Source organism: Apium graveolens, chromosome 10, assembly GCF_009905375.1.
Source record: "Apium graveolens cultivar Ventura chromosome 10, ASM990537v1, whole genome shotgun sequence".
In the NCBI taxonomy this organism is placed as follows: Eukaryota; Viridiplantae; Streptophyta; class Magnoliopsida; order Apiales; family Apiaceae; genus Apium; species Apium graveolens.
In genome coordinates this window covers 192,021,151-192,093,239 of record NC_133656.1, presented here as the reverse complement: position 1 = coordinate 192,093,239, position 72,089 = coordinate 192,021,151, and the positions used below count along the sequence as shown (strand labels likewise).

At 34.0% G+C, this 72,089-nt stretch overlaps 1 protein-coding gene and 2 long non-coding RNA genes across 4 annotated transcripts; all 3 read left to right on the top strand.

The window, feature by feature from the left end:
* Nucleotides 1-3,517: 3,517 nt before the first annotated feature.
* On the top strand, nucleotides 3,518-10,176 carry LOC141689434 (uncharacterized). The gene is made up of 10 exons (XR_012562385.1): nucleotides 3,518-3,734; nucleotides 6,983-7,353; nucleotides 7,438-7,750; nucleotides 7,836-8,078; nucleotides 8,158-8,235; nucleotides 8,327-8,596; nucleotides 8,669-8,876; nucleotides 9,000-9,239; nucleotides 9,378-9,464; nucleotides 9,550-10,176. It is a non-coding gene; the product is annotated as an uncharacterized LOC141689434 (long non-coding RNA).
* Nucleotides 10,177-25,600: 15,424 nt separating this feature from the next.
* LOC141691504 (uncharacterized) lies at nucleotides 25,601-26,838 on the top strand. Its single transcript, XM_074496240.1, has 3 exons — nucleotides 25,601-25,907; nucleotides 26,026-26,264; nucleotides 26,434-26,838. The coding sequence occupies exons 1-3, from the start codon at nucleotides 25,601-25,603 to the stop codon at nucleotides 26,836-26,838; spliced, it is 951 nt and encodes a 316-aa protein (XP_074352341.1).
* Nucleotides 26,839-39,255: 12,417 nt separating this feature from the next.
* LOC141693822 (uncharacterized) lies at nucleotides 39,256-46,341 on the top strand. Of its 2 annotated transcripts, XR_012563286.1 has the most exons (12): nucleotides 39,256-39,771; nucleotides 40,045-40,181; nucleotides 40,258-41,625; nucleotides 41,791-42,201; nucleotides 43,027-43,858; nucleotides 43,944-44,090; nucleotides 44,266-44,343; nucleotides 44,436-44,639; nucleotides 44,778-45,028; nucleotides 45,152-45,448; nucleotides 45,530-45,577; nucleotides 45,663-46,341. It is a non-coding gene; the product is annotated as an uncharacterized LOC141693822 (long non-coding RNA). The 2 variants fall into 2 exon arrangements; XR_012563285.1 differs by having other exon boundaries at nucleotides 43,766-43,858; nucleotides 44,436-45,028.
* The last annotated feature ends 25,748 nt before the right edge of the window (nucleotides 46,342-72,089 follow it).

Sequence of the window (72,089 nt, the reverse complement as noted above, 5' to 3'; positions counted from 1 at the left end):
CAATGATTTTTAGATTATTAAGATATATGCATACTTATAATTTGTTGGTGGATCACAAAAAAGACATATGGGCCTTTCTCAAACAGGACTATACAAGTGTCCAAATGGTACGGTAAATGACTAATTGTTAATTGGCTTAATAGAATATTATTTTAATCTCTTTAAAACTTAATTGAATAGTCATCTAAGCTTGCAAATTTATTTAATTTAAACTTATCTTTTATTTTTCTCAATAAATGAAAATTTGAATATTATTTAATCATATATTTATCATCCTCAAACCAAAAATTTAGTTGTATCAAGTTACCAATGCCAAATTTTCCACAGAAGTTATAAGTTATAGACATATGCCTCTAATAAATAAATGCTCTCTAATATTTTGAAATGTTAATCAATCAATTATATTTTTAACTATTTACTTGTCAAGCTTGTTTACTAGCTATATTTTAGTAATCATTGCCAATTTTCCATTAATGTTTACTTTAAGGATTACCCTATAAAGTCTTGCATTATTTCTTCTAGTAGGTATTTTATACAACGTAACACATAATTAATATAATATATATTTTACTAATTAGATAATCAAATAAATATATCCGCATAATAATGTATGGAAGTGTTTTAATGGTCATATATACACGAAAATGGTGATCACTTATGTAACATTTTATCATGGCATTGTTTTTTAATCATAGAATCTTTCTTGTGATTGTCGTGAGAATAGAGAAATCAATAAGGATACACATGTAGTCTTCAAAATATGTTGGATGCATCTATCATCTAAATCAAAGAACGCCATCTTTTGATGTTTGTATGTACAGTTGTAGCATGCTACTGAGTACTTGTAAGCCTCCTTGCAAGAACCGGTTCTGTTGGATATGCCTAGGACCATGAAAAGCACATGATCCTAATGAGCCTAATGGTTATTTGGAGACTTTGAGGAGAGGAGAATGTGAAGTTGTTGGCTTAGAGCACCAGCTCAGGAATACATGTAGAGATATGCTCCTTATTATGAAAGGTGGGCGGCAAAAAAAGGTGGGCGGCAAATTAAGAATCAAAAGAGAAATCATCAGCAGATCTAAGCAAGATAAAAAATAAGAAACTTAAAAACCTCTAGAAAAAGCATTGTCGGCAAGGAGAACACCTAAGCTTTGTTACCGAAGCTTGGGAGCATATTGTTGAATGAAGGCGAGTGATAAAATGGACTTATGTTTATGGATATTCTATGCCACCATAAGCATATACAAAAACAAAACTATTTGAGTAACTACAAGGTGAGGTTGAGGTGGCTTTAGAAAATCTCCATGATTACGCAGAGTATAAGCTGCAAAAATAGTTTAGGGATGAGGCCAGCTCAGAAGAATTTAATGAAGGGTTTCTTAACGAGCTTACAAATTTAACTAAGATAACTCGAAGATATTTTTCAAACTTTCTCAAAGGATTAGAAAATGGGCTATATGAAGTTGTGAAAGAAAAGCATGTCCAATTGACAGGGGACTAGCAGTGTCAATACTTTACTGCCCTGAATGATGGTGACCATAACATGTGCTAAGGGTGCTTGGTGTGTAGAGGGGGATTGATCAGAGACACCATTTATGAATTTTGAGGTAAGAGTTTCGTCAAGGCAGTGAGATAAAAAAATTTCTTATTTTTCAAGTCAGCTTAAATTAAGAGATTTAGTAAGTAGTTGCTACTGCTTTGGTTGCAAGTGAACTGGTTTTTATTTTACCTTAAATATTCATATTACTTAGGTTTTGCTTTCCTTATGTTAGACAATTCCTATATTTAATTATTTGTTTGATTGGAACGTGAATGTAGTAGAATTTCTATGAAGTAATTTTGAGTCTTCTACATCTCATATAAAAATGGAGAACTACCTATAGACTTATAGTATTATGTGATAAGTTGGGCAATGAAAAAAAAATTAAAATAGTCAGGAAAATGGGGAATTCTCAGAATTGAACTCGGAACCTCTCACTCCCTAAGCGAGAATCATACAACTAGACCAAATGCCATCATGTGTTCAAATCAAAATACAGTTTAGAACATCTCTATCACCCCAAAAGTGAAATATGTAACATAAAAAGATTTGTAGAATTCCATTGTCTGGTTTTTATCTTTAATCCAAAGTGTTTATGTTAGAGAGCATTAATTTTGTAGCAAACACCATTAATTTGGTAGCAAACACTAGTCTAGCTATCTTTCCTTTTTAGACGATTATTGGACAAACTATTTTGAAGTATTCATTATGGTTTCTTTTATCATACCTCTATGTTTCTAACGGTTGGCTCTGGCCTGGGGTCAACCGTATTAGGATCTAAAATATTATTATAAATTACAATTGAATATAGACATTAAGAAATTGATTTTTGATGAGGAGCCGAAGAGGTGCAAACGTCTATCACATCTCGAACCACAAATAGATTTAGCTACCAATCCACTTCCAACACATTCATTTAAGACAAACACAAACATCCTCAGACTACATATGTCCAATTTCGTGCTCACAGTTCAAATTATTATACATGTAAATGGCCATATACTATTATTACATATTTATATATTCTTAGATGGAATCCATCAATTTTGTATTCTTTTTTATTATTAAATTTTATATTCAGACTCGTTAAAAAATGAAGACATAATTCAAAACAGAAAGGAACATAGGAAGTAACAGAAAGGAATATATGGGAGGCTGTTAAACAAAGTTAAGAATCTATAAACATAATGTTATACAATTTATAAATTCAGTCACATATATGTGCTTCTTTGGTGTTTCAACCAATTTTTTTAGAGAATATTGTTTACAGACCATAAGTATAAATTGGTCTTGGTCCCTTTTATGGATTACACTCAAGGCTAGAGCAAGGGTGAACCTGTGTAATTTATGCAGACTGCTTCTCCATTGGTTCCATCACAACACTTGCAAATAAATCCCAACATTCCCTATAATTTCAAGTTACCTCCTTTATGAATCGTATCATTTTTCATTTTGCTAAGCTCCCAGTGTTATTTAGTATCAGACACCCCAATTCATTCTAATATGTTGACGCGTGGATAAATAATTTTAAAAATTCTCATTTGACATGTAGTCATAATAAACTAGCATTTAAGTCAAAAGAAACACATTAAGTGGTAGTCCACGACTACATGTGAAATAAAAATTTATAATACTACACTATATATTGTCTATAGCAATGCACATTTCAATATTTGACCGTAAATTCTTGCTATTTGTTAAGTATTTTTGATAAATGTATAGCTATTTTATTTTTTTTTAAAATTGTTACAAAAGAGTACATTTTTGGCAAAAAAATTAACAATTTGCAACGAATTTGAACAACCATTGCATAGCAATTCAGTTTTTGGGCCCAAAATTTTCTCGGGTCTTTGAAAAGAAGCGGGCTTTCGTATTATTTTTTCCCGGGCTTTCCAAAAATAGGCACCCAAATGCAAAATTACTAAAAATATTCTATTACATTAATTTTCTATGTTAAAACACTCACAGCCGCACAAATATACACTCACAAGCTTGGAAATTTAGAGGCGACAAAGGTGATTCACGGGCTTTCCTTGAAGAATCGAAGATTGAATCTCGAGAAACACTGAAACTCGGAGATTGAAGCTTGAGAAATAATGATGTTTGGAGATTGAAGCTGGAGAAATAATGAAGTTTGGAGATTGAAGCTCAAGCTCAAAGAGAACTCAACATCGGACACTAATGAAGCTCGAAGGTAGGAACTGAACTTTAAAATTGGGGCTTTGATAGTGAGGTTGTTGATGCTTTTAAATTAGGCATTTTAAAATTAGTGTTTCAATTGTGATGTTATTGAAACTTTTAAATTGGGATTTTCTCCAAGATTTAAAAATTATATTGAAAAAATGATTGTGCTCTATTAAATTAGGGCGCAACTTATATGATTATGTTTGTAAACATCAATTGTGATTTTTTTTTAATTTGGTTGCTCTGCTTTTATTTGGGAATTTTAAATTTGTATGCCCTGTTCTTTTTTGTTTTGTGTATATGTTTGTTTTGAGATAGTTAATGATTTTAGCATGTACAAAGTGCTTATGTGTTTCATTTTCAACTATGCGTTAATCACTCACCTAGCTATCAATGTCGCTAGTTTACACCTTTATTTTTACACCTCTTTTTTTATGTATATTTTTGTTGGCTTCCTTTTGTAGATACTAAGTTTGTAATCTTGTGAAAATGACTTGGATTTCACTGCCAAAGAACAGTGAGGTTTATCGGAATGGTACCACAAATTTTGTTAGAAATGCCTTTGATAATTTCACGGTAGGAAATGAATTGCGATGTCCTTGCAAAGATTATAGTAATCGCTTCTGGTTCTCTCGAGATAACGTATTTGAACATCTCGTGTTCAATGATCCTTGTCCAGCATTTGTTAATTGGATATTTGAAGTGTCAACCGATAAGTTTAGAAAGCCTAAAAATATAGAGATGGATTGTGATATGTGTACAGGCCTAGGTGATGATTTTGATGAAATGATTTGTAATGAAGGTAGAGCTAGAAATGGAATGAATAAAGTTGCGACAGATTTTTATAAGGTTGTCGAGGAAAGGAAACAACCTCTGTTCCCCGGGTCTGAAAAATTCACGTGTTTAGGTTTCATAGTCAGACTTTATCAATTAAAGTGTAGTCATTGTTTTACCGAGGCTGAGTTTTGCGGTATCCTACATCTGTTAAAGGAAGCTTTCACTGATGTGAACCTGCCTTCTTCGTTTAGTATTGCCAAAAAATGATTGGAGTTTTAGGCCTTGATTATTAAAAGATACATGTTTGTCCAAACGATTGCATGTTATATTGGGCTGAAAATAAGAATGAAAATTAGTGTACATTTTGTGGAGTGTCACAGTGGGTAGTCCCTAAGAAAGATAGTAATGCACCTTTTTCTACTAACTTAGAAGAAAAAAGTGCTAAGATTCTTGCAAAAGTCTTAAGACACTTTTCATTGAAATCATGGTTACAACGACTGTTTATGTGTAAATAGTATTCTGAACTCAAGAAGTGGCATGCAATGGGATGAACAAAAGATGGAAAGTTAAGACATCCAGCGGATGTAGAGGGCTGGAAGTGAATGGATGCTAGTCATCTGGAATTTGCAGCAGAGAATCAAAATGTTCATTTAGGTTTGGCCGTAAATGGTATCAATCCCTACCGATCAATGAACATAAGTCACATCACTTGGCTAGTTATTCTGGTCAACTATAATCTTCCTTCTTGGTTGGTTATGACACCAGCAAATTTAATTTTATCGACACTAATCCCTTGTCCTGAGTACCCTGGTATAGACATAGATGTCTATATGCTGCCATTGGTTGCAGAGTTCAAAGAATTATGAGACATAGGTTTAGAAACTTACGATACCTTTGCTGACCATACATTTATATTGCACGCGAGTTTGCTATGGACCATTAGTGATTTTCCAAGGTATGCACTTTTATCGGGGAGGAGCATCAAGGGTAAATTAGGTTGTCCCAATTGCCACTACTGCACTTCTTCATTCTATTTGGCATAAGAGTTTGTCACATTTTGTTCTAGATTTATAAGTATCAAAATTAAGATTGATCAGAAGATAAATGTTGGATACTCGATTGGGTCTGGAAGAAATAGAGATGGCAAATCCGTAGAGTTGGCAGAAAAGGTTTGGATTAAGATTCATCGGTGCGTGCTTTTCAACTGTGGAAATACCGACATTGAAAAGCTGATTGGGTACGTCATTGTGTATATTCCTTGTATTTATTTAATTTAATAGTGTAGTTTAAAATAGTATTATGTAGCACTGATATTAAGGTATAAAATTTAGGGAACATCTTATCTTACTTGAAAGTCATGGAAAGTAAAAGTGGTACGCAAGAGAAAGATTACATACAATATAATTTCACCATTGATTGAAATATGAGGTAAAAAAAATAAATAAACCTTCATCAGAATTATAAAATTTGGCAAGGGGCCCTAAACGAGCAGGTAAGAAGTATATTATCTACGTCATAAATGGGTCCAGATTCCACATGAAGAAAAGAGATGTGAACTGTACTACACAAAATAGTGGTGTCATTTTTGACAGCCCTAACCACCAGTTTTGCGAGTTTTAAGGATAAAAATCCAACATTAGGGGATGTTACTTACTATGGAACAATCGAAGAAATTATTGAAGTAGACTATTGGGGAGCAATTACGGTAGTCCTATTCAGGTGTTGTTGGTATGAAAAGGATAAAGATTATTATGGGCTTACACGCGTCAATTTCATTAAAAAGGTTCAAAAGGATGATGTGTGTGTTCTAGCTACCCCAGTACAACAAGTTTTCTATATTCAGGACTGTATTGAATTTTTTTTGCATTTTGTTGTAAAGAAATTACCGAAGGAGTACCATGATATAGACATAGATGTTGATGTCCTTGAAGATTTTTGTGGACCCACTATGCATGATACAGAAGTCAATATTGAATTGCAGAATCAGAATGATGATGCTAGCTGGTGTAGGGATGACATTTCAGGTGAAATGTGCCTTGAATTATCTAGTGGAGATGAAGGAGATGATGAAATTTTCAAATGATGGCTTTATGATTTTCTTTGTTTTTCAGTCAATTTCCTTTCTTGTAATGCAATAAATACTTCCCCTACTTGTAACTGATTAATGCGAATTTTTTATAATTTAATCATTACCATTTAACATTATGCTTGTACAATTAATCCCCTGATTTGTTAACAGTTTCATTACTTGTTAATTTTTAGCGGTAATATATTAGTTATAATTTGCTTGTTAATTTTTAGCGTTAATATATTAGTTGTAATTTACTTGTTAATTTTTAGCGTTAATATATTAGTTGTAATTTACTTGTTAAGTTTAAACGGTAATATATTAGTTGTAGTTTAGTTACTTATTAATTTTTACCTTCTTATATTGGTAAAATGTGTGGACTAATGAATTTTTCATGTTTTTGTTATTCTCAGGAAATGGCAGACAACTATTTTGTTCTCAGTTTTTACCATAAGGGAGAATTTAAAAAAAAACAAATATTCACGTGGAAGCTGCATCACTATTGCTGAAGATGTTGACCCTGATAGATTCTCCTACTCGGTTATCATGAAATATGTTAAAGACAATCTCGGGTAGAGTGAAATTGGAGGCGTATATGTAAAGAAACAAAGTGGTGGCTGGAAATTAATCGCTACTAACGCAGAAGCGACTAGTCTTGGAAAAGGTATGAAAAATGGTTATTTCATAGATATATATGTTGACAGGGTTGTTGACAAAGCTATTGATCCTGCAAGTCAGACCCAACCCCATGTAATCGTAAGACCAAGGACAAGCTTTTTTGAAGGTAAATTTGGCTACATTTCGTAATTACTGTTGTGTGAGATTGACATAATATTTAATGTTTTTTCGTAATTACTGTTGTATGTAGGTGTTGATTTCCAGTTGAAAAGAAAGTTTGTGATGGTTCAAGAAGTTAAACAACAACTAGATAAAAAGAAGTTGGCCAATGATGCATATGAGCAGGAAAAAAATCGATTGAAAACGTACCTGATCAGCAGATTAACAAAAAAGCAAAAAGAAGAAGTGATAACGAGAAAAAAATTGCAAGTGACTTGACGGAGAAAAAGAATGCAACTGAAAAGGAGAAGAATAATGCAAGTGATAATGAGCTCCCGCAGAAAAAGAATCCAAGTGAAAAGGAGATGCCAGTTCCAATTGGTAAAGAGAAAGCAAGTAGCAAGGTATAATTTTGGTTATGTCTGTTTCATAATATCACATGGTATATCACACACATTTTTGTGTTTATAATTTGTGGCTTTAATGCAGGCCAAGGTTGTAGATTATTAATTGAAGAGAAGGGTCAGAGCCGAAGAAAATCACAGAGAAATAGAAAAGCTGAAACTGGAGGAGAAGGTAGCTGAGTTGGTCGAAACTACATAATCCATGAAGAAATTAAGAAAAAAGGTTGTAGATGTATGGTCTGATCTGGGATTGTAATTTGATAGGCCGTATGTATGTGGACCTGACAGTTTAAGTGAAAAGGAAGACGTACATGTTATTCTTTCCAGTGTATGGCATTGTTATTTTCAAAAATAATATCATAAGATCACTTCTCTTTTGTGTTTTGACCATATTTTTGATTTTATAGAGCAAAAGGAGGGTTGAGAAGGGAAAGGATGTCACGGTCTGACGAACGATGTGTTCATTAGTTAATAATTCTCAAAAGGTACATTTCTAAATTTATTGAACTTCACGGTTTTTCCCTCGACTTCTGGATTTTAGTTTGAGGTTATCTATTTTTTTTTTATTTTTGCAAGGCTACTGATGGGGTGAAATCACCACCTACGTCCTTAAAACCAGTTGGCCGCCATCCATCCCCTCCACTACCTCCACCCCATCCACTACCTGTTGATCTCACCAAGCTAGAAAGGATTCCTAATAACCAAGGAATTGGTACTATGCATGCATACTTGGAAATTCAAAAACAGAAAAAGGAAATGCAAAACACACATGACAAGTAGGTGGTAACTACTAATTTGGAGGTCATCATTAGAACTTTGCACCCCTGACGGAGACATTGGAGACATGTAAGTTATTGTCATTTTAAGTAATGGTTTCACTCAAGATGAATCCACTAATTTGTGCCTACTTTCATATAGGTAAAAGTAGTACTAAAAATCAAAGCTGTGGAGGATCTACAAAGATGAATCATATCTTCACACGAAAGCTCGAAGATAGGCCAATTATCTGCCTAATGAATTGAGCAGTTTTTTGGGGATGATATCAAGGTTATATATTCCACTGAATTTTGTTAATTGGTCTAGAGTTCCAGAGGAAGAAAAAAATGTCTGGTGGGATTATGTGAAGGTAAAAAGCACTATTTTTGTTTTTTAATTTTTTTGTTCAATTTTCACTATATTTTAAAATTGAACTAGTTGTTAATTATTTAGTATATACTTAATTAACATTTATAATTAATTATTTCACTAGAAAAAGTAAATTATTCTAGAGGAAGGGAAAGATTGGGTATTGAAGATGCAGGATGACAACTAGAGTGCATACAAAAGCTGTGTTAAGTCACGATGCTTTAAGAAGTTTGACAATGATAGGGACCGTATAAAAAGCAAGCCTGCAAAAATTCCAATGGAACAGTTCATGGTAAATATCAAGTACTGGAGTGACGAAGCTGTGCAAGACAAAGCTGAAAAAAATGTAGTAAACCGGAAAAAGGTGACTGATACATACACTGTTGGTCGTACTAGTTTTGCCCAGTTTTGTAGTAAAATAGTACGTTAAGCCACTAATCTATTTTTGGCGTATTATATTTCATTTATGTATGAATACTCATTCTAGGTTATTTTATCATAGAAAATTGCTAACTTGGATGGTGAATATACAACAATTGTTGCAAAGCATCAATTATATCCAAAAACTGACAAGGGGCATACAAACATGGTAAATATTGTTTATACATATTTGCAGTTTTTTTGCCGATTGTGTTATTGCAATTATTTAATAATAAATTGGCATATATTTACAGGAAAACCTAGATCATGAATTAGCCCGATGATGATAATGAATAAGGCAGAACTTGTTTTTGAAGCTCATGGACCAAACTAGCTATTGGGAAGAATTGGCATAATAAGGAAATCAAACAAAAAGTTGGCAAAATTTGGCCACACAGATTATGCAGATGTGGAAAAGATGAGGGAAAAAATTGCTGTTGAAATGGACGACAAGTTGAATAAGAAGCTCAGGAAGATTTTGGGGAGATTGGCAAAGATGAATCCTGCTATAAATGTCAATGTCGATGAATTATTTCTCAAAAGCTAGGTTGAGGCTGATGGATCAGATGACGATGAGAAAGACAGAGATGACGATGATGGGGACGCAAACGGTGGTGGAGATGAGAGCGATGAAGATGGTGCTGAGGTCGATTCAGATGGTGGAGACGAATCTGCCTTTTGTTATATCTTATTTGAACTTAGTAATTTTCATTATCTAGCTCCGTCTAGCTAGACTAAGCCTTTTGTTTAAATTATGCCTTAGACTTTAATGGTAAATTTACGTATGCGACTTAGATTGACATACTTAGATTGGAAATGCGTTGTAACATTACATTCTAACGGTCATGGTACCGCTTTTGGATTATTGGATCTTGATGATTGGGTTGTGACTTGATGAATTAATCTAGTTCAAATATATGGCTTATTTTTCTGGCTAACTGTATTTACAATAAGAACCTGCTCATTTTTTTAAAAAAAATATTGTTGCCACTTCATAGAATTATGTTGCTAAAAGGCATAAAAATATTACAATAGGGGTTAGAGTCATTGCAATATGAGTCAATATCATTACAATATCTTGGTTAAAATCATTGTCATCGGTATAATATTGTTGCCTTAAAATCATTAAAAAGTAACGAATTTAAGGTACTGCAATACAATTTAGGCGTTGTTGTAGACAAATATTTGTTCCTATTTCCTTTTATTGTAATGCATTATTTTCATTGCTAAAGGGTGCTATATTTTTTGCTAAATCGACGAATTGCAACGCACTCACGTGCAATGCCCAATTTTAGCATATTTGTTGCCATAGGAAAATGTTTCTGACAAATATTTGTTCGTATTTCCTTTTTGCATATTGATAACATAAGTGTTTCTGCTCTTTCTTATAATGTATTGTAAGTATTCTCGAACTCTTTTCATATATGTTACAAGTATTCCAAATAGTTCTTATTATACATTGCAACACATATAGCACATAAGGGCATGTTATCTTGGCGTTGCTATAAACAATCTATGGTGTAGTGTAAAACCGGTTACACACACATTAGCATATTATAATAGAATTATAGGTGTGAGATACGAGATAACATATAGGCTACAAGGAGATTGGATGAATTTCCAAAGACCTCTTTATCAAATGAAAAACCGATTGTAAAAAAAGTACTTAATAGCCACATTAAAAAAATTAGCTAATTATTTTTCTACCAATGATACATATTTATATTAAAAACTAAAGTATGATAAATCATCACTAAAATATTTGAATTTTGATATAGTGATGTATCACCGTACCCAAGTATTATATTCACCTATGAATTTTGATAATTTTCAACATATGCCTCGAATAACTGGATGCTCTATAAAATTTTGAAGTCTTAATCAATTAATGATATTTTTAACTATTTACTTTTCAAGCTTCTTTACTAGCTATATTTTAGTCATCATTGCCAATTGTTCATTGTTTACTTTAAGGATTACCGTGATGAAGTCTTGCATTATTACTTCTAGTAACTTTTTTATACAACTTAACACATAATTAATATTATATATATTTTACTAATTAGATAATCAAATAAATATATGGGGATATTAATGTATGGACAAGTCTTTTAATGGTCATATATACAGGAAAATAATGATAACTTATGTAAGATTTTATCATGGCATTGTTGTTTAATCATAGAAACTTTCTTCTGATTGTCGTGAGAATAGAGAAATCAATAATGATACACGTGTAGTCTTCAAAACATGTTGGATGCATCAATTATCTAAATGAGAGACCACGATCTTTTTATGTTTGTATGTACAGTTGTAGCATGCTATTGAGTACTTGTAAACCTTCTTGCAAGCACGAGTTTTGTTGGATATGCCTAGGACCATTGAAAGCACATGATCCTAATGCGCGTAACAGACGGTTATTATAAGGAGACTTTGAGGAGTGGAGAATGTAAATTTGTTCGGCTTAGAGCATCGGAAGATATGCTCCTTATTATGAAAGGTGGGCTGCAAATTAAGATTCAAAAGAGAAAGCATTAGCAGATCTAAGCGAGATAAAAAAAAAGAAACTTAAGAACCTCGAGAAAAAGCAATGTCAGTGAGGAGAACACCTAAGCTCTTGGGAGCAGATTGTTGAATGAAGGCGAGAGTTAAAATGGACTTATGTTTATGGATATTCTATGCCATCATAAGCTTATAAGAATTTAGAAGATATTTTTTGAACGTTTTCAAAGCATTAGAAAATGAGTTATCTAAAGTTGATGCTACTCCACTTGACAGATGCCTGGCCGTGTCAATACTGTACTTCTCTGAATGATAGTGACCATAACATGTCCTAAGGGTGTTTGGTGTGTTAAGGGGGCTTGAAAAGAGACATCATTCAAGAATTTTGAGGTAAGAGTTTCGTCAAGGCAACGAGATAAAAAATATCTTATTTTTCAAGTTAGCTTGATTTAAGAGATTTAGTAAGTAGTTGCTACTATTTTGGTTGCAAGTGAACTGGTTTTTTATTTTAGCTTATATTTCATATCACATAGATTTTATTTTCCTTATGTTAGACAATTCCTATAAGCGTTTGTTTGATTGGAATGTGAATGTAGTAGAATTTCTATGAAGTATTTTAAGTCTTCTACATCTCATATGAAAGTGGAGAACTACTTATAGACTTATAGTATTATGTTACAAGTTGGGCAATGAAAAACAAATTAAAATAGTCGGGAAAATGGGGAATTCTGAAAGTTGAACTTGGAACCTCTCACGCCCTAAGCGAGAATCATACAACTAGACGAAATGCCATCACATGTGCAAACCAAAAAATAGTTTAGGACATCTCTATCACCCCCAAAAGCGGAACAAGTAACACAAAAAAATTTGAAGAATTCCATTGCCTGGTTTTTGTCTTTAATCCAAAGAGTTTTTATCGGAGAACATTAATTTTGTAGCAAACAATATTATTTTGGTAGCAAACACTTGTCTAGCTGTCTCTCCTATTTTGAAGTATTGATTATGGTTTCTCTTATAATTCACTGGAACTGCACTTACCGCATACCTCTTTGTTTCTAACTGTTGGCTCTGGCTTGGGGGTCAAATGTATTAGAATCTATAATATTATTGTAAATTACAAATGAATATAGACATTAAGAAATTATTTTTTGATGAGGAGCCGGAGAGCTGCCAAAGTCCATCACATCTCGAACCACAAATGGATTAAGCTACTAATCGATTTCGAACACGTTCATTTAATATAAACAGAAACATCCTCAGACTACAGATGTCCAATTCCCTCCTCACAATTCAAATTATTATAGATGTAAATGGTGACATACTATTATTACATATTTGTATAGTTTTAAATAGAATCCATCAAATTTTTATTCTTTTTTATTATTAAATTTCATATCCAGAATCGCTAGAAAATGCATACATAATTCAAAGCACAAAGGAAAATACTGGAGGGTGTTAATCAAAGTTAAGAAACTATAAATATAATGTTATACAATTTATGCATTCAGTGGCATATATGTGCATATTTGGTGTTTTAAACAATTTTTTTAGAGAATATTATACACCGACCATAAGTATAAATCGGTCTTGGTCCCTATGGATTACACTGAAGGCTAGAACAAGAGTGAACCCTGACTGCTTCTCCATTGGTTCCATCACAACACTTGCATTTAAGTCATAATAAACTAGCATTTAAGTCATAATAAACTCATTAGATAATTAATTTCAAAAATTCTCATTTGACATGTAGTCATAATAAACTAGCATTTAAGTCATAATAAACTCATTATCTGGTAGTCCACCATTACATGTCAAATAAAAATTTATAAAAGAGGTTACACACATCACCGGATTAGAATAGAATTACAGGTATGCCATACAAGATAGCATATAGGCTACAAGGAGATTGGATGATTTTCCAAAGCCCCCTTCATCAAATGAAAAATCAATTCTAAAAAAGTACTTAATAGCCACATTAACAAAATTAGCCAATTATTTTTCTACCATTGATAGATATTTATATTACAAACTAAAGTATGATAAATTATCACTTACATATTTGAATTTTGATATAGTGATGTATCACCCATACCAACAATTATATTCACCATTGAATAGAAACATACATGATTAAATATGATAAACAAAAAAATAAAAATTATGGCATAAAGACTTTGCAATCCAATCTCCCATATGGTTAAGGATCAAACTAGCTCAAGTTTCCAAATTTTTGAAACAACTCATTGTATTCACAAATCATATATAAAAGAAAATTGTATCACTAATTTTCTTCAATTAATATGCATTTATGTTTCTATGAATACAACTTAAAAAACAAAATCTATATAATCTAAGGATTATTCATGAAACATTATCATCTTAAAAAAATTAATTTCAAAATGTACCATGAACATCCTCAAATTATATGGATTTGATAAACTATAACACATTTTTGTTTACAAATTTAAATCTTTTTACACCATCATTATATGAGAGGTCTTCTTACTATCATTCTATACAAGAATACATAAATAAAAGGACACTATTTGATTTGTAATTTGTGTATCAAGAACATAGATTGTGCACGTATTTATAGTAGAATACAAGGATATGAAAAAACAGTAAATAACATTATCATTGATTTCAAAGTATAACTTATGCTTACAGCTGGATAACATCCACGAAATACAAATTTCACATATACTCATTTAATTTTGTGATATCTGTATACAGCTGTAAAAAAATACAACTTTTTACATATATTTATATATAATGTAGTTGGACAATTTTGTTATGACAATAATATGAAATACATAATTTTTATTATATAATATGTAATTTAAATTGATAAGAGGTATTTATATATTTAAAAATAAATTATTTGAATACATTGCACAATGGGCAATAAACTTATTTTTTTGGTGTTATGTACAATGTAACTTAACAATAATATAAAACACAATTTTTTTTAAATTATGCAAATTTGGATAGTAAGAGATAGTATATCCAAAAAAAATTATTTTATAAGTAAGGGACACAATTTTTTTACTAAAAGGATAAGGAAAAATATTAAATAAGTAGTAATATATGTATATATATTTATCAATAATATATTTTTAAAGTGAAACAATGATTTTTAGATTATTAAGATATATGCATACTCATAATTTGTTGGTGGTTCACCAAAAGGACATATGGGCTTTTTTGAAACTGGACTATACACATATGGGCTTTTTTGAAACTGAACTATACAAGTGTCCGTAATGGAAGGGTAAGTGACTAATTATTAATTCGCTCAATACAATAATATTTTAATCTCTTTAGAAATAAATTGAATAATCTTCTAAGTTTGCAAAGTTATTTAATTAAAACTTGAATATATTTTAATTCTCAATAAATGAAGATTTGAATGTTATTTAATCATATATTTATGAGCTTCAAGCCACAAAATTTAGCTCCATCAATTAGTAGAATTTTTATGAAGTAATTTTAAGTCTTCTACATCTCATATGAAAGTGGAGAACTACTTATACACTTATAATATTTTGTGATAAGTTGGGCAATGTAAAACAAATTGAAATAGTCGAGAGAAAGGGGAATTCCCACAATTGAACTCGGAACCTCTAGCGCCCTAAGCCAGAATCATACTAGACCAAATGTCATCATGGGTGTACACCAAAAAAAAAAGTTTAGAACATCTATATGAGCCCCAAAAGTAGAACAAGTAACATAAAATATTGTTGAAAATTACAATTGAATATGGACATTAAGAAATTGATTTTTGATGAGGAGGCGAAGAGATTCTAACGTCCTTCACATCTCAAACCACAAATGGATTAAGCTACCAATCTACTTCGAACACATTCATCTAATACAAAAAACATCTTCTTACTACAGATGTCCAATTCCCCGCTCACAAATCAAATTATTATACTTGTAAATGGCCATATACTATTATTACATATTTGTATAGTCTGAAATGAAATTGATTAATTTCGTAATTTTTTTATTATTAAATTTCATATCCCGAATCGGTAAAAAATGCAAACATAATTAAATGCACAAAGGAACACAGGCAAAAACAAAAAGTAACGTACGCGAGGTTGTTAAACAAGGTGAAGAATCTATAAACATAATGTTCTACAATTTATGCATTCAGTCACAAATATGTGCTTCTTTGATGTTTCAACTAACTTGTTTAGAGAAAATTGTACACGTTCCATAAGTATAAATTGGTCCTGGTCGCTTCAATATATTACACTGAAGGTTAGAGAAAGACTGAACCGATATAGTTTATGCATACTACTTCTCCATTGGTGTTATCACAACACTTGCAAATCAATCTGAGCATTCCATATAATTTCGAGTTACCTCCTTTATTCATCGTATCATTATTCATTTTTCTCGAAGACGGCCATCAAGTGAATTTATTTGAAATGAATTTCTAATTACAAGTCATTATACTTATGAGGTTTACTTACAGGCATATCACCATCATGAAGTAGAAACTCCAATCCCCTGTAATTCCCAGTATTATTATTTAGTATTAGACACCCCAATTCATTATAATATGTTGATATGTGGATAATCGATTTCAAAAATTCTCATTTGACATGTAGTCATAATAAACTAGCATTTATGAGTCACATGTGGTGATATTATAGTACATCGTGACCACATTCAAAGAGTAGTTTGTACGACTCCTATACCACATTTGAATGTTGTCAAGCTATACTTTTTAGTATTATAAGTAAAATTCATTATCTGGTAGTCCACGATTACATTTTAAATCGGTTACACAGGCTAGCATATAGGCGACAAGGAGATTAAATGATATTCCAAAGACCTCCTTATCAAATGAAAAATTGATTGTAACGAAAGTACTTAATAGCCACATTATAGAAATTAGATAATCATTTTTCTACCATTGATATATATTTATGTTAGAAACTAAAGTATAATAAATAATCACTTGAATATTTTAATTTTGATATAGTGATGTATCACTTTGCAATCCCACCTCCCATATGGTTAAGGATCACATTAGTTCAAGTCTCCAAATTATCTAAACAACTCCTTGCATTCACAAATGGTGAATAATATAAAAGGAAATTGTATCACTAATTTTCTTGAATTAATATGCATTTCTATTTCTATGAATACATCTGCTAAAAATAAAATCTATATAATCTAAGGACTGTTCATGATACATCATCTTAAAAAAATTAATTTCAATATAATGATGTACCATGAACATCCTCAAATTATATTTATTTGATAAACTATAACACATTTTTATTTACAAATTTAAATATTTTTACACTATCATTATATGAGAGCTCTTCTTCCTATCATTGTGTACAAGAATACATAAAAAGAATGATGTTCTTTGATTTGTAATTACTGTATCAGGAACATAGTAGAATACAGATATTTAAAGAAATAAGGTGAATAACATTTACTATTGATTCCAAAGTGTAACTTATGTTTACAGGTGGATAACTTCCAGGAAAGACAAATTTGATAAGTACTCATTTAAGTTGTGATATTATTCTATACAAGAATACAAAAAAAGAATGACACTCTTTAATTTGTAATTTTTGTATCACGACTATAGATTGTGCATGTATTCATAGTAGAAATATACAGCTGGAAAAATAAAATGCAATTTTTTACATATATTTAGATATGATGTAGTTGGATTTTTTTGTTTTGACAATAATATTAAAGACATATTTTTATTAAATATTATGCAATTTTAATTGATGTGAGGTACTTATATATATAAAAATAAGTTATTTGAATACAATGCACAATGTACGATGTAACTAATTGTTTTTAATACAATGCACAATGTACAATGTATTTTTATCAAAAATATTTTTTTAAAGTTGAATAATAATTTGCACACTATTAAGATATATGCATACTCATAAATAATTTCAATCATTAATGGTGGACATATGGGCTTTTTTGAAACTGGACTATACAAGTGTCCCTAATAAGTAGGTTAAATGACTAATTGTTGATTGGCCACCTTCAACACTATAATATTTTAAATTCTTTGAAAATAATTTGAATAGTTGTGTAAGTTTGCAAAGTTGTTTAATTTAAACTTGAATACATTTTATTTTTCTCAATAAATTAAGATTTAAATGTTATTTAATCATATATTTATGAGCATGAAGCCACAAAATTTTGCTTGATCAAGTCACCAATGCCAAATTTTCCACAAAAGTTGTAGACATATGCCTGGAATTACTAGATACTTTCTAACATTTTGATGGCTTAATCAATCAATGATATTATAACTATTTACTTGTCAAGCTTCTTTACTAGCTATATTTTAGTAATCGTTGTCAATTTCCATTCTTTACTTTATGGATTACCATGATGAAGCCTTACATTATTTCTTGTGGGAGTTTTTTTAAATAACTTAACACATAATTAATATAATATATTTTCTAATAATTAGATAATCAAATTAATATATGGGGGTGATAAATATGGGCAACTCTTAAGATGGCATTGTTGTTTAATCATAGAAAATTTCTTGTGATTCTCATGAGAATAGAGAAATCAATAATGATATACGTGTAGTCTTTAGAACATGTTAGATGCATCTATCATCTAAATGAGGGAACACGATCTTTTGATGTTTGTATATAGAGTTATAGCATGGTAGTGATGAGTACCTGTAAGCCTCCTTGCAAACACGAGTTTTGTTGGATATGCCTAAGACCGTGGAATACACATGATCCTAAGGCGAGTATCAGTCATAGGAGACTGTGATGAGGGGGTGTTGAATAATTTATTAATCTAAATGTATTATGTTTTTTCTTTGAATAAGTCAGTTGTCTGGCAAGTAGTTGCAGTTGAATAGGTGTGTAGTCGTTGAGATTTGTTAGGAGAGTTGTGTGGCTTAAACAGGAACGTGCTCTGGTTTTTTGCTAGCACTCAGTTAGTTAGTTTCTATAATAACATTTAGTGTATTCTTTTTTTAAGTAAGTCTGTAATCCACCAACTTTGAGTTAAGTAAAACAAAGTTAGCTGATCTTTGTGTTCATTGCAGTTTCATTTTATTTAATATCTGGTATCAGAGCTTTAGTATACCTAGTGAATGCCCAAGTAAATGCCAAAATCAACATCCATGGATCCAAGTAAAACCAAAGAAAATACAGTTGGCCCGAAATACCCGATGCTCACGAAAACTAATTATATAACATGGGCTCTAAAAATGAAAGTGTTCATGTAACCGCACCGCCTGTGGGAGGCAATCGAGCAGAAGGATCCAAAGGAGACAGTGAAAGACAGAACATAAAAGATAGCGATGGCAGCAATATTATTGGATATAGCGTATGCAATATTTAAACACAGTAAGCTGAACACGATATGTTTTGCATGGAAAGTCTGCAAATCGGGTTAACTAGATAAAGATACAGAAAGCAATATTTAATGGAACAGAAAGCAACTACTAAGCTATAAACCAGGGAATAACAAATCCTAGTTTATCTCCAATCTAATCAACTAAACTCACGCAGCTGACAGCAACTAAATCTAAGCTGTTAACGTAATACATGGACAACTAGTTATTCAGAAAACAAAATAAACAAATAACTAAAATATGTTTAGATTAAAATTAATCCCCACATACTCCCCCTGAATCTAAACATCATTTAGTTTCTTGACACCCAGCAAATCTCTCATTTTCTCAAACTTTGCAGCTGCCATTGCCTTTGTCAGGATGTCCGCACGTTGTTCGTGTGTGCTGACATGTCTTATGATGATCAAGCCCTTTTCGACGCAGTCACGAATAAAATGGTATCTCAAGTCGATGTGTTTACTTCTCCCGTGGAACACTGGATTCTTAGCAAGGTCTACAGCTGACCTGTTGTCGACATAGAGAATGACTGGACCTAGTTCCACAACTGCAATACAGCTCAGTACTCGTTAAAGCTAAATGGCCTATCACGCAGCAGCAGTAGCGGCCATAAATTCTGCTTCACAAGAGGACAAGGCGACACATCGCTGCTTCTGAGACACCCAAGTAACCAGATTCTCGTCAAGATAGAAGGCCATACCTCCCGTGCTTTTCCTGTTGTCCAAGCTCCCTGCCAAATCACTGTCTGAAAAACCTTTTAAAATATAATTTCCGTGGCCTTTCGTATATAGCAGTCCATAGTGTATCGTCCCTTTGACATAACGACAAATTCGTTTTACCGCATTTAAGTGCAACTCAGTTGGTCTCTCCATATATCGGCTGACTATACCAACTGCAAAAGCGATGTCTGGGCGTGTGTGCACTAGATATCGCAATCCGCCAACTATACTCTTAAAATGAGTGGAATTCACAGCTTGTCCTTCCTTGTCAGCATGTATCTGCAGGCTGTGATCCATAGGAAATTTGACTGCATTACATTCGGCCAATCCTGCCTTCTCGAGAACTTTCTTGGCGTAGCTCGACTGTTTGACTTCGATGAACCCACGGTTTTGAGACACCTCCAAACCCAGATAGTAAGCCAGTTTTCCGAGGTCGGACATGTCAAATTCCCTGCTCATATCCCCCTTGAATTTTGCAATGTCCGACGCGTTTGTACCTGTGATGATCAAGTCATCAACATAAACTCCAACAATTAACGAATCTACTCCAGATTTTTTAGTGTAAACAGCTTGTTCGAAGGGACATTTGAGGAAACCCAGTTGTAAGAGGTATTGATTTAGTCATGAGTACCAGGCCCGGGGGCTTGGCGTAGCCCATACAGGGCTTTAAGAAGTCTGTATACTTTGTCTGTTTACCCTTCCTTAATAAAACCTTTAGGTTGTCGTACATAAACCTCTTCAAGTAGGATGCCATTTAGAAACGCAGACTTGACGTCAAGGTGATGTACCTCCCAGTCGTGTTTTGCTGCTAGAGCCAGAAGTAGACGGACTATTTCCAGCCTCGTCACAGGGGCAAAAACCTCATCGTAATCCACACCATGTTTCTAAACGTATCCTTTTGCTACGAGTCGGGCTTTGTGCTTTGTCACCTCACCGTTCTGATCCTTTTTTACTTTGAAAATCCACTTAAGATCAATAGCCTTGTGTCCTATAGGAAGTGTAGTCAGTTCCCATGTTTTATTTTTTTCGATGGAGGACATTTCTTTTTCCATGGCTTCTTTCCATACTTCGTCTATAATTGCTTGTTCAAAACACACTGGCTCATCAATTCCCATCAAGAATAATTCCTCCTCGAGTTCAATCTCTGCAGAATCTGCATATACATCATCCAGAGAGCGAAAACGGAATGGTTGTTCACTGAGTTCGCTGGCATCACTAGGCTGCGTGAGTGGACTGCTGGGAGTTGCAGTAATATTGTTCTGAGGAACTGCAGGTGTAGTCGGTTCCTCTGTGACTTCCTGTGCTGGATCATCAAATAAATTATCACTGTAGCCTGCAACTGTTAGCTGTTCAGATGAGTCTCTGGCAGTGTCTACATTCCTTGTCCAATCCCAGCCTTTCTTTTCATCAAAAACGACGTCTCTACTGATGTGTACAGTTCCAGAGTCTGGGTCGAATAGTCTGTATGCTTTTATTCCTGGTTCTCGACCAAGATGGACCAATTCTTTGCTTCTTGCATCGAGCTTTTTAGTGTACGGAGCAGGTATCTTCATGTATGCCAGGCAGCCAAATATTTTTAAATGTTCCACACTTGGTTTTGTCTCGAACCATGCCTCATGAGGTGTGATTTCGGACAGAGATCTAGTTGGCAATTTATTAAGAACATAAACAGCATACCGAACAGCTTCCCCCCAATATTGTGTTGGCATGTTTCTTTCATTCAACATACTTCTTGCCATGGCAATCACCGTGCGATTACGGCGCTCTACTACACCGTTTTGTTGAGGTGTATAGGCCGCTGTAAAATGCCTTAGAATACCCTGTTCCTCACAGAAAAATTGGAAATCTTTGGAGCAGAATTCACCCCCACGATCTGTTCGCAGGACTTGTATACCCTGTTTTTCACCATTCTCAACAAGCAGTTTAAATTTCTTAAAATATGTTAAGGCCTCATCTTTTGTTTTGAGCATATAGATCCACATCATACGGGTATGATCATCTACCAACAACATTTTATAACGATTTCCCGCCGGAGTGGGGGGAGACAGTGGTCCACAAAGGTCTAAATGAATCAGTTCTAATTTAGTTTTTGCAAAGAAATTTGCTTGAGATGGAAAAGGCTTACGTGACTATTTCGACATGAGGCATCCACTGCAGATTTCTCCAGGGTGTTTGATAGAGGGCAGGCCATGTGCCATCCGGTTCTTTGACATTAAGTGCAGAGCTTTGAAATTAACATGACCGAGACGTTGATGCCACAACCAAGCTTTCTCTTCATCTTTCGTTAACAGGCAGGTCTGTTGTGCTTCCTCGATGTATATTTTGTACAGCCTGTTCCTAGATCTCTGAACCTGCATAAGTAATCGACCACAACTTTCATATACCCAGAGATGATTACCATCCCAAACGACTCTGTTTCCTTCCTCTGAAAGTTGTCCCAAACTAATAATGTTACTTCGCAGGTTGGGAATGTAGTAGACACCGTTCAGAACTCTTGTTTCTCCATTCTTACATGCCATTCTGATAGACCCTTTCCCCTCTATTTTTACCACTGACCCGTCTCCAAATTTTACCTCACCTCTTGCTGTCCTGTCCAGCTTCTCAAATTTGTCCCGTCTTCCAGTCATATGATTACTGGCACCATTGTCAAGGTACCAGGTGTGCTCTTCAGTCTCTTTGTCATTTGTTGCTCCTTTGTCTTCAGTAAAAGCAATTTCTCCATTTATTTTATTCTCACAAAATACCATCAACAACGCAGGTTCGCTGTCATGTACCTGCGTTAGGTTTGCTTCGCCCCTTTGTTGTTTGTTTCGCCCAGTTTTGCGACACTCAGCTGCAAAGTGCCCGTAGCCACCACAACCAAAACATTTTACCTGGCTTCTATCTCGAACAAATCGGTTGTCTCTTGTCCTGCTTTCTCCTCCTCCATGTGAGACGTTTTTCCCCGATCTCCTCAACCACTCTTCTCTAGTAAATAACAACTTGCCTTCAGCGTTTTCCTTTCTTTGCCACTCTTCCTCAGTCAACAATAGCTGCTGTCCCTCGTTACTTTCTGCAGGCCCTTTCAGTCGCTCTTCATGGGCCCGAAGAGATCCAACCACTTCCTCCACTGACATTGTATCCAAGTTCCCAAATTGCTCTATGGCTGAGGCTATTTGTAAGAACTTGGTTGGAACAGCCCTTAATAGTTTCTTCACGATATATTCCTCTCCGATTGCTTCTCCTAATGCCCTGATGTTTGTGACCAAACCATTTAGTCTCATACAAAAATCGTCCAGCTTTTCAGTGTCCTTCATTTTCAGTGACTCAAACTCAATTTTAAGCGTCTGAACCTTAGCTTTCTTCACCTTATCCGCTCCCAAACACATTGTTTTGATCGACTCCCAAGCTTCCTTTGAGGTTTTCTTTTCTGCAACTGCCAGTAATATGTCGTCTGGAATCCCTTGATAAATCATGGCTAGCGCTCGTTTGTCTGTCTTTTCCTCAGGTACCGTCTTTGGATCCTTGAGTTAGATTGATTCCCAAACTGCATGCGCCTGCATAAGTACTTTCATCTTTATGGCCCAGGTGGTGTAGTTTAATTTTGTAAGCATTGGAATACTCAGCCCGATGGAGCCTTCTCTGGTCTTGTTAGCCTCCATCTGTGTGACCTCAATACATGGTGAATGCCGCTCTGATACCAGATATTGGATATAGCGTATGCAATATTTAAACACAGTAAGCTGAACACGATATGTTTTGCATGGAAAATCTGCAAATCGGGTTAACTAGATAAAGATACAGAAAGCAATATTTAAAGGAACAGAAAGCAACTACTAAGCTATAAACTAGGGAATAACAAATCCTAGTTTATCTCCAATCTAATCTCCTAAACTCACGCAGCTGACAGCAACTAAGTCTAAGCTGTTAACGTAATACATGAACAGCTAGTTATTCAGAAAACAAAATAAACAAATAACTAAAATATGTTTAGATTAAAATTAATCCCAACAAATATATCACGCCATTCGTGAGGACACATTCATATCTGTTACAGAAAAGAAAATGGCAAAAGAAGCTTGGGATGCGATAAAAACTATGTGTCTGGGGGCGGATAAGGTGAAGAAGGCAAAAGCTCAAACTTTTAGAGATGAGTTTGAGTCGATGAACTTGAAAGAAACAGAACAACATGATGATTTTTGTGCGAGGTTAAGTGGCGTGGTGACGAACATTCGAGCACTGGGTGAAGGAGTTGAAGAAATATACGTGGTTAAAAAGATGTTGCGAGGAGCACCCACAAAATTCTTACAGATTGCCTCAGCCATTGAACAATTCAGAAATTTGGATATATTATGTCTGTAGAAGAAATCGTGGGTTCACTCAACGCCCGTGAAGAGAGACTTAGGGGACAGAGAGAGACCAATGAAGGACAATAATTGTTATTGACTGAGGAACAATGGGCAAAGTGAGAAGCCAGTGAAGGACATTTATTTTTGTCACGAGAAGAGTGGTTGACAAAGGTGAATAAAGGAGTGACTCGAAATAATGGTGATAAAGACTACGTGATAGAGGTAAAGTTAGGTGCTTCAATTGCCATGTCTATGGACATTATGCAGCAGTGTGTCGAAAACCAAAGCGAGAAAAGGAACATAAATCTGAAGTGAACCTATCTGAGACGGTTGATGATGAACCTGCACTTCTTGTACTTGAGTGTGGAGGCAATGAGAAAGGTATGGTGCTACTTAATGAAGATGGCCTGAGTCCCAAAATAAAAGCAAATACCAGCAACTCAACTAGAGAGTCAAACATTTGGTATTTATACAATGAGGCTAGCAACCATATGTCTGGACAACCATCAAAATTCAGAAATTTGGATGAAGGAGTAACTAGCAAGGTGAGATTCGGGGACAGATCTATAGTGGATATGAAGTGAAGAGGGACTGTGCATTTTACTTACAAAAATGGAGAGGAACGAGCCTTACAAGAGGTATATTATATTCCTACACTTTGCAATAACATTATAAGTTTAGGCCAATTATCTAAAAATGGCAATAAATTAATCTTGAATGGTGAGTACTTGTAGGTGTATGATATAAATGGCAAGTTGTTAATATAAGTAAAGAAAACTAGTAATCGTTTATACAAGATAATTATTGGGGATGGTATAGATGCATGCTTATTATCAAAAATGGAAGAAAATTCGTGGCTCCGAAATTTACGTCTAGGGCACGTGAATTTCCATGCAATGAGCCTTATATCCAGGAGTAAAATGGTGCAAGGCCTGCCAGACCTTGTTCTTCCAAAAGAAACGTATAATGGTTGCTTGCTTTCAACAGGCACGACTACCATTTCCTTTTAAGACTAGATTTGCTGTTGTAGGACGTCTAGAGCTTATCAACGGGGATATTTGTGGTCCAATCTCTCCAACAACCCCATCTGGGAACATATACTTTTTACTGCTAGTTGATGATTTCAGCCGTGCTATGTGGGTTTTTATGATCAAAACAAAAGATGAGGCACTTAGAATGTTCAAGAAATTTAAGGCATTGGTCGAAAAAGAATCAAAAGAAGTAATACAAGTGCTGAGAACAGACAGGGGGCAAATTTTGTTCAAGAGAATTTACAACATTTTGTGAGAATGCTGGAATAACAAGACATTTTACAACTCCTTACTCTCCCCAACAAAACGGGGTGGTGGAGAGACGCAACAGGAATATGGTTGCAATGGCCAGAAGTTTACTAAAAGAACTTGATACACCATCATATATATGGGGTGAAGCTGTCAGACACTCTGTGTACTTACTGAATAGATTACCAACGAGAGCCTTAACAGATGTGACCCCATATGAGGCTTGGTCGAAGAAGAAGCCACAAATTGAGTACCTGAGTGTTTTCGGATGTATCGCTCATATGAAGTTGTCAAATGTGCACGTAAAGAAATTAGATGATAGAAGCAACGGCCGTGCACTTAGGGAGAGAACCAGGGATGAAAGCATACCGTCTATACGGTCCAAACACAAAAACTATACATGTCAGTCGTGACGTAATTTTTGAAGAGGTAAAGGGTTGGCAGTGGAAGGAAAAGGAAATTAAAAATCAGCATCACACTAGTATTTTCACTGTGACTGGTGGCTATTAAACTGAAATAGGTAGGACTGAAATTTCAGGAAATGGAGGAAGTAGTGATGCAGATTTTGTGGAAAGCTATATAGAAAGTGCAGAAAGCGACAGTGGAACACCAAATCCACACAGTGGTTCATATAGTGGCACAGGCACATCAAACTCGCAGCAGATTTCTACATCTGAGCAGATGAGTGAAGACTCACGAGCAGCATCAGTATCAAGTGATAGCAACAACAGCAGTGATCAACTAAATTCAGAAGACTTAGTGACATATACAACCACACGGAGGAAGTGGAACTTGCTGATGAACTGATGTTATTGGATATGGATGAACTAGTGACATATGGTCAAGAAATAAAGGAAAACAGTTGGAGAAGTTCCATGAAACCTGAGATCGAAGCCATTGAGAATAACGGATCTTTATATTGAAAAAGGACACCAGTGGTAACATTATAAAACACAAAGCCCATTTAGTCGCGAAAGGTTACGTACAGAGGTGCGGAATCGATTACGAGGAGGTGTTAACTCCAGTTACTAGCTTGGAAACTGTACGATTGTTGATAGCCCTTGCAGTGAAAAATGAGTGGGAGATACACCACCTCGACGTAAAGACAACATTTTTAAATGGGGAACTACAAGAGGAGGTTTATGTGAATAAGCCAAAGAGTTATGTGATAGAAGGCCATGATAAGAAAGTTTACAGACTATTCAAAGCATTGTATGGCTTACGTCAAGCCCCCGGGGCTTGGTATGCACAACTAAACAAGTGTTTGGAGAAGCTAGGTTTCATCAAGTGTTCATTTGAGCAGGTTGTGTACATGAGGCGTGAAAGGAATTAGTCTCTTATAATTGGAGTATATGTTGATGACCTACTCATCACTGGAACAAGCGTGACAAGTATTGTAAACTTCAAAAGGCATATGGCAAATAAATTTGAGATGAGGGACCTCGGTAAACTGACATATTACCTTGGTCTAGAAGTGGAATAGGGGAACGACTTTATAGAACTGAAACAGACATCTTACGTGCAGAAAGTTCTTGAAAAATCTGGTATGGCTGAGTGTAACCCAGTTAGGTACCCAATGGATTCAAAATTCCAGCTACAAAAGATGCAAATGGTAGTCTAGTTAACTCTAAAGACTTTAAGAGTCTGGTGGAAGGGTTGAGGTATTTGGTACATACTCGATCAAACATATCCTACGCAGTTGGAGTGGTCAGCAGATACATGGAGAAACCTACAACACAATATATGAATGCTATCTAGCAAATTTTATGTTATGTAAAGGGCACATTGGAGTTTGGGTTAACATATGTGAAAGGTCGTGGGAATTATTTGCTGTGAGGATTTTTAGATAGTGACCTAGCAGGGAATCTGGATGATAGGAAAAGCACAGGTGGCCTGGTGTTTTACTTGGATGAGTCACTGATCACATGGGTGTCACAGAAGCAAAGGTGCGTGGTGTTGTCTTCATGCGGGGCTGAGTTTATGGCTGCCACAGCAACAGCGTGTCAAGGGATATGGCTGCAGAAAGTGCTAAGTCATATATCAAATACACCATTTGGACTTGTGATAATTTATATAGATAACAGGTCAGCTATTGATCTTGCTAAAAACCCTATTTTTCATGGTCTTAGCAAGCACATAGATGTGCGCTATCATTTCATTAGAGAATGTGTGGAGAAAGGCTCAATCATCATCAAGCACATTGGTACAAACGAGCAGCGAGCAGATGTCTTGACAAAACCTATGTCAATTACCAAGTTTGAGAAGATGCGTAAACTATTGGGAGTGAAGAATCTTGAACACGTTTAGATTAAGGGGGAATATGTTGGATTATCTATTAATCTAAACGTATTATTATGTTTTTTCTTTGAATAAGTCAGTTGCCTGGCAATTAGTTGCAGTTGAATAGGTCTGTAGTCGTTGAGATTTGTTAGGAGAGTTGTGTGGCTTAAACAGGAATGTGCTTCTAGTTTTTTGCTAGCACTCAGTTAGTTAGTTTTTATAATAACGTTTAGTGTATTCTGTTTCAAGTAAGTTTGTAATCCACTAGCTTTGAGTTAAGTAAAACCAAGTTAGTTGATCTTTGTGTTTATTGCAGTTTCATTTTATTTAATAGGGGGAATGTGAAGTTGTTAGGCTTAGAGCTTCGGCTCAGGAATACATCAAGAGATATGTTTATTATTATGAAAGGTGGGGTGCAAATGAAAAGACAAGAGAAAAAGAATTAGCCGATCTAAGCGAGATAAAAAATTAAGAAACTTCAGAAACTCGAGAAATAGCATTGTCATTGAGGAGAACACCTAAGCTTTGTCATCAAAGTTTTGGAGCATATTGTTGAATAAAGGTGAGTGTTAAAATGAACTTATGTTTAAGGATATTATATGCCACCAGAAGCAAACACGAAAACATCTACGAGGTGAGACTGAGGTGGCTTTAAAAAGGCTCCATGATTATGCAGATAATAAGCTGCAAAAATACTTTAGGAATGAGGCTAGCTTAAAAGATTTTAAAGTTTTCGGTAAGGAGATTACAAATTAAACTAAGGTAAGTGGAAGATATTTTCCAAACTTCCCCAAAGGATTACAAAATGGGCTATTTGAAGTTGATGGTACTCCAATAAAAGAAATACACGTCCAATTGACAGGCGCCTTGAAGTGTTAGTACGGTACTGCCCTGAATGATAGTGACTATAACATTTGTTAAGGGTGTTTGGTGCGTAAAATGGGCTAAAATAGAAACACCATTCCAAAATTTCAAAGTAAGAGTTTTTTCAAGACAGCGAGATAAAAAAATTTCTTATTTAAGAGAGGACCGCCAAATCAATTTAATTGAAATAAATTTCGATTTACAATTCATTATATTTATCGGGTTTACATAAAGGCATATCACCATCATGAAGTATAAACTTTAATCTCCTACAGCTGCCAGTGTTATTTAGTATCAGACACTCCAATTCATTTTAATATGTTGACGCATGGATAATCAATTTCAAAAATTCTCATTTGGCTTGTAGTCATAATAAACTAGCATTTACGAGTCACTTGTGGTGATATTACATCCTGACCACATTAGAATAGTAATTTGTAAGATTTAAAAATTCTAATTTTTCATGTTTTTGTTATTCTCAAGAAATGGTAGACAACTATTTTTTTCTCAGTTTTTACCATAAGGGAGAATTTTAAAAAACAGGTATTCACGTGGAAGCTGCATTACTATTGCGGAAGCTGTTGACCCTGATAGATTCTCCTACTTGGTTATCATGAAATATGTTAAAGATAATCTCGGGTATAATGAAATTGGAGGTGTATATGTAAAGAAACAAAGCGGTGGCTGGAAATTAATCGCTATTAACGCAAAAGCGATTAGTTTTGGAGAAGGTATGAAAAATGGTTATTTCCTAAGTCTATATGTTCACAGGGTTGTTGACAAAGCTATTGAGCCTGCAAGTCAGACCCAACCCCATGTAATCGTAAGACAAAGGACAAGCTTTTTTGAAGGTTAAGTAGGCTACATTTCGTAATTATTATTGTATGTAGGTGTTGATTTCCAGTTGAAAAGAAAGTTTATGACGGTTCAAGAACTTAAACAACAACAACTAGATAAAAAGAAGTTGGCCAAAGATGCATATGAGCAGGAAAAAAAATCGATTGAAAACGTACTTGATTAGCAGATTAACAAAAAAAGAAAAAGAAGAAGTGATAACGAGAAAAAAATTGCAAGTGAGTTGACGGAGAAAAAGAATGCAACTGAAAAGGAGAACAATAACGCAAGTGATAATGAGCTCCAGCAGAAAAAGAATCCAAGTGAAAAGGAGATGCCAATTCAAATTGGTAAAGAGAAAGCAAGTAGCAAGGTATAATTTTGGTTATGTCCGTTTCATAATATCACATGGTATATCACACACATTTTTGAGTTTATAATTTGTGGCTTTAATGCAGACCAAGGTTGTAGATTATTAATTGAAGAGAAGGGTCAGAGCCGAAGAAAATCACAGAGAAATAAAAAAGCTGAAACTGGAGGAGAAGGTAGCTGAGTTGGTCAAAACTACATAATCCATGAAGAAATTAAGAAAAAAGGTTGTAGATGTATGGACTGATCTGGAATTGTAATTTGATAGGCCGTATGTATGTGGACCTGACAGTTTAAGTGAAAAGGAAGACGTACATGTTATTCTTTCCAGTGTATGACATTGTTATATGAGCATATGAGCAGGAAAAAAATCGATTGAAAGAAGTTGGCCAATGATGCATATGAGCAGGAAAAAAAATCGATTGAAAACGTACCTGATCAGCAGATTAACAAAAAAGGAAAAAGAAGAAGTGATAACGAGAAAATATTGCAAGTGAGTTGACGGAGAAAAATAATGCAACTGAAAAGGAGAACAATAACACAAGTGATAATGAGCTCCAGCAGAAAAAAAATCCAAGTGAAAAGGAGATGCCAGTTCCAAGTGGTAACAGTACGCCATAAACATCCTTCTACCACATAATTACATGATGTTGTCGTAGATAATGTTGCAGTAGTAATATAATAATGTACCATACTGCAGCATATTTTAATTATGTTAGCATAGATCTCTTAAAGTGTTGCCAATAAATATATATTAATAAAAATATTCAATTTTTTATTAAAAAAAATAAATAAATGCTGATGTAGCAAAGTTGGGTCCCTACACTGCTAACGTGGCAGGTGGTCCCTATTGACGTGGCAGGTGAGTCACCCCATGTGGGTCCCTCCCTACTGACGTGGCAGGTGGACCCTTGCTGACGTGGCAGGTGCCCCATGTGGGTCCCACTCTGCTGACATGGCAGGGGGCCTACAAACCTGGCAGGTGGGTCCCCTATGTAGGCCCCACCATGCTGACACTGATGTGGCAGGTGGGTCACACGTGGGCCCCCCATGCTGACGTGGCAGGGAACCTGCTAACGTGGCAGTGGGATCCTGCTGACGTGGCAGGTGGACCCCAATGAGGGCCCTACTTTGCTGACATGGCAGTGATCCCCTCCTGACGTGGCAATGGTGAAGTATTAAATCAAAAATTTTCAGAAATTTTGCACTACCCAGGATTTGAACCGAATACCTCCCACTTCACAAAGTGTAATACAAACCACTACACCAAGGAACAAAATGTGTTTTATTCCACATTATTTAAATATAACCTTATAGAAATAATTCATTTCTACTTAAAGTAAAGGCTCTTTTAACTCCTTTAATTTTTTTAAAATAAAATTTCAACGACCCGTCCATAAAGATGTTAAAAACAATCGATTTTAGGTGTGTACCATCATTATTATAAATTTTTATATTTATTTTGCAAGATTTTATATCAGTCAAAGCAGTCAAAATAAACCAAGCCTTGTTTGCGCTACTGTCCCGAGTGAAGTATCGATACTTTTAAAATAAAATTTTCACGATCCATTTGTATGGATAATAAAAACAATCGATTATAGGCGTGTACCATCATTATTAGGTTTTTTTATATTTATTTTGCAAGATTTTATATCTGTCAAAGTAGTGATAATAGATCAATGCCTATTTGCGCTACTGTCCCGAGTGAAGTATCGATACTTTTAAAAATAAAATTTCGACGATCCGTCCGTACGGATGTTAAAAAAATTTTATTTTAGGCCATTATTAGGTTTTTTTATATTTATTTTGCGAGATTTTAATCAGTCAATGCAGTGATAATAGACTAAGGCCTATTTGCGCTACTGTCCCGAATGAAGTATCGATACTTTTAAAATAAAATTTCGACGATCCATCCATACAGATGTTAAAAATAATCGATTTTAGGCGTAACCATCATTATTAGGTTTTTTTATATTTATTTTGTGAGATTTTATATAAGTCAAGTAGTGATAATAAACCAAGGCCTATTTGCGCTACTGTCCCGAATGAAGTATCGATACATTTGAAATAAAATTTCGACGATCCGTCTGTAAGGATGTTAAAAACAATCGATTTTAGGCGTGTACCATCATTATTAGGTTTTTTATATTTATTTTTCGAGATTTTATATCAGTCAAAGCAGTGATAATAGACCAAGGCATATTTGCGCTACTGTCCCGAATGAAGTATCGATTTTTTTGAAACAAAATTTTGACGATCCGTCCATACAGATGTTAAAAAAAGTCGATTTTAGGCGTCTACCATCATTATTAGGTTTTTTTATATTTATTTTGCGAGATTTTATATCAGTCAAAGTAGTGATAATAGATCAAGGCCAATTTGCGCTACTGTCCCGAATGAAGTATCGATAGTTTTGAAATAAAATTTCAATTATCCGTCTGTACGGATGTTAAAAACAGTCGATTTTAGGCGTGTACAATCATTATTAGGTTTTTTTATATTTATTTGGCAAGATTTTATATCAGTCAAATCAGTGATAATAGACCAAGGCCTATTTGCGCTACTGTCCCGAATGAAGTATCGATACTTTTGAAATAAAATTTCGACGATCCATCCATATGGATGTTAAAAACAAACGATTTTAGGCGTGTACCATCGTTATTAGGTTTTTTATATTTATTTTGCGAGATTTTATATCAGTCAAAGCAGTGACAATAGACCAAGGCCTATTTGCGCTACTGTCCCGAATGAAGTATCGATACTTTTGAAATAAAATTTCGATGATCCGTCCATACGGATGTTAAAAACAATCGATTTTAGGCATGTACCATCATTATTAGGTTTTTTATATTTATTTTGTGAGATGTTATATCAGTCAAAGTAGTGATAATAGACCAAGGCCTATTTGCGCTACTGTCCCGAATGAAGTATCGATACTTTTAAAATAAAATTTCAGCGATCCATCCGTACGGATGTTGAAAACAATCGATTTTAGGCGTGTACCATCATTATTAGGTTTTTTATACTTATTTTGCGAGATTTTATATCAGTCAAAGCATTGATAATAGACTAAGGCCTATTTGCGCTACTGTCCCGAATGAACTATCGATACTTTTGAAATAAAATTTTGACGATCCGTCAATACAGATGTTAAAAACAATCAATTTTAGGCGTCTACCATCATTATTAGGTGTTTTTTATATTTATTTTGCGAGATTTTATATCAGTCAAAGTAGTGATAATAGATCGAGGACTATTTGCGCTACTGTCCCGAATGAAGTATCGATACTTTTGAAATAAAATTTCGATGATCCATCCATATGGATGTTAAAAACAAATGATTTTAGGCGTGTACCATCATTATTAGGTTTTTTATATTTATTTTGCGAGATTTTATATCAGTCAAAGCAGGGATAATAGACCAAGGCATATTTGCGCTACTGTCCCGAATGAAGTATCGATACTTTTGAAATAAAATTTCAATGATCCATCCGTACAGATGTTAAAAACAATCGATTTTAGGAGTGTAACATCATTATTAGGTTTTTTTATATTTATTTTGCGAGATTTTATGTCAGTGAAAGCAGTGTAGACCAAAGCCTATTTGCGCTACTGTCCCGAATGAAGTATCGATACTTTTGAAATAAAATTTCGATGATCCGTCCGTACGGATGTTAAAAACAATTGATTTTAGGAGTGTAACATCATTATTAGGTTTTTTTATATTTATTTTGCGAGATTTTATGTCAGTAAAAGCAGTGATAATAGACCGAGGCATATTTGCGCTACTGTCCCGAATGAATTATCGATACTTTTGAAATAAAATTTCGACGATCCGTCCGTACGGATGTTAAAAACAATCGATTTTAGGTGTGTACCATCATTATTAGGTTTTTTTATATTTATTTTGCAAAATTTTATATCAGTCAAAGCAGTGATAATAAACCAAAGCCTATTTGCGCTACTGTCCTGAATGAAGTATCGATACTTTTAAAATAAAATTTCGACGATCCATCCATATGGATGTTAAAAATAATCGATTTTAGGCGTGTACCATCATTATTAGGTTTTTTTATATTTATTTTACGAGATTTTATATCAGTCAAACTAGTGATAATAGACCAAGGCCTATTTGCGCTACTTTCCCGAATGAAGTATCGATACTTTTGAAATAAAATTTCGACGATCTGTCCTTACGGATGTTAAAAAAAATAGATTTTAGGCGTGTACCATCATTATTAGGTTTTTTTATATTTATTTTGCGAGATTTTATATCAGTCAAACTAGTGATAATAGACCAAGGCCTATTTGCGCTACTGTCCCGAATGAAGTATCGATACTTTTGAAATAAAATTTCGATGATCCGTCCGTACGGATGTTAAAAACAATCGATTTTAGGCAAGTACCATCATTATTAGGTTTTTTATATTTATTTTGTGAGATGTTATATCAGTCAAAGCAGTGATAATAGACCAAGGCCTATTTGCGCTACTGTGCCGAATGAAGTATCGATACTTTTGAAATAAAATTTTGACAATCCGTCCGTACGGATGTTAAAAACAATCGATTTTAGGCATGTACCATCATTATTAGGTTTTTTTATATTTATTTTGGGGGATTTTATATCAGTCAAAGCAGTGATAATAGACCAAGGCCTATTTGCGCTACCATGGTGATATTAGGTTGTATCCCATCATTTTTTGAATTATATGTATTTATTTTGTGGGGTTGTGTAATAGTCAAAACACTCGAAATAGACTAATACCTCCACTATTATTCTGAAGTAAGTGTCGATTTTTTTAAAAATTAATAATTATATAAATAAATGAAAAACAATGAAAGGACATCAAACATTAATAAAATCATATACGAAATCTAAAAATAATTACATATAAGTAAGAATTTCTAAAAATATTAAAAGGAAAATAATAAATAAGTTTTTTATTAACAAATTCAAAATCCAACAAAAAGATATTGAATCCAACGGTTGTAAATGATTCCGGCTCATCCATCCAAAGAAACACTAACTTCTGTATATACACATCTCGAATCCCTCTTGAATCCCTAGATTTGTGTGTTGTCTCCCAAAGAAGGAAAGAAGATGTCGGCCAGGAAGAAGTCAGTACTCCTGCGGAGAAGAAGCTCAAGGACGGAAATGTTGGGGATATTATCTAAACATGTTTCATCTGTTTATCTGTTTTTATTATGTTTGAATAAATCAACTAAGCGTTGTAGTAGGAGTAGTAGATTAAGGTTGTTGCGTTTCAGTAGGCTTCGTGGAAAGAGTTTGCGTTTCAGCTGGTCTCTTTAAATAAGCTGTGTACTCTTCTTCATTATTAATCCCAATTGTAGTGTTTTATTCAGAGTATCATTTACTTGTTATCTCAGATTATTATTTAGTACTTACATCTGGTATCAGAGCTATTTTATCCCAATTAGTACCCTGTGTCAAACGGAATGGCAGAGTCAAGTAAGAGTAAAGAAGGGCAGGGGCAGCTAGGTCTGAGTTATCCTATGTTAACAAAGACTAACTATACTGCGTGGGCGATGAAAATGAGAGTTTTCATGCAAGCACATAACGTGTGGGAAGCAATTGACCCTAAAGACCCAAAGGCCAATGTGGACGACAAGGTAGACAAACGAGCTTTGGCCATGATTTATCAAGGTATTTCAGAAGATTTGCTGTTGACACTCGCAGAACGGAAAACCGCAAAAGAAGCATGGGAGGCGATTAAGACGGTTTCGTTGGGTGCTGAGAAGGTTAAGAAAGCTAAAGCTCAAACTCTTAAATCTGAGTTTGAGTCTTTAAATATGAAAGATTCTGAGAATTTAGATGATTTCTGCATGAAATTAAATGGTCTGGTAGCGAATATCAGGGCACTTGGAGAGACAATTGGAGAAGAGTATGTTGTAAAGAAATTGCTAAGGGCAGTGCCATCGAAATTTCTGCAAATTGCTTCAGCTATCGAACAATTTGGAGATCTCGAGAAAATGTCAGTTGAAGAGGTAATCGGTTCTCTAAAAGCACATGAGGAACGAATATCTGGTCAAGTGGATAGCAAGGAGGGACAACAACTCTTATTGACTGAGGAGGAATGGTCGAAACGTGAGAGTGACAGTGGAGGAAAGCTCTTGCTCACACATGAAGAATGGTTGAAAAAATCCAGTCGAAGCGGTCAGCAGTTTGGAAATGATCATAGAGAAAGGGACAATCAAGGTGGTCGTGGCAGGTTTGACAGGAGTAAAGTAAAGTGCTTTAATTGTGGTGGCTATGGACATTTCGCAGCTGAATGTAGAAAATCAAGGAGAAACAGATTGCAACGGGGTGAAGCAAATTTAACCCAGACACATGACGATGAACCTGCACTCTTGATGGTTAAATATGAGGAGAGTGTAGATGGAGTGATACTTCTATCTGAAGGTGCTGACTCAACCAGAACTGTGACAGAGGATACTTGGTATTTAGATAACGGAGCAAGCAATCACATGACCGGGAGACGTGAAAAATTTGAGAGTTTGGACAAGACAATGAAAGGCAGGGTGAAGTTTGGAGATGGATCTTTTGTTAATATTGAAGGAAAAGGCACAATCAGGATTGCCTGCAAGAATGGTGAAACTAGAGTCTTACATGGAGTATATTATATACCAACGTTGCAAAGTAATATTATAAGTCTGGGTCAACTCTCTGAAGAAGGAAACAGGGTGGTACTGAACGGGGACAGTTTGTATGTCTATGATAGCTGTGGAAGACTTCTTATGCACGTGAGACGTTCTGCAAATCGTCTCTACAAGATCCATATTGAAGATATTAAAGAAACGTGTTTGCTGACAAAAGGAGAAGAAAATACGTGGCTGTGGCATTCACGTCTCGGACATGTTAACTTCAAGGCGATGCAACTAATGTCAAACAATCATATGGTGCGTGGGCTGCCTTCACTCAATCAACCAAAAGAACTTTGCAGCGGGTGCCTCATGTCTAAACAATCACGTAAGCCATTCCCTGTTCATTCAAATTTTATTGCTAAAGGTGCATTAGAATTGATACATGGAGACCTTTGCGGACCTATCTCACCCCCTACCCCTGCTGGTAATCGTTTTTTCTTGTTATTAGTCGATGATTACTCTCGTATGATGTGGACATATATGCTTAAGTCTAAAACTGACGCACTGGCTTGTTTCAAGAAATTTAAAAATCTTGTTGAAAATGCAACAAAGGAGAAGATACAGGTGTTCCGTACTGATCGTGGAGGGGAATTTTGCTCTAAAGATTTTACGTCCTTTTGTGAAGAAGCGGGTATTTTGAGACACTATACCGCGCCCTACACACCACAACAAAATGGTGTTGTAGAGCGCCGTAATCGTACCGTTGTTGCCATGGCTCGAAGCTTGTTAAAAGAAAGAAAAGTGCCTGCAAAATTCTGGGGTGAAGCTGTCACACATGCAGTCTATATTTTGAATAAACTCCCCACACGAGCACTTTCAAATATTACTCCATATCAGGCCTGGTATGGGGAAAAACCATCTGTTGATTCTCTGAGGGTGTTTGGATGTCTCTCATACATGAAAGTGCCAGCTGTGTTTACAAAGAAACTTGATGATCGAAGTAAACTTTTGGTTCATTTTGGTCGTGAGCCAGGAACCAAGGCTTATCGGTTGTACGACCCAGATTCAGGGCGTATACACGTAAGCAGAGATGTTACATTCAACGAGGCAAAAGGATGGTTCTGGAATGAGTCAGAGGAATGTAACACTCAGACAGCAGGAGGGCAATTTACATTCGATGTTTTTACATCAGAGGCACAGGCCACACCAGACTCACCAGAAAATTCTGGGATTGAAAGTCCAGCATCTCCCATGACACCAGCTACTCAAAGTGTTTCTGCATCTTCATCATCGAATGTAGACACCACAGAAAGTACTATGTCTGGTATGTCAAGTGACACTGACAGCGAACCACGACGTTTTAGACGCCTTTCTGACATTTACAACACCACTGACATAGTGGAGTTAGAAGATGAGCTACTATTATCTGGTATTGATGAACCAGTGAACTTCGAACAAGCTGTTCAGGAGGAGGACTGGAAAGTGGCAATGGATACAGAAATTGCTACAATAGAGAAGAATCAGACATGGAAACTCACTGATCTTCCAAAGGGTCACAAGGCGATAGGCTTAAAATGGGTGTTTAAGCTGAAAAAAGACACAAATGGAAACGTAATCAAGCATAAAGCACGCTTGGTGGCTAAGGGTTATGTACAGAGACTTGGCATCGATTACGAGGAAGTTTTTGCCCCGGTAACAAGGCTGGAAACAGTTCGATTGCTCCTGGCTTTGGCAGCTAAGAATGCATGGGAGGTGCATCATCTCGATGTTAAGTCTGCATTCTTGAATGGAGTCCTACTTGAAGAAGTCTATGTGTCACAACCAAAAGGGTACGTGAAAAAAGGGCAAGAAGACAAGGTTTACAAACTGTTGAAAGCATTATATGGCTTACGCCAGGCACCTCGAGCGTGGTACTCTCAACTTAACAAGTGTTTAATGAATTTGGGCTTTGAAAAATGTCCTTATGAGCATGCTGTGTATACTCGAAAGGATGGCACTGATTCTTTGATTGTCGGAGTCTATGTTGATGATTTAATTATTACAGGTACTAGTACTTCACTCATTGTCAAATTCAAGGGGGAAATGAGTAGAGAATTTGACATGACTGATCTTGGACGGTTGTCATACTATTTGGGTTTGGAGGTTGATCAAGGACAGGGGTTTATTGAGATAAAGCAAACATCATATGCTAAAAAGGTGCTTCAAAGGGCAGGCCTGAGCGAATGTAAATCTGTCACTTATCCCATGGATTTCAAGCTGCAGATTGATGCCGACCAAACTGGTGAAGCAGTGAACTCAACTGATTACAAGAGTCTTGTAGGAGGCTTGCGCTATTTGGTCTATACTCGACCTGACATAGCTTATGCTGTTGGGATTGTTAGTCGCTATATGGAGAGGCCTACTATGCTGCATTTGAACGCTATCAAGAGGATATGTCGATATATCAAAGGAACTCTGCACTATGGTTTGGTGTACACAAAGGGACGAGGTAACTATATTTTATCTGGTTTTTCTGACAGTGACTTGGCTGGAAGTATGGAGGACAGAAGAAGTACAAGCGGCATGGCATTTTATCTTGATGAGAGCCTAATTTCTTGGGTTTCGCAGAAGCAGCGCTGCGTTGCCCTTTCTTCGTGCGAGGCTGAATTTATGGCAGCTACAACCGCTGCTTGTCAAGGAATATGGTTACAAAGAGTTCTCAGTCAGATTACAGGCATTAAATCAGGTCCCGTTGTCTTATACATTGACAATAAATCTGCCATTGATCTAGCAAGAAATCCGGTTTTCCATGGAAGAAGTAAGCACATTGATGTGCGTTATCACTTCATAAGAGATTGTGTAGAGCAGGGGCTGATCGTGATCAAGCATGTTAAAACGGATGAACAACGCGCTGATATATTAACTAAAGCACTGTCTGCAGCCAAGTTCGAGAAAATGAGGAATTTGCTTGGAGTCAAAAATCTGAAACATGTTTAGACTAAGGGGGAGCATGTTGGGGATATTATCTAAACATGTTTCATCTGTTTATCTGTTTTTATTATGTTTGAATAAATCAACTAAGCGTTGTAGTAGGAGTAGTAGATTAAGGTTGTTGCGTTTCAGTAGGCTTCGTGGAAAGAGTTTGCGTTTCAGCTGGTCTCTTTAAATAAGCTGTGTACTCTTCTTCATTATTAATCCCAATTGTAGTGTTTTATTCAGAGTATCATTTACTTGTTATCTCAGATTATTATTTAGTACTTACAGGAAACAAGCTCCGAATGATGGCTTGAAAGATTGTAAATCAGTTTACACTGATTTAGAAGTCAGTCCTCCGGCGGTTTGTGTTTTGTGTAGTGGTTAGATGAACTTGTCTGTTTTACATTTTAGCTCTTCAAAGTTGTTTAGAAAGGGTTTTTGATTGGTTTTTTTTTTAACTTGATGGATTTATAATTTTAGGGGTTTTAATTAGAGTTATTATTCACTTGTTGCGTGCAATTCCCAATTTTTTGATTTTAATTTCAGACTTGTTCAGCATTTGCTATTTAAGTCCCTATTTTAATTACGATTATTTCTGTTAACAATTTCTTACTGTTATACGTACATTATATAGGTGAAGAGAATCCAGAGGCTTCAGAAACTGTACTTGAGTATGGAGAATCGGTTGATGAGTTATTTGTTGCTACCAGAGGTTATTTGGATGACGTACTTAGAGATCTTGTGGTGGCAAGCATTTGTAAGGCATCATTGGTATGTTTTCTTCTTGTGAGACTATTCATTTAAGGCCCAAGCTCTGATGTATTGATATAGTAATGTCCTGGTATAGGTTGGCTATGTTTGGGTACTTTGCATGGGGGGCCCTCTTGTGCATTTTCTGAGGTTAATAATCCCGTTGAAGTAAAAGTTTGGAAGCACTTGTGTTCTGTTTTCTGGGAGGAATATCTAGAGAATTGAAGCTGGGAAAGCATGAGAAGGGTTTGGATGCTGCTATGGAAAAGGTTATTGTGGCGGTCAAGGCGGCCAAGGAAGTACCTAAAAACGCTCTTGTGTGGGCTTTAACTCATGTTGTTCTGGTACCATTTATTGGTTTTATCAATTCATTGTATAATTACTGTAAACATATTTGATGATGCTTGGACTGTTAACATCGAGAGTTGACAAGCAGTTAAGCCTTTATTTATCAATTTTAAGTCCTTGACCTTTCTTCATCTGCATCAGCATTGTGGTAGCTTTTAAATTACTGCAACTCAATGAAACTACTAAATATTGATCCAAGTTTAGGTATTATATTTTCGGAAGCTATTTAGTTTTGCTCATGTTTGCTTTAGGAGGCAACCAACATGAATATCTCAATCAGCCTTATGTTTTTTAAACAAAATAAATTGAACTAATGTGCTCATTCTAGATAATCACAATGCATGTTATTTGATACCGGAAGATTTTCCAAAGCTAATTTCTTGGCTGAAGGAGGTTTTGGGTCTGCTAATAGAGGAGTTCTTCCAAATGGCCAAAGAGTTGCTGTTAAGCAATACAAATTAGAGTTCTTCCAAATGGCTAATTTCTTGGCCGAAATGTTGTCATGCTAATTGGTTTCTGTATTGAGGATGGACGAAGGTTACTAGTTTATTTATATATATGCCATGGGTCACTCGATTCTCATCTCTATGGTAATTCTAACACTGTAAAACACCAGTACATTAATCTATTCAGAGATTATATTTTTTCATAAATGTTACATAGTACACAAAATTAAGCTTCGACCATCACAAATGACAAAAGTTTTCAAACTGAACAAAAAAATGCTTTTGTTTGGACTGAAATATAAGGTTAGATAGAAGATGTATGAAGTATATGGATGCATAATGTCATGATGAGGATACTTGCAAACCATTTTCCTTTTAAAGTTCACATCTTCAAGTTTTATTTGAAAATATTTGGGAAAATAAGCAAAAAAGGTTATATGGCTTTCTTGATGTGCTTCTTTTGTTGTGACTAACTATAAACTTGAACACTTGGAATAATTTGTGCCACAGGATGCAAACGGGATCCATTACAATGGTATGCACATCAAAAGATTGCAGTTGGAGCTGCTCGAGGACTGATATATCTGCACGAAGAATGCAGAGTTGGCTGTATTGTCTATCGTGACATGCGGCCCAACAACATTCTTATCACCCATGATTTTGAACCACTGGTATGGAGATTTGTTCAGTTTACTTAACAGTTTGTAATATGATTATCATAACTAAATCAATTATGTTGGCTCCTTTTAATTTTCTCTGAGGTAATGTTTAGCTCATTTGTTGTGTAGTTTATTTTTTGTAATTACTAAAAGTAGAAAGTATAAAATTAATTACAGGCACATAGATATTCCTTCTTGTAAGTAGCATGTGTTTGGTGAGGTCTCCAATGACTAGTACTTCTAGACTATGCTTCAAAGATTTCAGTGAGAATGATGCCTAAACTGTAGTTGGTTAACATTTTCGAGGAGAAAACAAAAGAAGAGAATGATGCCTAAACTAGTAAACTCACTTTTTGTTCTCTCCGTTAGTAATGATGATATCTATGTTTGGGTACTTCTGGATGGGTTGTTCTGTGATCTAGATGTTGATGACTGCAAGTTAACTCATTCCGACAGGAGTCGAATCACAGAAGCATGGACACAGGCACGTGGTAGATGCTAGTACATTAGTTAGAGTTTTAAAACACAAGAAAGATAAAGAAGCATCCCGATTCTTAAAATTGAACTATCACCTGCCTGCATCATCAGGTAATGTTGATCTTCAAACATATTACAGCTGATCTCCAGTTTAGTATAAAAACTGCACTAGTTAAATTTCTTGTACAAGCAAGTCTAATATTGTGATTGGAGTTGAGACATTATAAAATCGGAAATAACTAGTTTTTGCTGAGCTCTGTCTTTTGATATTATTTCCCTAAAATTTTAAACAAATGAAGAATGCAAAATTCTCTCATTTGTGTATCTTGTATTTGTTATCCAAAATAGAAAAAAAGAATTATTAGCAAGTCGTAATTTTAGAATCTCTTAATTTCACTATCTTATTATGTTACCATACTCAGCAAATTAGTGTGTGTTTGACTGTATGGGCTCTGAATCTGATCCTTGATGTTGTAGTTCTACACTTTATGCACAGTCCAATCTGCAAATAGGATTTAAGGTCGTTGAGAAACTTATTTTTTAGGGACAAGACCTCTGGAAAATTGGCTCTAGTTTATCCTTTTGATGTTTTTTTTTAATTTTTTTTTATCTTTTTGATGTTGTGTTTAAAGTAATTATATGATTACGTAGAACAGTTTTATTGGTAATCCTTTTTTTAATTGAAAAAGACACTGTTTAATAATGAAAGATTTTATCAAATTAGATTACTCTGTTACCCTTGCAGGTTTGTCCCTGCACTCGTGTCCAATTTTGTGTTTAGGATTCTTGATATTTTCTATATTGGGAATCAAATGTGTTAATCAATATCCAAGTCCCATGCTCGCCACACAAAAGGGGTGGCATTTCTTTTCTGCACACATGATTTGTATGTATACAGGATATACCCTTGACTAACCAGAGTTTTTTTGTGTCCAGATTATGATGATGAGAGCCCGTTAAAGGATTCTAGTCTGAAACCACCAATAATGGCAGATTTTATAAGAACTACCTCATTACAGTGGTTAAATAATGGCCATGACACCAGGCCAAGGACATGCCATTTTATCTGCTAAAGTAGTTATTGATTTTGTAAAGCAGAGTTATGTAGTAATTTCCAAGTCTGAACGTGTGTAGTAGCTGTATTAATTCTAGTACTTTGAAATTGTCCAGTAATATCACATTTGCAAATGTAATCTTTTGGTAATTAGAAATTGTCTAAATGATGTAGTTCATCATACTGGTGATATTGTATTGTCTTTCTAATGAATTTGATTGGGGAAACAGTTCTAATATAGAACTGGGCTTTAATGTATGCATAAAGTATATTTTAAAATTTGACCATTGTTATTGTGTTGCAATAGGTATTAAAAATGTTTCAAATAGGTACTAAAACCTATTGCAAAAGTGCCACGTGTCAAGCTGGACCCACATGTTAGTGGGCCCCACCTGTCAGTGGGCCCATAAATGCCACGCGTCAAAAAGCCACGCGTCAAAGTGCCACGTGTCAGTCCACATGGCAGTCCACGTGTCACTTTGGCCCCTTTTTTTTGCCATGTCATTGCTTTTTGCAACATAATTTTTGGTGTTGCCCTTGATAATAAAATGTTGCCTTTGAACCCTAAGGCAACGCCAAAAATACTAACATTACAAAAGTGTTGCTGTTGAAATTTTTTAGTCTGTTGCAACATTTATTTGGCTTGTGGCAACGTTTGTGGAATGATGCAGAAGGCCACTTTTGGTATAGTGTAAAGCGAAAGCAAGTAGCAAGGTATAATTTTGCTTATGCCTGTTTCATAATATCACATGGTATATCACACACGTTTTTGAGTCTATAATTTGTGGCTTTAATGCAGACCAAGGTTGTAGATTATTAATTGAAGAGAAGGGTTAGAGCCAAAGAAAATCAGAGAGAAATAGAAAAGCTGAAACTAAAGGAGAAGGCAGCTGAGTTGGTCGAAACTACATAATCCATGAAGAAATTAAGAAAAAAGGTTGTAGAGGTATGGTCTGATCTGGAATTGTAAATTGATAGGCCGTATGTTTGTGGACATGATAGTTTAAGTGAAAAGGAAGACGTACATGTTATTCTTTCCAGTGTATGACATTGTTATTTTTAAAAATAATATCATAAGATCACTTCTCTTTTGTGTTTTGACCATATTTTTGATTTTATAGTGCAAAAGGAGGGTTGAGAAGGGAAAGGATGTCACGGTCAGATGAACGATGCTTTCATTAGTTAATAATGCTCAAAAGGTACATTTCTAAATTTATTGAATATCACGGTTTTTTCCCCCGACTTCTGGATTGTAGTTTGAGGTTATCTATTTTTTTTGTATTTTTACAAGGCTATTGATGGGGTGAAATCACCACCTACGTCCTTAAAATCAGTTGGCCGCCATCCATCCCCTCCACTACCTCAACCCCCTCCACTACCTGTTGATCTCACCAAGCTAGAAAGGGTTCCTAACAACCAAGGAATTGGTACTATGGATGCATACCTGGAAATTCAAAAATAGAAAAAGGAAATGCAAAACACACATGACAAGTAGGTTGTGACTACTAATTTGGAGGCTCATCATTAGAACTTTGCACCCCTGACGGAGACATTGGAGACATGTACTTATTGTCATTTTAAGTAATGGTTTCACTCAAGATGAATCCACTAATTTGTGTCTACTTTCATATAGGTAAAAGTAGTACTAAAAATCAAAGTCGTAGAGGACCTACAAAGATGAATCATATCATCACACGAAGGCTCGAAGATAGGCCAATTATCTGCCTAAATTCTGAATTCCAGACTTACTCAAAGAAATATAAAGTAGTTAATGAATTGAGCAGTTTTTTGGGGATGATAGCAAGGTTATATATTCCACTGAATTTTGTTAATTGGTCTAGAGTTCCAGAGGAAGAAAAAAATAGATTGTGGGAATATGTGAAGGTAAAAAGCACTATTTTTGTTTTTTAATTTTTTTGTTCAATTTTCACTATATTTTAAAATTGAACTAGTTGTTAATTGTTTAGTATATACTTAATTAAAATTTATAATTATTTATTTCACTAGACAAAATATATTATTCTAGAGGAAGGGAAAGATTGGGTATTGAAGATGCTGGATGACAACTAGAGGGTATACAAAAGCCGTGTTAAGTCACGATGCTTTAAGAAGTTTGACAATGATAGGGACCGTATAAAAAGCAAGCCTGCAAAAATTCCATTGGAACAGTTCATGGTAATTCTCAAGTACTGGAGTGACGAAGCTGTGCAAGATAAAGCTGAAAAAAATGTAGCAAACCGGAAAAAGGTTACTGATACTCACACTGTTGGTCGTATTAGTTTTGCCCAGCTTCGTAGTAAAATGGTACGTTAAGCCATTGATCTATTTTTGGCGTATTGTATTTCATTTATGTACGAATACTCATTCTAGGTTATTTTATCATAGAAAATTGCTAACTTGGATGGTGAATATACAACAATTGTTGCAAACAGGGTAAATATTGTTTATACATATTTGCAGTTTTTTTGCCGATTGTGTTATTGCAATTATTTAATAATAAATTGGCATATATTTATAGGCAAACCTAGATCAAGAATTAGCCCGATGATGATAATGAAAATAAGGCAGAACTTGATTTTGAAGCTAATGGACCAAACTAGCTATTGGGAAGAGGTGGCATAATAAGGAAATCAAACAAAAAGTTGGCAAAAACTGGCCACACAGATTCTGCAGATGTGGAAAAGATGAGGGAAGAAATTGCTTCTGAAATGGACGACAAGTTGAATAAGAAGCTCAAGAAGATTTTGGGGAGATTGGCAGAGATGAATCCTGCTACAAATGTCAATGTCGACGAATTATGTGTCAAAAGCTGGATTGAGGCTGATGGATCAGATGACGATGAGAAAGACAGAGATGCCGATGATGGGGACGCAAATGGTGGTGGAGATGAGAGCGATGAAGATAGTGTTGAGGTCGATTCAGATGGTGGAGACGAATCTGCCTAGCTAGCTACTTGATCCTCTGTTATGTCTTATTTGAACTTAGTAATTTTCATTATCTAGCTCCGTCTAGCTAGAATAAGTCTTTTGTTTAAATTATGCCTTAGTCTTTAATGGTAAATTTACGTATGCGACTTAGATTGACATACTTAGATTGGAAATGCGTTGTAACATTACATTCTAACGGTCATGATACCGCTTTTGGATTGCTGGATCTTGATGATTGGGTTGTGACTTGATGAATTAATCTAATTCAAATTTGTGGCTTATTTTTCTGGCTAACTGTATTTACAATAAGAACTTGCTCATTTTTATAAAAAAAATATTGTTGCCACTTCATAGAATTATGTTGTTAAAAGGCATAAAAATATTGCAATAGGGGTCAGAATCGTTGCAATATGAGTCAATATCATTGCAATATCTTGGTTAAAATCATTGTCATCGGTATAATATTGTTGCCTTAAAATCATTAAAAAGTAACGAATTTAAGCTACTGCAATACTATTTAGGCGTTGTTGTACACAAATATTTGTTCCTATTTCCTTTTATTGTAATGCATTATTTTTGTTGCTACAGGGTGCTATATTCGTTGCTAAATCGACCAATTGCAACGCACTCAGGTGCAATGCCCAATTTTTGCATATTTGTTGCCATAGGCAACTGTTTCTGACAAATATTTGTTCCTATTTCCTTTTTGCTTATTGATAACATAAGTGTTTCTTCTCTTTCTTATAATGTATTGCAAGTATTCTCGAACTCTTTTCATATATGTTACAAGTATTCCAAATAGTTCTTATTATATATTGCAATATATATAGCACATAAGGGCATGTTATCTTGGCTTTGCTATAAGCAATCTATGGTGTAGTGTAAAACCGGTTACACACACATTAGCGGATTATAATGGAATTACAGGTGTGAGATACGAGATAGCATATAGGCTACAAGGAGATTGAATGAATTTCCAAAGACCTCTTCATCAAATGAAAAACCGATTGTAAAAAAAGTACTTAATAGCCACATTAAAAAAATTAGCTAATTATTTTTCTACCATTGATACATATTTATACTAAAAACTAAAGTATGATAAATCATCACTAAAATATTTAAATTTTGATATTGTGATGTATCAACGATACCCAAGTATTATATTCACCTATGAATATAAACATACATGATAAAAATATTAACATAAACAGAAAAAGAAAAATTATGGCAAAAAGACTTTGCAATCCAATCTCCCATAATCTCCCATAGGGTTAGGATCAGATTAGCTAGAGTTTCCAAATTATTGAAACAACTCATTGCATTCACAAATCCTCAATAATATAACTAACCAGTTATATAAAAGAAAATTGTAGTACTAATTTTCTTCAATTATTATGCATTTATATTTGTGTGAATACAACCGTTAAAAAATGAAATCTATATAATCTAAGGATTGTTCATGAAACATCATCATCTTAAAAAAATTAATTTCAATATAATGATGTACCGTGAACATCCTCAAATTATATGGATTTGATAAACTATAACACATTTTTGTTTACAATTTTAAATATTTTTACACTATCATTATATGAGAGGTCTTCTTACTATCATTCTATACAAACATACATAAAAAAAGGACACTCTTTGATTTGTAATTTGAATATCAAGAACATAGATTGTGCACCTATTTATAGTAGAATACAGGGATATGAAAAAATAAGTCAATAACATTACCATTGATTTCAAAGTATAACGTATGTTTACAGCTGGATAACATCCCAGAAATACAAATTTCATAAATACTCATTTAATTTGTAATATCTGTGAAAAAACAAAGTATAATTTTTTACATATATTTATATATAATATAGTTGGACTTTTTTGTTATGATAATAATATAAACCACACATTTTTTATTAAATAATATGTAATTTTAATTGATGAGAGGTATTTATATATTTAAAACTAAATTATTTGAATACAATACACAATACACAATGTAATTTTTTCTATGTTATGTAGAATGTAACTAAATAATAATTTGAATTACATATTTTTAAATATTATCCAATTTTGAATAGTAAGAGATAGTATGTCCAAAAAATAAATTATTTTAGTAGTAAGGGGCACATATTTTTTTAAAAAAGGATAAGGATAAATATTAAGGAAGTAGTAATATATATATATGTATATTTATCAATAATATATTTTTAAAGTGAAACAATGATTTTTAAATTATTAAGATATATTCATACTCATAAATTGTCCTTTACGGGCATACGAGCTTCTTTGAAACTGGACTATCTAAAGTTGAATATTGATAGATGCTTATGATATGTGAGCAGAAGAGGCAAGGCGTAGGAAAGGGAAACAGGTAGTCGAGGAGTAAGACAGTCGTGACTGAAAGCGAGTGCAGTATAATAAGCTAGTACGAGGCAAGTGTTCTAAACTTTCTCGAGATATTGTAGTAATTGATAGTCCTGTTTTATATTACAAGTGCTTTGAAGCACTGAATCCTATACCCTGATTCTAGTTATTCATCTTGAGCCGTAAACCTGATTCTTTTTAGACCATCAATTGTTGTATACCCAAATATGAACCTCAATTATACGATACTACTCCACAAATACGTACAAACTAAATATCAAACACTGAACCAGATTGCTTAAACATTCAAACCATTGTATCTTATGCTTTGAAAGACCAAATTCTTGAAACCCTGAAACATTGATTCATTGTTATCCAATTCTTTCATTACCTAGCATCCAAGCTTTGAAAATGCTCTTTTGACCCTTATGTAGATTGAAACCATTTCATTATTGAACATCTAATGTTGTTAATGATTCTATTTATTGTTTATTATTGCTTATTCTGTTATTATGTTAGAATTGGATTGTTTTTATAAAATTATGTACCAGATTCGTGGTCAGACCATATAATGGTCAAGTTAGGCCAATGTGTGCCTTGGATCCAGTAGTTAGAGCAGTGTTGTGTGCTTTGATCGGGGTTAGTGCGTGACTGATCAGCAACCTAACCTTGATTTTTTTCAAAAATGAAAATATAATATCCAATTCTAAATCATAATCCATTGTTCACTTGTTATCATAACCATATTTACCTGATGATCATTAATCTCAGTTTTGTCATTGTGACTTGCTGAGCTAGTTAGCTCATTTGTGCGATGTTGTTTATGTTCTTTTCCAATTAAGAAGGAACCGGTTGGTACCGAGGATCCCCAGTCCAGCGCGAGAGCTAGGGGTTCACGTTGATCGAGTTGAGCTAGACTTCTTTTGGAATAATCTAAGTTTGTAAAAGGTTGTAATAATGTTTATTACTCAGTTCTGAGTTTGGATAGTTGGGAATTGAACGGTTTATAATGTAAGTAAGTGTGTTTGGCTTGTGTGCATACTTTAACCTGTTGCGGTCCGTGGTAGTTGGTAAGTAGGGTCACTGCATATCATTATTATTATCTTTATCATTGTTATAAGCAGGTTATTAATAAGATGTGTGTGTGGACCGAGACTTCTAACTCGGGTTTGGAGGGCGCCACATATGGATTACACCTAAGGAGCAAGACTGAACCCATGTAGTTTATGCATAATGCCTCACTATTGGTGCCAACACAACACTTACAAATCAATCCCAGCATCCCTATAATTTAAAGTTACCTCCTCTATTCATTTTATCATTATTCATTTTGCTAAGAGAGCACCATCAAATAAATTTAATTGAAATAAATTTCTAATTACAATTCATTATATTTATTGGGTTTACTTACACGCATATCACTATCACGAAGTAGACACTTCAATCCCCTGCAGACACCCCGATTCATTTTAATATTTTGACGCGTGGATAATTGATTTCAAATATTCTCATTTGATATGTAATCACAATAAGCCGATGAGAATTAAAATCATATGAAAATTTATAAAACCAGTTACACACACATTAGCCGATGAGAATAGACTTACTGGTGTGAGATATCAGATAGCATTTAGGAGACAAGGAGATTGAATGATTTTCTAAACACCTCTTCATCAAATGAAAAATTCATTGTAACAAAAGTATTTAATGGCAGTATGATAAATATTTATATTAGAAACTAAAGTATGATAAATCATCACTTAAATATTTGAATTTTGATATAGTGATGTATCATCAGTACACCACTATTATATTCAAGGATGAATACATTATTAAAATTGATAAACATAAAAAAAATTATGGCAAAAATAATTTGCAATCACATCTCCCATGATAGGATTAGCTTAAGTTTCCAAAATTATTGAAACAACTGACTGCATTTATAAATCTTCAATAATATAAAAGAAAATTGTATCACTAATTCTCTTGAATTAATATGTCTTTCTATTTCTATCAATACAACTGTTAAAAAACAAATCTATATAATCTAAGGATTGTTCATGAAACATCATTATCTTAAAAAAATTAAATTCAAAATAGTGGTGTACGATGAACATCTTCAAATTATATTTATTTGATACACTATAACTCATTTTTGCATACAAATTTAAATATTTTTAGACTATCATTATATGAGAGGTCTTCTTCCTATCATTCTATACAAGAATACAAAAAAAATGACACTCTTTGATTTGTAATTTGTGTATGAGGAACATAGATTGTGCACCTATTTATAGTAGAATAGAGGGATATGAAAATATAAGTCAATAACATGTATCATTGATTTCAAAGTATAAGTGTGTTTAAAGCTGGATAACATCATCGAAAAACAAATTTCATAAATACTCATTTAATTTTTGATATTTGTATACAGTTTGAAAAAATAAAGTATGAATTTTAAATTTATTTAAATATATTGTAGTTGGACTTTTTTTATGACAATAATAAAAGATACATTTTTTATTAAATATTATGCAATTTTAATTGATTTGAGTTATTTATATATTTAAAAATATATTATTTAAATATAATTCACAATGCACAATATACCTATTTTTTTGATGTTATGTACAATGTAACTAAATAATAATATCAAACACCCATTTTTAAATATTATGCAATTTTGGATAGTAAGAGATTGTATATCCAAAAATAAATTATTTTATTAGTAAGGGGCACATTTTAAAAAAAAAATATAAGGAAATATATTAAATAAGTAGTAATATATGTATATGTATATTTATCGATAATATATTTCTAAAGTGAAACAATGATTTTTAGATTATTAAGATATATGCATACACTACAAGAATAATGTCAATAGACATCACACATTAGACATCCGTTAACTTTGCCACTGATGTTAAAAAAAGTATTGACATCACCCCGTGTTTTTGTGATTTCTTTGTTCTTTGTAGACATCGGTTATAATTAAACCGATGTCTAAAATTCACCAAAAAAAACAAAATTCGCGCCCACCATTTCTTTCCTCCGTTAGTGAAATTCTCATTCATTTTTTAGTTCTACATTCCCCCAAATCCCAAAATTCTCCCCCGTTAACCAAATTTTGGTTCCCCCCAAATCAATTTTCAGACACAACAAAATCAAAACAGAAAACTAAAAATAAAAAAACTAAAAACTAACAGAAATTTTCTCTCTCTCTCTCTCGAAGCCCCCCTCTCTCTCGAACCTCTCTCCCCTCACAATCTCTCTGAACTCCGGTCATCATCTCACCATCACAATCTCTCTGAACTCCGGTCATCACCCATTCTTTTAAAAGGTCAAGTTAGGGTAAATGTGCCAGCTAAGGTTATGTGGTATTTTTTGATAATCCACAGATTTAAAAGAATGTTTAAATCTTCATCTACTGCTGAATTAATGAGTTCACATGCAAATAATCGATCCACAGATGGAAAGATGCGTCACCCCTCTGATTCTCCTTCTTGGAGAAATGTAGATTGTAGGTGGCCTGAGTTTGGTAGCGAGGCAAGAAATATACGTTTAGGATTAGCGGCCGATGGTATAAATCCACACAACAATGGATTAAATAATCGGTACAGCTGCTGGCCAGTTATGTTAATAACATATAATCTTCCTACATGGTTATGCATGAAGAGGAAGTTTATGATGTTAACAACATTAATTTCAGGCCCACAAGAGCCTGGTAATGATATTGACGTATATCTCCAGCCACTGATCGACGATTTAAAAAAATTATGGGAGGAAGGTGAACCAAACGTGTACGATGCCCATACCAAATCCTTTTTCACTCTAAAGGCAATCTTGATGTGGACAATAAATGACTTTCCGGGATATGGAAATTTATCGGGGTGCGTTAATAAGGGTTATAGGGCCTGTCCAGTATGCGGTGATCAGACCGTGGCTAAATATCTAAGTCGTAGTAGAAAAATGAGCTACCAAGGACATCGTCGGTATTTAGATCTTTATCATCCGTATAGGAGACAAAGGACAACTTTTAATGGAGACCAAGAATTTGGTTGTGCACCTGAACTACTTAGCGGAGAGGAAGTGTTGGGGCAACAACAGTAACTTAGGTTCAGTTTTGGGAAGGGGGAAGCCAAGAAAGGTGGAGTATTGGAAGTTTCACCATGTTCGACATTTTTTAGATGTCATGCACGTCGAAAAGAACGTGTGTGATATTATAATTGGGACACTTCTGCACATGAAATTGAAGAGTAAAGACAGCCTTGCCTCGCGTCTTGATTTGGTTGACATGGGAATATGGCCTGATTTTGCTCCAGAAGTAGGTGAGACTAGAACATACCTACCTCCTGCCCCTTATACTCTCTCCCGGAAAGAAAAACAAACAATATTGGCATCATTGTACGACATGAAACTTCCATACGGACATGCTTCAAATATAAGAAATTGTGTATCGATGATTGATATGAAGTTGTATGGTTTAAAGTCCCATGACTGCCATATCCTTCTCCAACAACTACTACCTGTTTGCATTCGTTCAGTGCTTCTGAAAAATGTTAGGGTTAGTATCATAAGATTGTGTTTTTTCTTCAACTCTCTGTGCAACAAAGTTGTAGATGTGTCAAAGTTGAATAAATTACAAGCAGATGTGATATTGACCCTGTGTGAGTTGGAGAAGATATTCCCTCCGTCATTTTTTGATGTTATGATACATCTTATGGTCCACCTAGTAAGGGAACTGCGATTATGTGGACCGGTTTTTTATAGATGGATGTTTCCATTTGAACGATTTAATAAAATATTTAAGAGTTATGTAAGAAACCGATTCTATCCAGAAGGTTCTATAGCTGAAGGTTACCTCAAAGAAGAGTCAATAGAATTTTGCAGTGAGTTCTATAGCGGGAGTAGTAGAACAGTCGGTCTTCCGAAAGATGAAGAAATTTTTTTTGGTCCAATCGGTGGTGTGACTATGAAGTCAGTTGCGGAAAAAGAATGAGATGAGGCTCATCTTTCAGTTCTTCATAATAATTCGGAAGTGGAACCATATGTTATGTAAGTAAAACATAAAAAGTATACATATAATTGTTAAAGTTATATTTGGTATAGTTTAGTCGAATTTGATGTAAGTAATTTCAGGTTGCATAAAAATATTTGGAAGAGATTTATCGAGGGAAAAAAAGAGTGTACAGTGGCTATTGGGAGAGCACAATCGACAATTTGCCGATTGGTTTGAACAAAAAGTTGGTTTACATTCTTTTTCCTTCTCTTTTATTTTTATAAGTCGTGTTTTTAAATTTGTAGTTACTTATATGCATCAATAAATTATATGTAGGTCAGTACAGAAATGAGGGAGAATGCGGAACCCGTATCTGAAACTATAAGATGGTTGGCTGGGAAACCTTCATTTTCAGTTTTGACTTACGAAAGTTATGCTGTTGAAGGGGTCCGATACCACACAAAGGATCGAGATAATGCAAGGGTAGTTCAGAATAGTGGTGTGTCATTAGTTGCGAGGACAGTCCAAGTCTCTAGTGCTAAGGACATGAATCCTATAGAGAGTGATTTAAAATTTTATGGGGTGATCAGGGAAATATGGGAATTAGACTACCACGCATTCAAGGCCCCTCTATTTTTATGTACATGGGCAGCAAGTGACAAAGGTGTCAAGTTCGATGATCTTGGTTTCACCCTTGTCAACTTCAATCGACCAGGTCACAAAAAGGACAAATATGTCTCTGTTGACCAAGTTAACCAAGTATTTTATATTGAAGATCCAGTTGATGCTAATTGGTCCGTTGTGTTATCGGCGACAACTCGAGACTATCATGATGTTTACAATGAAGATGCTCCTGAAGACACCTCCTGGAACCCTCCCCCATTCTGTTCTAATATCCCTACATGTGACCCTGCTAACATTGATGATGCAAGTGTTTGTAATAGAAGAGAAAATGTTGAGGGTATATGGGTCAAAAAGTTATAGGAGTCGCCTAATATTCTCCTTAATTGTAATTTTTCTTGTTATTTGTAATTTTTCTTGTTATTTGTAATGTATCTTGTGATCTTTGTTTTCTTGTAATTTTTCAATGTAGTTATAGAAGTCTATCTGTAATTTTTCTTGATAATTAAATGAGAATTTTGTTTAATTTTCTGCATATCTGTTAGACATTATACCATGAACTGTGTAGTTGTTCTAATCTGTTAAATATTAGTTAATTTTTCAGATTAGAGGAAGAGGAAAGAATGGCACCAAAAAAGCAAATGCGAAAGCAATCAGAAAAGACTGCATCACAGAATCTTAGCGGTGGAAGCCCCAAGCGGCTGGAGGATGTTCCGAACAATGATGAAAACAATGAAGGGCATGCATCGGAATCTCAACCGACTAACTCAGAACAGACAAATACTACAACTAATACTGCTACAAGGAAGTCTGGGGGTAAGCGAGGCGTATGCGCAATGTATAAAGTGATTGTCAAGAAAGCTCGCGGGAAGAAAGTTAAAGTCACTGCCAATGAATGGGGGATTCCTAATGGGGAAACTAGTGCCCCGTTTGCAGTCTTACATTGGTATGTTGGCCAGGACTACGATTCCAATCGACATTCCTATGTGGCCAAATGTAGACCCTGAAATAAAATCAAAGCTTTGGTTAGATCTCCACGTACTAGATCAATTGTAAAAAATTATTATCAAATATAGATCTTGAATATAAGTTTTTCCTGTTATGATTTTGTGAACTTGTGTTTTTTCAGGCTACCTTCAAAGTTAAACCGGAAATTGAAAACATGGTCCTAAAGTCAGCAGGCTCTAAATGGCGATAGTTTAAGACTGATTTGACAAGAAAGTATGTGCTACCATTTATTGGAGAAAAGAAGAAGCTGAGTAAGCCGCCAAGAGGCTATGGTTATGTTAGTAAGGCAACGTGGAAAAGGTTTGTGAGACAGATGACTGATTCTAAGTGGAAGGTATGTTTTAATTCTGTAATATATGATTTTGGTGATTTTTTGCATCGTCTGTTGTAATTTTTGTAATCTTGTGACATGTTTTTAGGAAATTCATGACACACAAAGTGAAAGAGTGTCTAAGAGAAAATATCATCACCGGTTGTCAAGAAAGGGCTACATCGGTTTAAAAGAAGATGAGGTAAGAAAAGTTCATTTAATTGTATAACTGTATTTAATTTATAATAGGTTAGTCCATAATAAATTAGAGTCCTACATTTTTTAGCCCTAGAGTTATTTGTATTACTTTATTTTATTTTATTTGTAACAGATAAAAAAAGGAAGGTTGAATCCGGGAGAAGAATCGGATAGAGCGATTTTTTGGCAAATGGCTCGTAAGCGGAAAAACGGACAAGAGGTCGAAGAGGTCGATGAAGATTTGGCTGTTGTATGCGATAAAATTGTAAGTTTTAATTTTTGTTAAATTACATTAAAGTAGGCGAATCAGTAAAATTAGGATGACAGAAATCAGTAAAGTAGGCGAATCAGTATAAATAGGACCCGTGTCAATATTTTAGTTAATTGGTCTTTAATCATACTGATTACAATTATGCGAAATAATTATTATTTATCTTTTATTGAAAACTAGTTAACTCCATTTTGGTTAATTTATTTTCTTGTTAATAGAATGCATTGTAGGAAAAAAAGAAGAAGGGTGAGATTCAGTTTTCTGGTGCTGAAGATGTTCTGAGAACGGCTTTGGAGAGTCATGAGCATTCTGGGAGGGTTCGGGCTGTTGGAGGGTACATCACTCCAAAACAATACTTTAATTTGCCAAGAGAGCCAAAGCTTCGAATCACAAAGGCAGAGTTGATGGCCCGTGATCGACAAAGGGATGAACTACTTGAAAAAAAATGCAAGCTCTCGAGGTAGAGATTGATCGCTTGAAGTCAGTGATCGAAAGTGGAGGTACTTTTCACTCTCCAATACCATCTGAAAAGGCAAGTTTCGATCCGGAAAAGGATAAAGAAATGAAGTCGAATCCACCACCTGCAAGAGGAGTTATGTTGGTATATGAAGATGATGACTGTATTTTTACATATGGCCCAACTAGGCCTTCACCTCCTGGAAGTCACGTAAGTTATTTTAATTTTGTGAGCAACCTTGTCATTTATCTTTCTAAGGTAAATCATTGTTACCTTAATTTTTTAATTTTTTTTATTTAAATATTATAGGCCCAACGATCTTGTGAGCTATCTGTCAAGAGACTTTAGAAATACATTTGGTATGGTATATCCTCGCGAGCATAATTTAACTGATTTGGTACATGGAGTTGATATACCAATTGGACATCAATGTGTCTCCGTTGATGGCCTCATAAAACCAGATGCCTTGCTTCCAGCTGAGACACGTGGTGATGACATGATGACTGTCCGCGATGCTCTAGGATTCTTTTTGGCATGGCCTGAGGAATTAATTAGCTACACAAATGTTGCGGTATGATGAATAATATATATATATATGTATAATATTGTCTGAATTTTGAAATTAAATTGTTCATTTCAAGATATTAAAACTTAAGTGGTATGTACATTTTATTTTGGTTTTATATTATCATCAGGTGCAGAAAAAAGAAAGGCCCCGAACAAGTGCTGAAAAAATAAAAAAGAATGACGGGTTGCAGGATTTGAAGGCACAATTTCTTCAAGCAAAGCCAGGTATGAAAGTGCCAAAGGGCTTTAAGCTGTTGTATAAACATGCACCAACTTGGATGAAAACTACCGGGGTCAGTATCCAGGTTCGATGTGAGCCGAATGTGTTTGGACATGAAAAAACAATTTATTTGTTGCATGAGAATGTAGTGTCTTTATTGGAGTTTGAAATATTGGGCCAAGCAGTAGTTGCAAGTTACATGGCGTAACTTGCATTTTAATATCAGCACTCTTTCGATAGGCACTTGCATTCTGAGATTAGTGAAATACCAGAACTGGCGGAGACATTTGCTTTTATTGACCCCGGATCCACATATCACGTGAATGCTGATTTTGAAGCATACATTTTAAACCGGTTGAGAGAGGGTAACCCAGATCGCCTATTCTTTCTTCCGCACAATCAGAAGTAAGTACTTATTGTAATACTGAAAATTAAAAACATGGATAGTACAGTACAAATTTCTATGTGATGTGTCCTATCTGTCTTTGTTTTTTTATGAAAATAGTATGCATTGGATTTTGGTCGTTATCTGGGAAGGGGAAATATATATTCTGAATCCACTACCTCACCCGACATAATTTTCAGAACTAGAAAAGGCGTTCTCAAGGTAAATTTTTATTAACGTAACAGTTTGGTATAATTGCATGTTCATTTCTGTACATTATATGAGATTTTATGTTTTTTATGTAGGGCTTTGAAAAGTTACAACTCTGAAATCGGCAGGGGCAACAAGATGGCCAAGGCAAAGTTTCTTAGTGTAAGTACAATAGATCGAGTACCTAATATTTGTGCTTAATATATATGATTTATTTGACATGTCTGATTTGTCTTTTAATTAATGAAATAGGGATCTCCCAAACAGCCCGGTGGGATTGAATGTGCGTATGTAATAATGCGATACATGAAAGAAATTATCGATGATGACAAGTTGAATTTTGCTAAAAAGGTATTACCTTGACGTTTCCAGTTTGCTATATACTGAGATATGGTTACTTTTCGATATGGTTACTTTTCATTCATGTACTGAATTTTGTTTGTTTGGAATTTATAGTGGTTGGCCAAGACTCGATCGTGTTACAGCATTGAAAAGCTAGATGAAGTTCGCATTGAGGCTTTGCAGTTCATCCAAGAGCATATCTGATCAATTCCTGTACTCAAGGTCTTTTCTTTTGCGTAGTCGTACATTTGGTAATTTAGACGGTTCTGTGTAGTAAGAATGTAAGTGTATGAATGCTGGGGTTGCTGTATAAGTTTGCAAATGTTGGGGGTTGTACATTTGGTAATGTAGATTCTGTAGTTTTTGAATGATGGGGTTGGTGTTGTTGATTTTTGGATGATTGATGCAGATGATGGGGTTGGTGTTGGTGGTTTTCGGATGATTGAATGGTTAAATGTATGAATGATTGACTGGTTAGATTTGTATGGATACGTGTTATTCCAATGTTTTAGTTTTGGTTATGTAGTAAAGGACATCGGTTTTATTTAGAACAAATTTCTATTAGTAACGAGTACATCGCTTTTTTAGAAAATTAGTGATGTAAAACTTTACACAATTCGGTCTATAAATTACTTACACATCACTTTTAATTAAGAAAAGCTGATGTCAAAAAAGATAATATACATCACTTTAAGGTAAAAAACTGATGTCAAAGGAATCCAGGTTCAAGTCTAAATTAAACATAGAAATCACTTTGTTTAAGATAAAACCGATGTCAAGTGACGTTATAAACATCATTTTTAACCAAACAAAACTGATGTCAAAAAACGCAATGTACATCAGTTTAAGGCAAATAACTGATGTGAAAGACTAACATGTTCAAGTCTAAATGATACATAGACATCACTTCATTCTAGAAAAAACTGATGTCTATACGCTTAATTAGACATCACCTTTCATTAAAGAAACAGATGTTTAATATACCATTTTACATCACCTCTGTCAAAATTATCGATGTTTTTGTGACAAAAAACATAGCTCAATATATGTTTAATATGTTTTAATAGGTGTAATTTAGTTATTAAATAATTTTGTTATAGCATTTTTTGTAAAAAATCATCATATAGACATTAGTGTTTTTCACTAAAATTGATGTTTTTATGACAAAAAACATAGCTCATGATATGTTTAACATGTTTAATTAGGTGTAATTTAGTTATTAAATAATTTATTTATAGCATTTTGTTCTAATAATCAACACATAGACATCTGTTTTTTAACTAAAATCGATGTCTAATCGAGTATAGACATCGGGTATTCACCGATGTCTAGAATAGACATCACCGACATCAACATCGGTTGGGAAACAAAATAGACATCGGCCAAAAAGCGATGTCAATGGACTTTTTTCTTCTAGTGATATTCATAATTTGTTAATGGATCACCAAAATGACATATGGGCTTTTCTCAAACCCGACTATTCAAGTGTCCTAATGGCACAGTGAATGACTAATTGTTAATTCGCTCAATGGAATTTTATTTTAATCTCCTTAGAAATAAATTGAATAGTCCTCTTAGTTTGCAAAGTTATTTAATTTAAACTTTAATATCATTTATTTTTCTCAATAAATGAAGATTTGAATGTTATTTAATCATATATTTATCATCCTCAAGCCACAAAGTTTACACTGCCAAATTTTCGACAGAAGTTATAGACATATGCCTCGAATAACTGGATGCTCTATAATATTTTGAAGTTTTAATCAATCAATGATATTTTTAACTATTTACTTGTCAAGCTTCTTTACTAGCTATATTTTAGTAATCATTTCCAATTTTTCATTATTTACTTTAAGGATTACCCTGATGAAGTCTTACATTATTTCTTCTAGTAGCTTTTTTATACAACTTAACACATAATTAATTTAACATATTTTACTAATTAGATAATCAAATAAATATATGGGTATATTAATGTATGGACAAGTCTTTTAATGGTCATATATACAGGAAAATAATGATAACTTATGTAAGATTTTATCATGGCATTGTTGTTTAATCAAAGAAACTTTCTTGTGATTGTGGTGGGAATAGAGAAATCAATAATGATACACCTGTAGTCTTCAAAACATGTTGGATGCATCAATCATCTAAATGAGAGAACACGATCTTTTTATGTTTTTATGTACAGTTGTATCATGCTATTGAGTACTTGTAAGCCTTCTTGCAAGCAGGGGTTTTGTTGGATATGCCTAGGACCATGGAAAGCACATGATCCTAATGAGCGTAACGGATGGTTATTATAAGGAGACTTTGAGGAGAGAAGAATGTGAAGTTGTTCAGCTTAGAGCATCTGATCAGGAATACTACTAGAGATATGCTCCTTATTATGACCAGGAATACATCTAGAGATATGCTCCTTATTATGAAAGGTGGGCTACAAATTAAGAGTCAAAAGAGAAAGCATTAGCAGAGATCTAAGCGAGATAAAAAATAAGAAACTGAAGAACCTCGAGAAAAAGCAATGTCAGCGAGGAGAACACCTAAGCTCTTGGGAGCAGATTGTTGAATGAAGGCTAGTGTTAAAATGGACTTATGTTTATGGATATTCAATGCCACCATAAGCATATAAGAAAACAGAATTATTTGAGTAAATATAAGGTGAGGCTGAGGTGGCTTTAGAAAGTCTCCATGATTAAGCATAGTATAATCTGTAAAAATAGTTTAGGGATGAGGCCAGCTCAGTAGAATTTAATAAAGTTTTCATAAGGAGCTTACAAATTTAACTAAGGTAATTAGAAGATAGTTTTTGAACTTTCTCAAAGGATTAGAAAATGGTCTATTTGAGGTTGATGCTACTCCACTAAGACAGATGCCTGACTGTGTCAATACTGTACTTCTCTGAATGATGATGACCATAACATGTGCTAAGGGTGTTTGGTGTGTAAAGGGGGCTTGAAAAGAGACACCATTCAAGAATTTTGAGGTAAGAGTATCGTCAAGGCAACGAGATAAAAAAATTTCTTATTTTTCAAGTTAGCTTAATTTAAGGGATTTAGTAAGTAGTTGCTACTATTTTCGTTGCAACTGAACTGGTTTTTTATTTTACCTTATATTTCATATCACATAGATTTTATTTTCCTTTTGTTAGACAATTCCTATTTTTTAGCGTTTATTTGATTGGAATGTGAATGTAGTAGAATTTCTATGAAGTATTTTAAGTCTTCTACATCTCATATGAAAGTGGAGAACTACTTATATACTTATATAATTATGTTATAAGTTGGGCAATGAAAAACAAATTAAAATAGTCGGGGAAATGGGGAATTCTGAAAATTGAACTCGAAACCTCTCACGCCCCAAGCAAGAATCATACTAGACCAAATGCCATCATGGGTGCAAACCAAAAAACCGTTTAGAACATCTCTATTATCCCCAAAATCGGAACAAGTAACACAAAAAAATTGAAGAATTCCATTGCCTGGTTTTTGTCTTTAATCCAAAGAGTTTCTATCGGAGAACATTAATTTTGTAGCAAACAACATTATTTTGGTAGCAAACACTTGTCTAGCTATCTCTCCTATTTTGAAGTATTGATTATGGTTTCTCTTATAATTCACTAGAACTGCACTTACCTAATACCTCTTTGTTTCTTGGGTGTCAAACGTATAAGAATCTATAATACTATTGTAAATTTCAATTGAATATAGACATTAAAAAATTAATTTTTGATGAGGAGCCCAAGAGCTGCAAACGTCCATCACATCTCGAACCACAAATGGATTAAACTACTAATCCATTTCGAACACATTCATTTAATATAAACAGAAACATCCTCAGACTACAGATGTCCAATTCCCTGCTCACAATTCAAATTATTATACATGTAAATGGCGACATACTATTATTACATATTTGTATAGTTTTAAATAGAATTCATCAATTTTTTATTCTTTTTTATTATTAAATTTCATATCCAGAATCGCTACAAAACGCATACATAATTCAAAGCAGAAAGGAATATACCGGAGGGTGTTAATCAAAATTAAGAAAATGTAAACATAATGTTATACAATTTATGCATTCAGTCACATATATGTGCTTCTTTGGTGTTTTAACCAATTTTTTTAGAGAATATTATACACTAACCATAAGTATAAATTGGTGTTGGTCCCTATAGATTACACTCGAGGCTAGAGCAAGTGTGAACCGTGTAGTTTATGCATTCCTTCTCCATTGGTTCCATCACAACACTTGCAAAGAAATCTCAACATTCCGTATAATTTCAAGTTACCTGTTCTATTTATGGTATCATTATTCATTTTGCTAAGAAAGGACCATCAAATGAATTTAACAGAAATGAATTTCTAAATTACAAGTCATTATATGTATCGTGTTTACTTAGAGGCATATCACCATCATGAAGTAGAAACTTTAATCCCATGCACCTCACTGTGTTATTTAGTATCACATACACCAATTTATTCTAATAAGTTGATAAGTGGATAATTAATTTCAAAAATTCTCCTTTGACATGTAGTCATAATAAACTAGCATTTAAGTCATAATAAACTCATTATCTCGTAGTCCAAGATTACATGTCAAATAAAAATTTATAAAACGGGTTACACACATCAGCTTATTAGAATGGAATTAGAGGTATGCCATACAAGATAGCATATAGGCTACAAGGAGATTGAATGATTTTCCAAAGCCCTCTTCATCAAATGAAAAATCAATGGTAAAAAAGTACTTAATAGCCACATTAACAAAATTACCCAATTATTTTTCTACCATTGATACATATTTATATTAGAAACTAAAGTATGATAAATCATCACTTACATATTTGAATTTTGATATAGTGATGTATCACCTATACCAACTATTATATTCACCAATGAATATAAACATACATGATTAAATATGATAAACAGAAAAATAAAAATTATGGCATAAAGACTTTGCAATCCAATCTCCCGTATGGTTAAGGATCAAACTAGCTCAAGTTTCCAAATTATTGAAACAACTCATTGTATTCACAAATCCTAATAATATAACTAACCAATATAATATAAAAGAAAATTGTATGACTAATTTTCTTCAATTAATATGCATTTCTGTTTCTATGAATACAACTTAAAAAACAAAATCTATATAATCTAAGGATTGTTCATGAAACATCATCATCTTAAAAAATTAATTTCAAATAATGATGTACCATGAACATTCTCAAATTATATTTATTTGATAAACTATAACACATTTTTGTTTACAAATTTAAATATTTTTACACCATCATTATATGAGAGGTCTTCTTACTATTATTCTATACAAGAATACATAAATAAAAGGACACTCTTTGTTTAGTAATTTGTGTATCAAGAACATAGATTCGGCACCTATTTATAGTAGAATACAAGGATATGAAAAATTAAGTCAATAACATTACCATTGATTTCAAAGTATAACTTATGCTTACAAGTGGATAACATCGGGGAAATACAAATTTCATATATACTCATTTAATTTTGTGATATCTGTATACAGCTGTAAAAAATAAAATACAATTTTTTACATATAATTATATATAATGTAGTTGGATGATTTTGTTATGACAATGATATGAAATACATATTTTTTATTATATAATATATAATTTAAATTGATAAGAAATATTTTTATATTTAAAAATAAATTATTTGAATACAATGCACAATGGGCAACAAACTTATTTTTTTGATGTTATGTACAATGTAACTTAACAATAATATAAAATACACATTTTTAAAAATTATGCAAATTAGATAGTAAGAGATAATATATCCAAAAATAAATTATTTTTGAAGTAAGGGGCACAATTTTTTTACAAAAACGATAAGGACAAATATTGAATAAGTAGTAATATATGTGTATGTATATTTATCAATAATATATTTTTAAAGTGAAATAATTATTTTTATATTATTAAGATATATGCGTACTCATAATTTATTGGTGGTTCATGAAAAGGACATATAGGCTTTTTTGAAACTGGACTATACACATATGGGCTTTTTTGAAACTGGACTATACAAGTGTCCCTAATGGAAGGGTAAGTGACTAATTTTTAATTGGCTCAATACAATATTATTTTAATCTCTTTAGAAATAAATTGAATAATCTTCTAAGTTTGCAAAGTTATTTAATTAAAACTTGAATATCTTTTAATTCTCAATAAATTAAGATTTGAATGTTATCTAATCATATAATTATGAGTTTCAAGCCACAAAATTTAGCTGCATCAATTAGTAGAATTTTTATGAAGTAATTTTAAGTCTTATACATCTTATATGAAAGTGGAGAACTACTTATACACTTATAATATTTTGTGATAAGTGGGCAATGTAAAACAAATTGAAATAGTGGAGGCCAGAATCATACAACTAGACCAAATGTCATCATGTGTGCAAACCAAAAAATAGTTTAGAACATCTATATGAGCCACAAAAGTAGAACAAGTAACATAAAAAGATTTTAAGAATCCCATTGTCTGGTTTTTGTCTTTAATCCTAAGACTTTATGTGGAAGAACATTAATTTGGTAGCAAAGATCATTAATTTGGTACCAAACACTTGTCTAGTTATCTTTCCTTTATAGACAATTATTGGTAAACAATTTTGAAGTATTCATTATTATTTCTCTTGTAATTACTTAGCAGTGCACTTACCTCATACCTCTTTGTTTCTAACTGTAGGCTGTGGCCTAGGTGTCAAGCTTATTAGGAGCTAAAATATTGTTATAAATTACAATTGAATATGGACATTAAAAAATTGATTTTTGATGAGGAGCCGAAGAGATGCTAACGTCCATCACATCTCGAACTACAAATGGATTAAGCTACAAATCTACTTCGAACACGTTCATCTAATACAAATAGAAACATCTTCTGACTACACATGTCCAATTCCCCGCTCACAAATCAAATTATTATACATGTAAATGGCCACATACTATTATTACATATTTGTATAGTCTAAAATGAAATTGATTAATTTCGTATTTTTTATTATTAAATTTCACATCCAGAATCGCTAAAAAATGCAAACATAATTAAAAGCAGAAAGGAACATAGAAAAAAACAGAAAACAACGTACATGAGGCTGTTAAACAAAGTGAAGAATCTATAAACATAATGTTATACAATTTATGCATTCAGTCACAAATATGTGCTTTTTTGATGTTTCAACCAACTTGTTTAGAGAAAATTGTACACGGTCCTTAAGTATAAATTGGTCTTTGTCGCTTCAATAGATTACGCTGAAGGTTAGAGAAAGACTGAACCCATATAGTTTATGCATACTGCTTCTCTATTGGGGTTATCACAACACTTGGCAAATCAATCTGAGCATTCCTTATAATTTCGAGTACCTCCTTTATTCATCGTATCATTATTCATTTTTCTAAAAGAGGACCATCAAGTGAATTTATTTGAAATGAATTTTTAATTACAAGTCATTATATTTATCGGGTTTACTTACAGGCATATCACCATCATTAAGTAGAAACTCCAATCCCCCTGTAATTCCCATTATTATTATTTAGTATCAGACACCCCAATTCATTATAATATGTTGACACATGGATAATCAATTTCAAAAATTCTGATTTGATATGTAGTCATAATAAACTAGTATTTATGAGTCACTTGTGCTGATATTATAGTACATCGTGACCACATTCAAACAGTAGTTTGTAAGACTCCTATACCACATTTGAATGTCGTCAAGCTATATTTTTTAGTATCATAAATAAAATTCATTATCTGGTAGTCCCTGATTACATGTTAAATGAAAATTATGAAACTGGTTACACACGCATTATTGGATCAGAATGGACTTATGGGTGTCACATACGAGATAGCATATAGGGGACAAGGAGATTGGATGATTTTCCAAAGACCTCCTCATCAAATGAAAAATTTGTTAAAAAAAAATAATATATTTTTGACTATTAAAATAGTAGAATTGTGTGGGAGTCTCTAGAATAATCTTGGTACATGTATTAGTATTTTTCTATGTTCAATGTATTGGTGTAGGTACATGTAATCTCTAGATACATGTATCTTGGTCAAGTGTTGTCTATTGGAGTCTAAGAGTTATCTAGATCTTTCTATGGAGTCCTATATAAAGCCTTGTACCAAGTCATTTGTAATCAAGTAATTTTTCAAGTAATACATTTCTTCTCCTAAATTGTCTTGTGTGAGTTTGAGTGAGATCCTTTCTTCCAACAAAGTGATATCAAGAGCCAAAGGTTCTACTTCTACTTATCTTCAAAGAAGGCTTGTGTGGTGTAAAGAAGAAGGAGATCATGGCAAATGGAATGTCTCAATGGCAAATGCCAAAGTTCACCAAAGATAATTATGAGAATTGGTGCATTCGTATGAAGGCGATCCTTGGAGCAAATGATGTGTGGGAAATTGTGGAGAAAGGATTGGAGGTGCCCGAAAATGAAGCAAATTTGAATCAAGTTCAAAAAGATCAACTTCAAGCCCAAAGAAAGAAGGATCAAAAGGCGATCATGATCATTCATCAATGTTTGGATGATTCTATGTTACAAAAAGTGGCTTCCGCAACAACGTCAAAGAAAGTTTGGGATACTCTCAAAATTTCTTTTAGTGGCGATGCTAAAGTAAAGAGAGTTCGGCTACAAACACTTCATGGCGAGTTTGAGGCTTTGCGAATGAAGGAATCTGAATCAATCTCGGATTATTTTTCAAGGGTCTTGACCGTTGTCAATCAAATGAAAAGCAATGGAGAAGAGGTAAGTGATGTTCGTGTTATTGAAAAAGTTCTTCGTTCACTTGACTCTAAATTTGATTACAAAGTTGTGGCAATTGAGGAGGCTAAAGATATAGATGAAATGACTATTGATGAGCTTATGGGATCATTACAAGCCCATAAAGAAAAAATGTTAAAGAATGAGCCAATTGAACAAGCCTTACAATCAAAGTTATCTTTTAAAGATAATAATGGAAGGTATATGAGGAGCCAAAGAGGTCTTGGACAAGGACGTGGAAGAGGATTTCTATATGGACAAGGAAGAGGTCGTGGCCAACAAAGGGAGGAAAGTCAAAAGTATGAAAGATTATACGAGACAAGAAATTCAAGAGGCCGTGAAAGAGGAAGAGTTACACCAAGGTATGGCAAGTCAAATGTTAAATGCTATAATTATCAAAAATTTGGTCATTATGCTTCTAAGTGTCACGCTTCAAAAAATCAAGTGGAGGAGAAAGCTAATTTTGTTGAAGATAAAGGCAATGTTGATGAGCCCACTTTGCTTCTAGCGCATAAAAAAGAAGTAAATTGTGAAGATAATTTGTGGTATCTTGATAGCGGCGCAAGTTATCATATGTGTGGCAATAAAAATTTGTTCGTGGATCTTGATGAGAAAGTGAATGGAAAAGTCACTTTTGGAGACTCTTCGGGAGTGCCCATCAAAGGCAAAGGTAACATCTTAATTCGCTTGAAAAATGGAGATCATAATTTTATTTCAAGTGTTTATTATGTGCCTAGCATAAAAAATAATATCTTGAGTTTGGGGCAACTAATGGAGAAAGGCTATACCATCACCATGAAAGATGGATTTCTCTATTTGAGAGATTCTAATGATAATTTAATTGCAAAGGTGCCTATGACCAAGAATCGTATGTTTATTCTCAAAATTCAAAATGATGTTGTAAAATGTCTTAAGGCTTTTGTTGGAGATTCTTCTTGGCTTTGGCATCTTAGGTTTGGGCACTTGAACTTTGATGGACTAAATTCACTATCAAAGAAGCATATGGTGATTGGATTGCCTCACATCAACCATCCAAACCAAATTTGTGAAGGATTTCATTTCGGAAAACAATCAAGAAAGAGCTTTCCAAAGGAATCTATATCAAGAGTAAAGGAGCCACTTGAACTCATTCACACCGATGTATGTGGCCCTTTTAATCCTCCATATTTTAGTAAGAATCGCTATTTCTTGTTATTCATTGATGATTTTAGCCGCAAGACATGGGTGCACTTTCTCAAAGAGAAGTCTCAAGTTTTTGAATGCTTCAAAAAGTTCAAAGCCCAAGTTGAAAAAGAGACCAAGTATCAAATAAAAGCCATTCGTTCGGATCGAGGAGGTGAATTAAATTCAAAGGAGTTCTTGCAATTTTGTGAAGCTCATGGTATTAGACGACCCGCAACGGTTCCAAGATCACCGTAACAAAATGGAGTCGCCGAAAGAAAAAATAGGAGCATTCTTAACATGGCTCGAAGCATGCTAAAGAGCAAGAATATGCCTAAGGAATTTTGGGCCGAAGCGGTAGATTGTGCCGTCTACTTGTCAAATAGATGTCCCACGAGACGTGTTAAAGACATAACTCCGCAACAAGCATGGAAATGAAAGAGACCATCTATTGCTCACTTAAGAGTTTTTGGAAGCATAGCTTATGCACACGTCGATGATGAGCTAAGAACAAAGTTGGATTACAAGAGTGAAAAGTATGTGTTTGTTGGATATGATGCAAGAGCAAAGGGGTACAAACTTTACAACCCCATCAATGGAAAGATTGTTATTAGTCGAGATGTTGTATTTGACGAAGAGAGCTCATGGGATTGGAGCAACACACAAGAAGATTATAATTTCTTCCCATTTGTTGATGAAGAAAGTGAAGAAAATATCACTCCTCCTACATCACCACGAGCAACAAGTGATGGACAAACTCCTTTATCTTCTTCAAGTGATGATGACGAGATACCACCAAGACATTATAGAAGTCTTGGAGAAATATACGATGAAATGGAAGAGGTTCCCGCTATTTCCGACTTAACAATTCTTTGTCTTCTAGCGGAAACCGAACCAACAAGCTTCAAAGAAGCCGTGCAAGATGAAAGGTGGAAGAAAGCAATGGACGACGAGATTGAGTCTATAAAGAAGAATGACACATGGGAGTTAGCAACACTTCCAAAAGGACAAAAAGCTATTGGTGTATAGTGAACTTATAAGGTGAAGAAGAATGCCCATGATAAGGTAGAAAAATATAAGGCAAGATCGGTGGCCAAACACAATCAAAGACATGGAGTTGATTATGATGAAGTTTTTGCCCCGGTTGCAAGAATGGAGACTATAAGGCTAATCATCTCATTAGCGGCTCAAAATGGATGGAAAATTCATCAAATGGATGTGAAGTCCGCTTTCTTGAATGGTGTTCTTGAAGAAACCGCGTATGTGGAGCAACCATTGGGATACATCATAAAAGGACAAGAAGGAAAAGTGTTAAAGTTAAAGAAGGCCTTGTACGGATTGAAACAAGTGCCGAGGGCTTGGAATAGTAGACTTGATAAATACTTTCAAGCTCAAGGATTTTACAAGTATCCTCATGAACATGCTCTATATGCCAAGGTTGCTAAAAATGGAGAATTTCTTCTTGCGTGCTTGTATGTGGATGACTTAATATTCACGGGAAATAGTCCAAGAATGTTTGAGAAATTTAAACAAGACATGATAAGAGAATTTGAGATGACCGATATTGAGCTTATGTCATATTATCTTGGCATTGAAGTAAAGAAAATGGATGATGGAATACTAATATCACAAGGAAGCTATACAAGGGAGATTTTGAAGAAATTCAGGATGGAAAATTGTCAAGCCGTAAGCACCCCTATTGAATGTGGAACGAAGTTGTCAAAATTTGAAGAATGTGAGAAGGTGGATCCTACATATTTCAAAAGTCTTGTGGGAAGTTTGAGATATTTGACATGCACGAGGCCCGACATACTCTATAGTGTTGGACTTATTAGTCGCTATATGGAGGCTCCAACAACAACACACATGAAGGCGGCCAAGAGAATTCTTCGTTATCTCAAAGGCACAATGGATTATGGATTGTTGTATCATTACTCAAATGAGTTCAAACTTGTTGGTTATTGTGATAGTGATTGGACCGGTGACATTGATGATCGAAAGAGTACCACCAAATATGTATTCTTTATTGGTGACACATCTTTTTCATGGAGTTCAAAGAAACAACCCATTATTACCCTGTCCACTTGTGAGGTGGAGTATGTGGAGGCGTGTTCTTGTGTTTTTCAAGCTATATGGCTAAGGAGAGTTTTGGAAGAGCTCCAGATGCCTCAAAATGAGTCCACAGAAGTATTGGTTGATAACAAGTCGGCAATAGCTTTGGCCAAAAATCCGGTATTTCATGAATGGAGCAAGCACATTGATACAAAATATCACTTTATTCAGGAATGCATCGAAAGGCGTGAAGTGGAGTTGAATTATGTGAAGTCCCAAGATCAAATTAGTGACATATTTACAAAGCCTCTCAAAAGTGACGCCTTCAACAAATTCTGAAGTCTACTTGGGATAGTCAAAATTAAGGGGGGGTGTTAAAAATAAATAATATATTTTTGACTATTAAAAAAATAGAATTGTGTGGGAGTCTCTAGAATAATCTTCGTACATGTATTAGTATTTTTCTATGTTCAATGTATTGGTGTAGGTACATGTAATCTCTAGATACATGTATCATGGTCAAGTGTTGTCTATTGGAGTCTAAGAGTTATCTAGATCTTTCTATGGAGTCCTATATAAAGCCTTGTACCAAGTCATTTGTAATCAAGTAATTTTTCAAGTAATATATTTCTTCTCCTAAATTGTCTTGTGTGAGTTTGAGTGAGATCCTTTCTTCCAACAAAATTGATTGTAACGAAAGTACTTAATAGCCACATTAATGAAATTAGATAATCATTTTTCTACCATTGATACATATTTATGTTAGAAACTAAAGTATGATAAATAATCACTTAAATATTTTAATTTTGATATAGTGATGTATCACTAGTACCCCACTATTGTATTCACCCGTGAATGTAACAAGAAAAATAAAAATTATGGCGGAAAGACTTTGCAATCCCACCACCCATATGGTTAAAGATCACATTAGCTCAAGTCTCCAAATCATCTAAACAACTCCTTGTATTCACAAATATAATATAAAAGGAAATTATATCACTAATTCTCTTGAATTAATATGCATTTCTATTTCTATTAATACATCTGTTAAAAACAAAATCTATATAATCTAAGGACTGTTGATGATGCATCATCTTAAAAAAATTAATTTCAATATAATGATGTACCATGAACATCCTCAAATTATATTGTTTTGATAAACTATAACACAATTTTGTTTACAAATTTAAATATTTTTTACACTATCATTATATGAGAACTCTTCTTCCTATCATTGTGTACAAGAATACATAAAAAGAATTATATTCTTTGATTTGCAATTAGTGTATCACGAACATATATTGTGCACGTATTTATAGTAGAATAGGGATTTAAACAAATAAGGTCAATAACATTTACTATTGATTCCAAAGTGTAACTTATGTTTACAGGTGGATAACATCTAGGAAAGACAAATTTGATATATACTTATTTAAGTTGTGATATTATTCTATACAAGAATACATAAAAAGAATGACACTCTTTAAATTGTAATTTGTGTATCACCACCATAGATTGTGCACCTATTCATAGTAGAAATATACAGCTGGAAAAATAAAATGTAAATTTTTACATATATTTAAGTATGATGTAGTTGGACTTTTTTGTTATGACAATAATATTAAAGACACATTTTTTATTAAATATTATGCAATTTTAATACATGTGAGGTATTTATATATTTAAAAATAAATTCTTTGAATACAATGCACTATGTACAATGTAACTAATTGTTTTTAATATGTTACATACAATGTAACTGAATAACAATATGAAACACACATTTTTAAATATTATGCAATTTTGGATAGTAAGAGATAGTATACCCAAAATTAAATTATTTTAGTAGTAAGAGGCACATTTTTAAAAAAAGGACAAGGACAAATATTAAATAAGTAGTAATATATGTATATGTATTTTAATCGAAAATATTTTTTAAAGTCGAATAATAATTTTTAGACTATTAAGATATATGCATACTCATAAATAATTTCAATCATTAATGGTGGACATATGGGCTTTTTTGAAAC

Bases quoted from the DNA above. Each gene is read 5' to 3' on its own strand.
- LOC141691504 (XM_074496240.1), top strand. From the start codon at position 25,601: ATGGCCAGAAGTTTACTAAAAGAACTTGATACACCATCATATATATGG. The intron at 25,908-26,025 runs GTCAGTCGTGAC...AAACTGAAATAG, and splicing joins CAAACACAAAAACTATACAT to GTAGGACTGAAATTTCAGGA. The intron at 26,265-26,433 runs GTGACATATACA...ATATTGAAAAAG, and splicing joins AACTAAATTCAGAAGACTTA to GACACCAGTGGTAACATTAT.